Raw genomic sequence first — 60948 nt, 5'->3', positions numbered from 1 at the left:
TCGGCAGGTCAATGGTCAAGTTATGACGTCACATGAGACCCAATTATCAGAGAAGGGAGGGAAACTCTTAGTGGCTTAACCGAGCCCTATTGAAAAAAATATATGTATACACACTGTATTCTCCTTGTGGTGCCAAATTGACTTATTTGTCTCCCAAATACATCTTTGCACTGTATACTCACATGTCCACCTATAGGTGGAGAAGGGTCAATGTCGCTCCATCTCCATGCTGAAGGTGCAGAAACCAGCGTCCCTGATTCTCCAGCCCACCCGTCCGGACTGAAGCATCTCGACTCATCGGACGCATCACCACGAACCTCTGTGACGACATTACTGGTCCCCAGATGACACATCTGTTCATCATGTGAGACTCACAGTTTAGGCCTCCAGTGAAGTATCTCAACGACTACTGGGCGGCTCGTGGCTAAATTTAGGTTTTCACGTCCTGCTAAAGGAGAACGCGGAGTCCCTGACTCTTTGTCTACTCCTTTATTACCAAACACCTGCAAAACAGTTAAATAAAGCTGTATTTCAGTGCTATTTAGCAAATGCTATCCTCCTAACAAGCATACCTGCTAGAGTATCCGTCTGAATGTTAACTTAGTCCATGATAACATGTTAACATGAGCTCTTGATGACATCACCAAAAGGTCCCCCCCCCCCCTCCCAATTGGATCAAAATGGGTCCTCCATAAAGAAAAAAGCTATTTCTTTATCGTGTAGTTGCTAAAGAACTGATAGTATCTCCCCACACGGACACATTCAAACATGAAGCGGGACCAGTTGTTGTTGGTAATTGACCATTGAACAACAAACAAATATTTGCCAACCAACATAAAAATGTGTCCAGGCCAGCAGTGGAAAATGAGACTTCTCGTCCGTTTGAGGAGGACGACAAAAAAAATGTTCCCGCTTCAACAGACAAGGAGCTTTGCAATGGCGTCGACATTGTAAAGAGCCGCTCATTGGCGACGCGCAGCAGCCGTTGGGTTGATCTTTCCGGAACAATCTCTTTATTGATCCGGCAGCGGGTGTCCAAGGTTGTTTTTTTAAAAGCGCACACACAGCAGTAACACCTTTGATGTACTTTGGGAAAACATGGAGCGCTCTTGTGGCAGGTTGGAGGCAGCGAGGTCACACGTGGAGGCAGTTCTCCTTCCCACCAGGAGATGCTCGTCGTGAAAGAAGCGAGACCAAGGACGAGGAGCATTGTGGCTCCCAGTGGTGGTTGGGGGGGGGGGGGGGGGGGGTCAAACGGGAGTGTAGGTAACCTCAATCACAAAATTACCTTATTCTTAACCCGGGCCTATTGTTTGAAGATCAAATAAAAGCTGGCAATTAATTCCTGCAGATTGAGTAAATACGGAAGCTTTGAAACACCAGTCGTCCTTGCGCTTTCTGGCATCTTTTAAAGACAGTTGAAATAATACAATGCTCTGCACGGATTGGCCGGATGCCGCATACCTGCACGTCGGGGGGGTCCTGCGGGTCGCACACAGCGGCGCGGTTGTTAAATGGCCGGATGTCAGTGCAGGTTCAGATGCATTCAGACAGAAGCTGGTATGAATTACATGGTACAAGGCCTGCAATGGGAGGAGGAGGAATGAGTAAGTAACACAAAGAAGCTGTGAAGGCCACGCGCCTCCATTCAAGCCCAGTGACAATATGGCTCCTTATTAAAGGGAAATATTTTCATGATGTGTATATTTGCTTGTTTTCCCAAGGATTCAGAGTTAAAATACATCATTTGAGAAAAATGTAATAATTAAACACGTGGCGCTTTGGCGAAAAGAGAGGAGCCAGAAGAGTATTCCACTTCTTCAGAAGATTTTACCACTCCTTGAAATACATAGACGCAAAAAAACAAAGTAAAAGCAGCACAAATTTAAAAAACGTTAATTAAAAGGTTGACTACGAATAATTATGAAATGCAAATCGTGGTTGAACTTCGGACAGAGAGGTGTCCGTAGGTTGAGGTCATTCTACGCCGTGACACGCAAATGTCAAAGCATTAATGAAGCGGCCGCCGCGTCCTCAAGGCGGCGTGTCCTCAAGGCGTCTCAAGGCGGCGTGTCCTCAAGGCGGCGTGTCCTCAAGGCGGCGTGTCCTCAAGGCGGCGTGTCCTCAAGGCGGCGTGTCCTCAAGGCGGCGTGTCCTCAAGGCGGCGTGTCCTCAAGGCGTCTCAAGGCTCGTTGTTGCGACTAAAATGAAAACACCGGGCTTTACACTCAGGTGCAACTTCAGCCAAAGCGAACACAAAAGTCCTTCAGTATCTTCAGGGTTACTGAATTGAAAAAAAGATCACCATTAGTAAATGTTTTACATGCTGAGAAATACAATGAGTTACAGAATGTTTTCTTAATAATGGCTAGTTACGACCATGACGCTGAATTACAGTTCTAGAATAACAGTTTATCGCGTTGCGATCGTATTGGACTGCATTCGTTTGAACTTTATGTACCTTATATATAACTGGCAAGTGAGCAACTAGAAGAGCAGTTCATCAGTTTGTCATTTGCAGTAAGACGTCAAAAGATTTGAAAGGGCAGACCTCTTCTCCAAAGCAACAAAAAAATAATGAATCTGATAAAGGAGGTGAGTGTTGGAATAAAAGTCACCCAGACAAAACAAATGAACTTCAAATTCAGAGGAAACATCTGGGTTGGACGTGAGAAGATGCCTCAAGGGTTATATGGTGGAAATGTGAGCAGAAATACGGTAGAATACTGTAATAAAAAACAAAAACGGCAGCAGCAAGACGACTGGAAAATGCTTTGTGCGCAGCTTTACCTTCAAACCAAAATGAATACATATCAGACAGAGGAAAATTGTTATGTTTAAATACATTTTATTCTATTTGTGCATTACGGTTTGGAATATGTGCCAACACAGATTATTACAGGAAAAGGCCACACTAAGCCAGAAATACCACAGCAATAATATTTCTGCCGAGTCCCATCACTGACATCATGTTTCACAGGAGAAATAACAGGTCAAGCTGAAAGGAAAAATTGTAATAAATATTTTTACTTATACTGCAGATTCATATATAAAAAATAAAATAAAAAAACCACACAGGCAAAGAATAGAATTCCAAACCATTAGAGATTTGTCTGAGCTTTTGGGCGAAAGCACATTTGTTCAGAAAACAGAAAAACACACCCATTTGGTTTCATTTGAGTTGCAACGGTACATTTAACATTCGCCGCCCGACTGCTACGTCTTTACAGCTTCAGTTACATTTAAGGCAAACTTAACATGAGGTGTGTTCATTCGACCCATTTGATTAACAGAATGCATGTAAAGATGTGATGTAAAGTCCGGTCTCTCAATCATCCGTCAGGTTGCTGGACACGTTGGTACCCGCACTTCAAACCGATAGCCGAGGCTTCCAGGTGGCTTTTATTTTGTTATTTTGAGCTGATTAAACTTAGATTTCAACGTTCCTTCCAAAGAGCAAATGTTCACTCTGGAAATTCAACTTTATCTTACTTTCTTTCTTTCTTGTTCTGGGGGGGGGAAGTAATTTGACCTTGATTTTGACTCCTTCTGTCAAATTCGATACAATTAGCTTCACTTGAGGGTCTGTTAACCATCAACACAAACAAAACAGGCAAATGTAATACTCACACTTGCATCTTTAAGTATACAGAGGTTTTTATGCAAACAAGCATGTACTACATACAATGACAATAAAAGGACAGTATAACGCTCCTCGAGATGCTAAAACGTCGCTACCCAGAAGACACCACTCGTCACATGATGCAATGGCGAAACCGCTGCTTTGAGCCTTTTTGTGTTGCGGCTACATTCGTTTCCAGCGACCCGCGTCAGCTGTGTGCGCCGAGTGTACTTGTGCCCTTGCAGCAGAAGAAGAAGAAGAAGAAGTGGCCTTTAATTGCACTTGAGCTCTACATGTTTCCAGCAGCTGCGCACCAAGGCCTCGTCAAATCAAGCCTTCGTGGGAAAAAACAAACCGTCTTTGGTGTTAAGTGCAGCGGATCTCATTGGGCAGTCAAATCAGAAAGCACATGACACATCTTACTTGTAGTATGTGGATAAAACAAGAACGTACAATATTAAAAAGTGTTGGTAAGGGGTCTTCTGGTTCATAGTTTGCTATTTACTTTTAATGAATAAGGTTCATTTTTTTATTTTTTTAAAGTCCCTGAATGAAAATGGAGAACTGCACCTTTTATCCTCTCTAAGTGGTCATTCGGTCAGGCATGTCCATGCAAATAGAAGAAAAAAAAAAAAAAAAAAAAAAAAAAAAGAAGGGGTTGGAAAAGGGAGAGAAACCCCGGCTCCTGAGTGAGTGGCAATAATGAAGTGTTTGGTCAGTATTATTAATATTACCCGGCACTGTGTAAGAGCCTGTTGTTAACAAGCCAACTTCACAACATGTAGGAATAAACTGGATTAAAACACAGTCAACATTGGAGTGCGCGGGGGGAGGGGGGGGGGGGGGGGTAATGCTGTGTAAACCTAATCCTGCTGAGGTAGTAAACTACATCAGAGGAACAACAGGCCGTCACTCACATTCAGAGAGCGGTCAACAGTAAGGATGGTTATTGAACCCCCCCCCCAAAAAAACAGCGTATTGCACTTTTGAGCTGCTCAACGGATCCTTGCCCCTCCCCTCACCAGGCGGATGGAGACCCACGCTAGAAAGAAAGCGCCCACCTCTCCGCTCGCTTTTCTTTTTTGGGGCAGCGGGGAGGGGGGGGGGGGGGATTAATTGCAAAATTTTCAAAAAGGACGTGAACAAAAAAAACAAAAAAACACTCGCATGAAGCTTGCAACATCTAGCGATTTTTTTGTGTTAGTTTTTGTCCCTGTAGGTGTTCAGTGCGCAGCGTGGACGTACTCGACCCCCCCGAGTGTGGGGGGGGGGGGGGGGGGGGGGGGGGGGGGGCTCTCCTCGATGAGGGCGTCAGACGTGGCCCTGAGCGTGCTGGACTCGCCTCGCCTCCAGACAGCGGCAAACCCACATGGACACCACCTCGGCGCTGCCGTCGTTGTACTGCGCGACGAAGGAATGGTCCTGGGGAGCGAAGAGCACAGAGAGGCGGTGAGTCGCGTCTGGGGGGGGGGGGGGGGGGGGTCACGACCTCGGGAGAAAACGTGTGCATCTAAAGGGTGGAATCGGCAAAGCTTGGATTTGCGAACGCCGATAACAACGAGCTGAGCGTAGAAAGTTATTTAGTAAGTACTTGGGATTCCAGAGATGACCTCGGACGACCCCCCCCCCCGCCCTCCCCTTTTTCAAATCTAAAGTAACGGCACGAAACGCTGTTGACGACGGTTGCGAATTATTTTTCAGACAGAATTCCCAAAACATATTCCAAAAGAAGCGTTTTCTTTTTCAGGCCCCCCTCTAAGAGACATAGTTTGGATGTTTTGAAGCAGGCCTGAATGAGGTATTTAACAATGGCCGATCCAAAGCTCGGAGAAACTCGCAGGAATGTCGGACCGGGAACAAAAGGGAACAATCCACGGAATGTGGAATGTAGAAGAAGGGAAATATCCGCTAGTGCAGCAGCTACGATTTGAGAATTTTCACGCCCCCCCCGAGCCGCCGCTGTGACGAGGGAGCGCGGGTCGTCTCGCCCGTCCTCTTTCAATTCAGAGAGCGCCGTATCCCGCGAGTTTGAACGCTCCAGTCAAAGGAGTCTTTAGAAACCCCCACAATCCGAACTTCCCTCAAGTACCCCCCCCGACAACCGCTCTTCAGAGCATCAGAACCCGCTAAAGCCCGGGCAAAACCCAATGAGATTTAATTAACAGACTGGAGTTATGAACCGTAATCACCTTCACTCGAGTGTTTGGATCCATTCGACATTGAGTCACAATGTCGTGTTTACAATTCCCTTTTGTTTTTCAGTGAACACTTTGGCATAAAGGAGCATCTGATGCCACTCATCCTACGCCTTATGTATGACCTTCACAATTATTGACGTCAAAAAGAAAAAAAAAATGGAAAGAAAGGGACTGAAGTGGCCGTTAAAAAAAAACACAAATAATGTTCTCATGAAACTGAAAGGAATTTATTCTAACAGCTATCAAAAAAAGTTTACAACTATTCTGCACTATTACGTTTTATTGTCCAACAGATTGGAGCCACAAACATTACTACCCCGTTATAGCAAGTGCTCGCTTTAGTTCCACTTTTATAATTATTCTCAACTCACGAACAAAGAAATAATAGTAAAAAAAAAACAATAAAGCCAACAGGTACATCGTTAAACCCTCTTAAATATTCATTTCCAACAGCTTTGGTTTTAAAAGGCTAAACGTTTAGGTGACGGACGGCTTGTCAGGGCGTCTCAAGGGAATATCTCCTCAGTTTAGCGATCTACGAGCTTCCAAACAAAAAAGGGCCAAAACGAGCCGGGTGATTAAAAAAAAAAAAAAAAAAGGGCTGTTACACAAAGTATCGTCGTCCCCCATTTAAAATGAAAAGGCTTTTGGCGATGACATTAAATTCTGTCCTGCAGTCTTAATCACAATCACTCCCTGGTTACCTCAGTGGGACCGGTCCCAATCGCTGGCCTCAGAGGTCACCCGTTTGTGTGTGTGTGTGTTGGGGGGGGGAGGGGGTCAGAGGTCAGGAGCTTGTGAATGAGACACTTCGACGGAGGCCGGACGCGTGTTTCATGCTGGTGTCTGGGGTGTCCAATTAGATAAACAACGGTTTAAATTAACTTGTCAACACCGATTTCCACGACATCTGTTTCCCTGCAAACAACGAGGCGCTCGACAGGAGGTTCGGCTTCGCCACCTCGAGCCCCCCCCCCCCCCCCGCCCCGCCCACCGCGCACCGAGCGGGTCGTTTGGTCACCTTCAGGCTCAAACTGCACAAAACGTCCCTAAATATCAATAGCAATTTGACGTTGCGGCGTGTGACCTCCCTCAAAGTGCGTCCAGATCAGGAAGGGATTTGTCTCCATACCAGACTTGGTTGGGGCTAGAATCGTGTTGGACGGGTACAGACGTGGTACCTAGTTTAAGACAATGATCCAGACTTATTGAATGTTTCAATGCCTGTTTCAATGTACGGAATTATCAAAGACCTTCTCCAGAGGAGAATACCAGGCCGTGTTCATCAGCTGGTCGTTAACTCGGTGGAAGTGATTTCAAAGTGAAATGTGTTGTCAGCATTTTTTTTTCTCTCTTCTCCAAAAGTAAAACAACCCCCCCAGCAACACACAAACTAGTGCAGACAATGTAAGATTAGCATCAAACTAGGACACACTGGTAGCGACGGGCCGCTCCTCCTCCTCCTCCTCCTCCTCCTGGGACGCTTCCCGTCTATTTGCGGGTGCGAGGGGGGAAAATGTGCTAAACTGAGGAATGTTGCACAGTAAAGCAAAATAAAGTCACGCGGAGGGTGAATAAGTCTGTGAGTTATCGTGGTATCGAAAATCTTTTAAGAAATCCACAGCATCAATTTGTCTCATTTTTGTTCCCTTTCTTTTCTGCAATAACACAAACTTCACGAGTTTGATCCGGTGTAGTTTTATATCGTTATGGAAACGCATTCCAGCGGGCTGAAGGACTGGGGGGGGGGGGGGGGCGCCCATCAATCCTGTTGTCCTTCTAATGGGCAGCTGGGGTTAACACAGTCTGAGGTTAATTACTCTCATATCAGTGTGTGTGTGTGTGTGTGTGTATGAGACGGGTGGAGTGGACGCTCCTGGGTGCTGAATACTCATCTCATCAATCATTCTCCCCTCTGCAGAGAGGCCGCAATACGGAAATAAAAGGAGGAAGTCCTGAGTGATAATTCTCAGGTTCAGCTCCTCACCTCTGATCCAGGAATGAAGCCCAACAGGCCAGAGGCCACTGCTGGAACTTGACCTGGATGAAGGCGCGTGGCTCATTATTCAACACACACACACACAATTTTCTAAAAAATGTTTTTGACAAAAACACGTTTCTTCAACTGATCTATAAAAAATAAAGATTCCCATGAAATATTTTGACCATATTTTTTGAATATTTTTATATATTTTTTTTTTCACGACTTGTTTTGAAAATACTTTGACTTTTTTTTAACCTAATATTTTTAAACTTTTGACATTTCTCATCCAATTCTTTTATTTACTACTACTAGTACTGAATATGTATGAATATCGCTAAGATTTAGATTAGATAAAGCCCAAGAAGAGGATCATAATAATTCATAATTCATTTCTCTGATTTGCTTATCCTCTCGCAACCCCTCCGGTCTATCATGTGACCCCAACACCATCCAACATTAAAAAAAAAAACCCAGGTGGGGAAAAATGCATTTAGACCTTAACCTGCAGACTCACCATCACATCACAACTCAAGAGTCTTTAATGCACACAAACAGGTGCACAGATACCTTCTCATTGAAGGTGTTTTGACAGAGGTGAGATGGGGAAGGTCTCATTTAAAAGTCACATTAATCACCGTCTGGCCACATCAAAATGAGATAATCACCTGCAACTGTGCTGCTCCAACAGGAACGACCTAAAACCCAGGGGAAATTCTACCTAACTCTTTAATTGTTTGAAGCCTTTGACGGTGCCGTTTAATCTAAGATTAATTTGTGCGATTTTAAATAACTCAATGTATGATTAATACGCTCAAAAGAAATTAAAAGGGAGTTTGAGGCAATTATAACGAGCGACTGGTCATCACCTCGTTAGGATGGTGTTGGAGGAAACGCTGTGTGTGAGTGACAGACAGGGAGAAGAGGTAGATGGAATAACTGCGTCTTTACAGATTTGCATGATAATCACTCGCACTCTGTGGTTTGTGTGAATAAACTGTGTGTGTGTGTGTGTGTGTGTATGTATGTGTGTGTTTTTGTGCGCACTTTGGTCAACCGGAGTGCAGAGGAGATGAAGGGACTTCTCTTTGGAGAGTTACAATGCTCTAAAGTTAATGGTCCAAGCAACTAATGCCACTTTCAAAATGTATCTGCTGCTTCTGCACTTTCTCCACATTCCGCCGATTGTCAATGAGCCACAAAACTAAATGTTAGCCACCGAAATGGAAAGAAGCAGCAAAAACAAATACATTAAAAAAAAAAAAAAAGGTAGTAAAACCAGGGAGCCAAGAGGAGCAAGAGGAGCATCACTCTCACGGCCTCGTTTAGTCCCCAACCAAGTGGACCAGAGCTAAATGTCCAGCAGCGATTGATGCTGAGGTGAGAAAAGTCTTAAACTTAGAAAGAAATCAAACAATTAATGACTACTAATTATTTCAATTAATATTAACCCTCATTTGGTGAAATAAAGTATGTCGGATTGATATGAAAGTCATAATTCCTGTGGCAAAACATTTGTTTTTTTTATTGTATTTATTGCTCCGGTTCAAAATGGCGTCACGTCTCAGCACCAACACTGTATATGTGTGAATGGGCTCCGGGTCAAAGGAGACCCATGGGTGAAATGTGAAAACATTTGGCAGAGGAGGTGCTGACAGGAGAGTTTAGTGGGGGGGGGGGGGGGGAAGAGACACGAGATGATACACGAGCATGCGCGCGAGAATCCTTTTCGCACGTGTGGCGATGTAAACAGAAACGTCAACGTCTGCTTTCACGATACAAACTTCCCGAATTACATTTTATAAAAAAAAATTTTTTTTTAAAAAGACAAACGCGCAACCTCGTGGTTTCGCCGACACATCGATGGAGCCTGACCCGACGGCTGGAGGAAAACAAATGGAGTTATTTAACGACGGGGCACGCTGGTATTGATTCATGTGAACCAGTTAAAGCGTGTTTGTGAGGAAGAAAAAAAACAACAACACAAAAAAAAGCTTTGGTAACAGCGCCTTTGTGTGTGATATTCCCAACTAGATTTCGGAAGAGAGAGAGATTTCCTTTGTGAAGAACCATGGGGCTCATCTGGTGTCTCCAGGGTTGAAAGGGGGCTACAAAATGTGTGCGTGTGTGTGTGTGTGTGTGTGTGTGTTCCTATGAATAGAAAAGCAGAATAGGAGGGCTGCATTGACAAGGGTGCTAAAAGGCTGTGTGAAGGCTGCTGGCTGGGGAACGAGGGGTGATCGGGGGAGGGGGGGGGGCACTGATGAAATGTCCATCAAATCACAATCAAAGAACACAAGGGTGTGGGTTCATCACCTTTTGTTATCTTTCTTCTATCGGACACACAAATTAACACATGCAAAAAAAAATAAGCATACACTATCATTTTCTATATTTTTAAAAGCCCCGGAATTAAATAAATAAATAAACTGGAGGAGGAGAAGAAAGACGGCCTGTTTAGAACCAAAAGCAGGAAACCTCAGACAGGGCGGGCCATCACCAAATACCTGGCGTCCTGGGAGCCGACCAATGGAAAGTCTCCTCCACTGACCCACTTTCATTCGCTCGTGACAGGGCGTCCACAACGGAACTTAACTTATCTTTAACACTCTCTGTATTGTCCTTGTTCTCTCTCTCTCTCTCTCTCTCTCTCTCCCTTGATTCAAACTGTACCCGTAACTTCAGAAAATAAGTTTTCTCATTAGGATGAAATATGTGCACGAAGCATCCGGAGCGTCAACCCTCAAGGACAGAAGCCATCAAGGCAAACGGCAGCCCGTTAAAGAGCGTCTTAACAGGATAAAACCCGAGTGAAAATAATGACGTCAATAAAAGCTAAACCGGTGATTAGAGAAACCGCACGCTGAAACCGGATGAGCAAACCAGAGCCACTAGGTGAGTTTGCATGGTCATAAAACAAAATCATTTGCTCAGGGTCTACACTATTGTGCGAAGGAGAAGAAAAAGAAAAAAGTCAGAGCACTACAGCCCGTTCTGGAAAGCAGAGGGAGAGGAGGGAGCCGCATTAACATACAGATAGAATAGGTAAAGAGTTTTAATGTACTCGGGAGGCCGCGGGAACGAGGAGGCGGACTGAGAGCTACGAGGCAAAGGAGGAGGAGACGGAAAGACAATCAGCAGGCTGCTGCCACGAAGGCAGGCATCTGTGACCTTACACACCTCGGCTCAGAGGAGGGAAAATGAAAAGGCCTACAGGAGGACGGGACCACAGCTGAAGGAAAGACGAGAGAGAGAGAGAGAGGGAGAGGGAGAGGGAGAGGAAACATTGACGGGACCGCGTGAGTGCCGATGACCCGCAGCAGTTAACGACCAAAAAGGGAGGGGGGGGGGGGGGTTCTGGTCCCGGACCGGCTGTGGACAAACCCCCCCCCGCCTTTCAGATATTTGTTTTCTCCTTCGTGGTGCAACCACGCGGTGGAAAAGATTTGTGAGGCAAGACAGAGAGAGAGAGAGAGAGAGAGAAGACAACACAACTTGTTGCCCGGGGATACGGAGACACAAAGTCGCACAAATTCAAAAAGGTGTGACTCAACACAAACAACGGCAATTATAATTTTTTTTTCTTTAAATCAAAGAAAAACGATCAGCGCCACAGAACCGCGGGTCGAGCGCCCCCCCCCCCCCCCAAAGTGACGCACAGCGAGTGTCCACACGACGTCTCCCTTCACTCCTTCTTGCTGGTGTGAGGCTGTGAACACACGATCGGTTAGCAGCTCTGCATTTACACCCTCCAGACCCCCCCCCCCCCCCCCCCAACACCTCACCACCTCCTCCCCCAGGACCAGGCCGTCGCTGTCCTTGGTCCTGTCGCAGCTCTTAAAAGGCAGTATGTGTAAACTGCCGTGACCTTGTGTGTTAATGCTAGAACAGTGTTTGTGTTTCACAGCAAGTTAAAACTACACATATGTGCGTAGTTCATTGAGCCAGGCTCTACTCTTTATTTCTATATTTGATGATCCCCATGTGGACTATAAAGACTTTTTTAAACAGTGTTTGATTTGTTGTAGGTGGGATTTTCTTGTTAAAATATGCTGTAAAAACAAACTTCTCTGGACCAATGATACAATTCTCAAATGAAAGTGCATCAATCTACAAACAGAACATTCAAATGTTACTTTACAATTTGTGTCAATTCTGTCACCTTTTGGGGGGGTTACAATATTAAAAAAAAGAAAATCAATTTTCAAACTATGCAAGATTTGTGAAGATTTATGAATCAAAGAAAACTTTGGGAAAAGCCAACTTTAACAAGCAATTTGAGAATGAATTATGCTCAGTACAATGAGGTGTTAAAATGATGGAGTTGACATGGCCACACTATTAACGCTGCACACAAGACGTGGCACAAAAAAGTACGGTAGAAAAAAAAACATTGCAACGAAAATGATTCAACTCTGGTGCAACAGCGACGCTTGATTAACTCGGGGTGAAACCAGCGGTGAATTTATTTAACTAATTATTGCTGAAGTAGGTCTCAGTCCTACCTCAAGGTTCCTCGTGCGTCTCTGACACCTTCATTGGTTGCCAAAAGTTCATTAATGTTGCCTCCACATCGCAATCACAACTTCGAGGCTCCTTGACCCAAAACACCTCAATCATTGCGAAAAAATACATTTGTATTTTCCAAAAGCCAAAAACACATAATAGAGTTATGTTTAATTTAATTTTTACTAGGATGCATGAATATAAGCACCGTCTCTACAGAGATTCAAAAACCTATATTTTCTGGTCCTTGGAACGATTGAATAAAAGCCGGTTCAACTCACCATGAGGTTATTCGGGGCAGGCCTTTCTTTGGGTTGCCGGCGCATACTGAAAACAAGAGACACAAATCGGTGTGTATGTGCAGCCACCATTCAAACTGCGTTTGTAAATGTTTAAGAGCTTCTTCATTTCAAAACAACAGCATTTTCACCTACAAATGCATTCTCAAGAGGAACCTTTCACGACAATAAGCAGAAAGAGGAAAGACGACAACGCAGGCGGTTAAATTAATATTTATAATTTCAATTAACATTGCTTACTATTTAGAAACCTGCAATCGAGGTGGTCACCGCACTGATGCAGTGGATGTGTTTCTTTGGGGGGGGGGGGGGACTAGTGCAGGGGACCGGTGTGCGGCTCGTCGTTAAAACTGGTTTTATGTGTGACAAAGATTGGAACATGACCCTCTAAGAATAGCCTGTGAGGAGATAATGCCGGGGCAGGTACCTCAGTCTGTCCTCAGAGAGAGAGAGAGAGAGATGCCCTGTTTGAGTAAATAAAGCAGGCATGGGGGATAAACAACAGATGGTACAGCCAGCTAGTGAGTGGTGCACACACACACACACACACACAAACAGACACACAGCTTGCATGTGGTTTGGGTGCGCATGTCTATGTTTGTGCAACTGTAAAGGTTACAAGAGGCTAATGAATCAGAGGCAAACGCAGAGTAAACATTGTCTTTGTCCTGTTGCATGAGATAAACCCACCATTCCTTGGCTCTTTATTCAATATTAGCAGCACTGAGTCGAGCAGTGAGAGCCATCGTGCCCAGAGTGCATTAACACACAGGCAAATGCACTTTAATCCCATTGTACCACCATTATACCTCAGATTCATTGACCATCATTTGGTTCTATGTCAAATGCGGCTTGTGGTCTCTGTGATTGTTCGGTTGGGCCGTGTGGGGCTCAGGTGGCTCGCTGGCCCCCCGCAAATGAAGCCATTGTGAGGTACGACGCGAACAAACGCACTGTGCCGTTGCAGTCAGATAATAGAAATACAATCGTTTCGGAGGACAGTAGGTGACTCACCACTGGGTGATGAAGTTAACAAACTTCTCACTGAACTGGCCCACAGGGAAAACCGGAGGATCCTGTGGAGAAGAACAGACGACAAAGCAGGCATTTTGAACCAGGATGATGGGAACTGTCGGCACCGACTGGAATAAAACAGTAAACATGGATAAATGGATAAAAGACTCTGGTCTTTGTGTCTGTATTCGAGGGAGCGTTGAGTTGTGATCGGCAGTCTAGTGAACGCACGACGCTCTCGATGGGTCAACCAACCAGCAACCATTCAAAAAGGTCAAAGTGCAAATGTAAAAGACACTGCTGTGTACAGACTCCACCCTCAACAGAAACTAACTAACTGGCTATTTTACCGTTGACAATTTATGTATTTTACAGAAAATCCTGATTTTTTTTTTTTTTTTTAAATGAAAAGAACCATGAATGATCCGTTATCGCGACTGAAGCTAGAACCAAACCGTTCAACCTACAAAAATGTTCAGCTCTCTTTAGCTATTAAGTGACTAAAACTTTAAAAATAAGGGCCACCGTATTTGGCGAAAACACTTAATCGCCAACTTAATGTCAGAATGACTAAATATTGCTGTCAGAATTAACAAACGTGTGTGTGTGTCTTGTGACATGTTGTCAATGGAGGCTCCATGAACCGTGTCGTGTAGAACACCCTCACCTCATTACTCCGTCCATTTCCCTATTCTCACTGTGCTTCTCTCCGTTTGCCGCTAATATTGACTTATTTTACACTTAACGTCGTTGGGGGGGAAAGAACTGAACCTCATAGCAAAAGTAGTATCAAATAAAAAAAAAAATTGTGCCACCGATTGTGGAAATAACACACGTAAGTAACACACGGCATCCCGACACAAAGCATGTGCACGACACAGCGGTTTACCTGAGATGCAAAAGGAAATATCAGTCACTACGTCAACAAGCCACAAGAGTAGATCTACAACATGACACCCAGAGATATGAAGAAGGAAAAAAATGAGAAAAAACACCAAATACTCGTTGTGTATAGATGTGCACAAACGTCACGAAGCTCGGTTCCACAAGCAGCCGTTTATTCAAATGCGCAGAATTAAACCACGCTTTACGTCAGACGCCCTGCTGTGCCATTAAAAACACCTCTGGGCAGTGTTCGCTATTCCGTAATGCTCCGATCGGCAGGGCTCCCGCAAAGCATGATGCATGAACCCATTTAAATTAACAAAGGAATGGGTTCCCTTCTAATCTCGCTGCACTTCACAGTGCCGCCGCCGCTTGGATGAGCAATACATCATAGCGCATGCACATACGCGCACAGGCATGCACAAACAAATGCCCTTGAGCAACGCGCACCACGAGCCCGAGTGTACACTCCGTTTAGAGGGAGCGTAGCAAACAATTTGCAGCTACTGTACTACGGTGTGTGTGCGCGCGCACACACACACACACACACACACACACACACACCATTGGATCAACTGGACCCGCAGTTGGCGTCAAGTGTTTCCTTCTAAATTCTAAAAACTAATTCATGTGTTGTGTAGACACATATTTGCATGCACCTTTCTGCACACACACACACACACACACATCTATGCATGTATTCATGTCTCCAGCTGAGAGGAACAACGCTGCAGCTTTGATGTGGCAGCAGGCGACGGGACAAAAGACGAGCAGGCTGATGAAAGCGGCTCCCGGGTCGCCGCGAATCACTCCTCCGGTTCGTCAGTGCACTCCACGGCGAGACGGGACGGAACGCAACGCGACGAGGGTACGGGGCTACGAGTAAATATACATGTCATTGCCATGAAGTAATTATTAAGCAGAATTAGATCAGTAATTACAGGCTCGGAAATAAAGCGGGAGGTTCTCTTTATTAGTGGAGCCACTTGCTATTCAACAAACATTAACGGCACATTAATGAGGGTGGACAGCAGACAGATGAAGGGAACTTAAGTTTTACTTGAATTATAGACAATATATGACTGCTGTGTGTGTGTGTGTGTGTGTGTTGCTAGACACTGTTCGTAAGTGAGGATTGGTGTGTGAATTGGGTAAAATGCCGTGTAAACTGTGGCATCCGAACCACTTTTTATCTCCTCCGTCTCGTTGTTATTTTTTGTTCTGATGCCATGATTTTCAAGGTCACCTTCCTTGCCACAAAACATATTCCCGAATCTTTGTTCCTCGGTGTCGGCACCTCTACATTTCTCTATCTGTCGACGTGTGTACCTTCAAATTGTTATTTCCTTATTCATTTGGTCTGTATTTCTATCACCGCGTGTTTGTGTGCTACAGAATAGAAAAAGAGAAAAAGTGAGGCAGACCGTTACAGTCCGCCCCCACACCGCATACCCCCAGCTACAATAATATTAATGATCCACTCACAGAAGCCTATTACTCATTCAGCCATTAAAGCAACATTCAAATCACCAGTGGATAAGTTGCGCACACACTGTATCCAAGCATCACAGCCAACCACTTGCCGTGATGTCAGGTGTGTGTGTGTGTGGCTCACTTGAGAGATGCGTTAGACCGAGTTCACGAAGCCTCGGAACTCCACAAGTTCGACTTTAACGAGGGACATTTAGTTTTTTTGTAAAGAACAGATCACCTGGTCTGCAGCACGGTCACTTACTCGGCTCACAGGGGAACGGCAACTCAGCAGAATAACTGGGAGCTGAACCATTAAATGCTTAAAAAGGTTATTAGTAAAGTCTTAAAACCAATACTAAAACTTGGTGGTAATCAGTGAAGGGAGGCTGAAACGGGGCTGGTATGACTTTGGGCTTCAATCTGAATGCAGCAAGCACCAATAATCTAAACAGGATGCAACACAGTTGATGAAAACCTCATTCCTAAAGTGTGATCAACTTCAAAACAATTTCATATGAATGAATTAGTGCATAAAGAAGACTTTTATCCAGTTCAAAGAAGTGTCTCCTGTTAAAGGTCCTCCCATAGGATTAAACCATCAACAGCTTCCAGTGATGAGCGGAGATCAACAACAATTAAAATCAAACATAAAACCTGCAGCAACAAAAGGAGATTGTTTCTTAATTCAAGGGAAGACAACGCGGGCAAAAAGGGTTGTACCAATGTTTGTTGAAATATGCAAAAGCGGTCTTATCAATACTATCTTATCGAATATGTGGTCATTAAACTACATTTCCAGAAATCTGAACATTGGATGAATACAGGTTCACAATCGTTTATATTTTGTTGTCCCATCTGTTTGGTACAAAAGGACATTCTGGATGTCATTTTGTTAAATATCATCCGTTTTTCAGAACACCACAGGGGGATAGAAAAAAAAAAACTAAGATAGAAAGATGTGACAGATTTTGTACTTCAATATTTTATTAGAAACACTTAAATGTGTATTTTGGAGGTTTTCTTTTCACTAACCCTTAAAGAAATGAAAAAGCGCACAACAACAAGGTGCTTCAGGTACCGAGGTTCTGAACCTCCTGCTGCTCTTCACCGTCCTCCACCTTTAAATTCTACCCGAGCAACTTGCTCCTTCTGGACAGTGCTTATTGCTCTGGTCTCTTCCTGCGTCGGCCGGGACAGAGAGGCAGCGAGCGCCGGCTCGCTGGGGACGAAATAAACGCTCTCTCGCCTCGAGGGGAGGGGGGCGGGAGGGGGCGGGGGGGGGGCAACAGGACAAGGCACAGGAAAAATAGTTTTGAGTGATTCCTCTGTCTGGCTGACTAATGAACAGTTCACCCGGGGTCAATCCATTACAACCGAAAGCATTTAATTATTAATTACGACCAAAGCAATAGGCAGTTAAGGGCAAGTGACGTTGCATGTTAAATGTGTGATGGGCTTTATGGGGTTGGTTTGGGCTGCGGAGGTTTTGTGGCATTTTTAACTCCATCAGTAAACGTCAGCAAAGAAATAATAAAAAAGGAGAGAGAGAGAGAGAGAGAGGAGGGGAAGGGATGGAAAAATAAGCAGAGTGAGCTTAAACATTCATGTACGGCGATATAATAAAGTAGCCTGTGTCCATGCATCAAAAAATGTGTGTGTGTTTGGAAATGATGGAATCAGATGAAGATGTAAACCTGGTGTGATGAACAAGACAGACATTCATTAAAACTCATATCATCATTACTTGTTTCTTTTGTCTTATTTGTTGTTGTTTGTACTTGGTTCATTCCAGTGATAAAATAAATTACGAGCAATATGTCAAACTGTTGGGAAGTGCCGGTTTCTATTGTAAAATGACACCGTACGAATTATGCTCGTCAACGTTTTCTTTGTGTTCATGATCCATTCTGAATGGTCCGACTGTCCCACTTCCATCCGGGCGTGTGTGTGTGTGTGTGTGTGTGTGTGTGTGTATAGTGTGTTATTCCTTTTCGGTATATAGAACAAACAAGGAGAGCCCCGGTTAAACCGACGCGCTGGTGTTCCACGCCGCATTCTGAGCTTCGTTGTTGTTGTTGTTGTTGTATACGCGCGCGTCGTTCATGACAGGCCCAACCTCTACCGTAATGTAGCGTGTGCATATGTGTATTGCCTGAGGCGGTTGCATAGGGCGAAGGGTTGAGTGAATGGGGAGCAAAGCCGCCTGAGTGGTTTGCTTCATTAGGAAACAAAATATAAGCTTTCCGGGCCATTAGGACTGACTTTAGATGCAAAAGCACATAAGACGAGGACTCACCTCATCAACGATGCATTGCAGTAACTGGAGAGGCTGGAGGAGGAGAGACACAAAAAAAAACATGTCAGCCCAAAAGGAATTTCTCGGCAAAAGGGGGGTGGGGGGATGGGGAGGAATCAATAGTGTGATAATAAAAGAAAAGTATCTACTTAAATTAATCAAATGCAGCGAGCTCCTGTACGTTTTTATTATTCCATAATGGCACCTAACGTAATACCAGCAGTTTATCCACAATCTAATATTTCATTGCAAAAATGCAATTTAAGTTGGAGGGGGGGGTTCAAATGAGGGAGTCAACCAAGAGTAACAGCCTATTGTGTGGGAAAATAAAACTCACCATTAAAGATCCTTGATTTTTCTGAATCTATAGGACAAGACGGAGAAGAGGAGACGAGGCAATATGTAATTAGCGTGTCATAATCAAGACGTTGCACTTTATGATCACTAGGAGAAAATTATTGCTTTCCTCTCGGCAATTTGTGAGCATGCGTTAACGCCATTTACATAATGAAAACACACAAATGTTAATGGCCTCGTTCTCATTTGTGGAGAACGGGGGTAAAGATCCACTGATGCTAATTTCCAGTGTAGCACTTTATTCATACCCCCCCCCCCCCTCCCCCCTCCCCAGGGTTATCTAGATAGCGTCGGGATAACCGCCACAAACAGCCAGCTCCGTAACGAGCATCCTCACAGTGCCGCAGCGACAATAAGCCGGCCCGGGATGCGGTGGGTTACCTGCATGGGGGGGGGACGATCGGAATAAAAGGGATTTGAGAGGGCTTCTTTAAAGAAGAAAAATAAATAATAAATGTCCCGAAATAACCAGTGTCGGGCTTGGAAATCACATGAAACCAGATAAGAGTCAACCGATGCGTTCCAAGGTCTTTCTAAGGTCCCTCGAAATGAGGTTTTCGACGCGATTCAGACTTAAGACTTAAATGTAAGTGACACTGAAGAAAGACAATAAAAAAAAGGCAGAGAAACCCCCAAGGTTGAATTCATTAGAACAAGCAGTTTTCTAATTTCTAAAAACCTAAATTTACATCTCCATCGTACAGACTGAATTATACAACCCTGAAAACGAGGCTCAGCTAAATAAGACTGTTTGGTAAATAAATTGCTCATTTCTCTGGATCTTTTGAAAAGTGCATTAGAGAACTTATTGATTCACTCAATTAAATACAGCTTTTCACACTCTGCAGCTACCAAGAGACTCCTAAACTGCCTCTGGATCCAGTTTTGCCTGAATCAGACACATTAAAGGCAACTATGGAAAACAAATTTGTTCAGAAATAATTACTAGGACCAAATTGCGTGCTACTCCAGGGGTTGAAATTGGATAGTGGGAGACTAACTTATTCAAGCATAATTGAGCACTTATTCTTCTTGTACGAGGTGCCTTGACCACATATCAAAAAAAAAAGAGAGCTTTAATAATGCCCCCCGTGTAGTCTCACATTATCTGGTCGACGCATCGTCATCAGCGCGTCCCTGCCGAGGGTCAACATGGTTTAATATGACGTCTAAACTCGCCAATAATTCATTTCTTCCCGTTTTGTCTCGGGGGAAACCAGGTCTGAGATGAACAAAGAAACGGATATAGGACGAAGCCGGACGTAGTGTTTGTTGCAGGAGGTGTGGAAGGACTCGCGGTCGCCAAAGGACGCACGGAGACTAGAACGCCGGCTTTAAAGCGAGATGAGAGGAGAGATATCAAATGATTTCTGTTCACTTCAACAGCCATTCAAAAAAAAAAAAAAAAAAATCTGATGACTTTTTCTTCTTTAGAATTTCAACAATGTTTCTTCAAAGTTAGTTGGTCCTTTGTGATCAGAACGCTCAATTTAAAAAAAGGTGAGCAGACATGTTCTGGTTGGGGAGGGGGGGGGGGGGCGTAAATGGTCCTTTACTCGGTTCTTTTCTTCACTATTTGTTCAACGAGAACCAAGTCAACGCCAGGAAAAAGGTGCCGCTCTACTCAGAGCAACCTGTTTGATTTACGATATAATTATTTGTATCAATGTCAAAATAAAACATCTCAGAAAGGTAATCGTCTCTTTAGGGAAGCCAAATGAAAGGATGTAGACCGAGTGGGAAGGGTCCACATTGTTTTCATGGACTAAACTAAAGCCTACAGAAGAAGCCCAATACACTTACTAATTACTCAAAGACGTGTGTTCCTATGCAACTGTCTTGTGAAATTAAGACAAACATTGTTTACTACGCAGTAAGACCCTTTTCGTTTGAGCGGAAGAAGCAAAGGGAAAAGGCGCCTGTGCCTCCTGATGGATGCAGCGGTGTGTGATGGGAGCTCCTGAAACGCACACACAAGTAACTTGAAACCATAAAAATTCATTTGAGTTTGTGTGAAAATGTGACAAAGTACAGAAAAACTAAAAACAACCACGGAGCAAACAAATCAATCAGACCCGTCGGCGCCGGCGGCTGTGGACACGTCACATCAGGTCTGGTGTCTTCAAAGACTTTCAGAGCGGGAAAATTTAAAAAAAAACTCCATTAACTCCTGACAAAGGGACGCAAACGAATCGTGACACGCGGTGAGGAGGATTTAAAAAAAGGGACCGTCTCTAAACGTGAGGTGATGAGTCCACCGGGCGCACACTCTGAACAAAGAACTGGAGAACTAAAAACACCACAAAGCCAAAACTCGGTATCTGCCACAAGTCTTCTCTCTCCCTCAATGTGTCCTAAAATGGTCTCGGTGAAGTGTAGCAGTGTTTTTTTTTTTTCTCTTCTCGCACGGACAGCTGTGCCAGCGTCTGCAGAAACGACAGCTTAGGCCCGAGGACGTTGGCTGGCTGCGCCTGGCGAGCTGGATCCAAACGCTCTCGTCACACCGCAACGCCACAGCCTGCAGGTGAACTGTCTGCAGCACCATATGGAGTCGAGGGGGAGGGGGGGGGGGGAAATCAACACTTAGGGGAGGGAAGCTGCTGCGTAACTATGAGCTGAGAGGTGGTCCTAATATTTTGTCTACCCTGAATTACTATTATATATATATATATATATATGTATATTTTTTTTAATCGATGAGGTTACCGGTTGCAAAAAATACCCTAACAATTAATATGATAATGGAAGCATTAATTGAAGGAAGAAAGAGACCTGCCCGAGGCTGCAGTCACACAAACACACCAGACGCTTGATCATGGTGTGACATTTACATCACTACGCAATTCAAGTTGTGTATAAACACACCTTTGCTCCATCGCACCAAGGGCGCTTTTAGCCATGGCTGAAGAAATATTGATCAACAGTAAAATAATAAATAGCTACATCACGACTGGAATATCACAACCCGTTGCCCCCCCCCAGTGTGATGAAGACGATCCTAATAAATGGTCATCGGTATCGATGGCTGACCTGGATTCAACGAAAGCCAGCTGAAAAGCTGTATAAGAACAGTACAACACATCATAGTTGACATTAATGGGATCTTCAAGTTAAGGTTGGTGACATAAAAAAAAAATCCCATCCCCTAAAAAAAAAAAAAAAGTTCAGTAAAGTTTAATGAATGGATGCAAGGTTTGAGGTCTCATTTGACCTTTGACTCCAATGTTTAGGAAGATTTTCTCTTTCGCAGGAAGAGTACTGAACAACGTGTAAGAAAGCGGTGAATTATGCAGCGCTGCGGATGGAGGGGGGAGGGGGAGGGGAGGGGGGCTCAGGTGGTTCCATCACACTCCGCTTTTGTAATGAACGACAAAGAAGCTTCATTTGACCGACTGAGCAGTCCGAGAGTCGCACAACGACAAGTCCACAGGAAGCTCATGGACTTATTTACAAAGCTTCATTTTCACACCATCACGCTGAAATTTAGATCAAATCCATTCCCTCACATGGTGACACCGTGAGGGCAGGTGGTAACCTGAGGTAACCTGAGGTAACCATATTTAGATTGCTCCGCTAGGGATTAGTGAGATAAACCCATCTTAAAGGCCTAATTAAGACTTGATGGGATTGGGGAGTCACGTCGGAGGCCGGCAATTACATTTGAGCAGGATTTTAACTTAGTGTAATGAAGAAAAAAAAAAAAGCCCCAAAGAGTAGATTCTAAAATTCAAAAGTTGAAGAGAGTCATCTAGACGATAGAAGATTATATTTTAAGGTCAACAGACCTCTTAATCCCATCCAGGGATTTTTCTTGAGTAGTGACTGTTTTGTAGTACAGCAAAAATCTGACAATGATTGTAATAGAGACCTCATTAAATAGATAATTAACTCCTAATCTGTTCAACCCCCCTTTTACAATAAAAAGAAATGAAATGAAACCCTGACAATAGCTCACCTGTGGATAGGGGAACATGCCTAGCGCCAACTGTGTGAAGAAGAGAGAAAGGATCAGTGCTGCAGGATATTCTGATATTTTCCTTGAGACATTTTATATAATAAATAACATTTGGGTTGAGGTCGAGTCCGTCCAGCGCCAGAGCAAAGTAACGCAACGCAACCACGTCTTTCCCTCGCCATCGAATTCAAGACACAATTGTGCAAAGAGCTACTGATGCATGCGGCGCTCGAGACTTTCTGTCTTTGAAGGTAAGCTTACTGCCCACCTGCTGATAACACTTCCTCATCAAACAACATCAGCTATTAGTTAATAGCCCCCCCCCCCCCCCCCCCTGATTACTACCTGCGGAGAACAAAATGGAAGGATAAAGAGAAGCAAGGCGGGATTGTGCTATGCTTGTATGTAAGGGGTGTTATTTTGGCAGTGGAGGAGGGGTGGGGGGCGGGGGGGGGGGGGGGGGGGCAGCTCTCCCTGACATTTGGCAATTCACTTTGGGTGGGCATTTTTCATCTGGGACAAGGGCAGCTTATTGGCAGCATTACGTTATTAAAACATCAAAAGACCAACTCGTGGGCTGGAGATCAATCCGGAGGAAGTGGGACTGTGAGCCACTTGATTATTATTATTGCACAACATCCACCGGGCCGTGGGGGGGGGGGGGGGGGGCACTGCTCCACGACTCCATCTTTATCACGCAGAGATCACGTCAATAATTTTGACGCGGCTACTTCCCCGCTGAACTCATCTGTTACTGTTGTAATTGTAACGACATTAAACATTATTGGCGAGCGAAGGCGAGGCAGAAGCCCAAATCATTTGTATCACTGCAGAGGGGACAGGATCAATAGGGTCGGAGTGACAACAAACCGGGGAGCTCTGCACTGAAAACAAATTTTTTGTAAAAAGCGTACCGGGTTCGTTCAAGCACTGCAGTTAGATACTAATTCACACACGTGCATCAACGAACCGTCGGCCTAAATACATACTGCACAAAGTGCAAAAGAACCACGTCGGCTGGGATTTGTCACACACCTCCATCAAGGAGATCCCCAGACTCCAGACGTCTGCGTGGATACCATACTGTTCTCCGGAGATCCTCTCTGGCTGTGGAGCAAAAGAAAGAAGAAAAAAAAAAAAAACGGTGGGGACAGAAGTTAGATGCTGTGATTCCTGCACTCAGTGTGGAACTTTAAACGAGTCAAAGGGTCACTCACCGCCATGTAGGCGTTAGTCCCCACGTACGTTTTGGCGATGGAATTCACCAACTGCGAGATGAATGAATTCACGGGGAATAAGCAAATGGTTGAGCATGGAGTGGTTTATACAGTATTCCGCTGACAAGATACCTGAAGCAACCTTCTAAATAATAATCATGGGAGTCATTACTCCGTTGTCCTATGTCAGGGGATACAACCACATTCTCTAAATCTATTGACATGTCAGGTTGATATTTTGGGCTCAACCCTCGCACAGGGGAGCAGGAATAAGACAAACAGCCATTAGTGTGTGTGTGTGCGTGTGTGTGTGTGTGTGTGTGGACACAATGGCACATGCCATCAATGACAGGACTGTGATAATGAGTGTCTGTTCCCTCATGGCTGTGTGTTTTTTTTTTCTTCCTACACTGTGAGGGGGAGGGGCAGTGTGTATTTGTGAAAGAGCGATAAACAGGAAACGGACCACAGAAAAGACAGAGGACAAGGGACTGCAGCGAGTGTTAAACGTGCACAATATAAACTCACCTCGGATAAGAAAGTAGAGGTTAAAAATGAAAAACAATTTGCCAAAGGAAGGATGGTGTGTGTGTGTGTGTGAAAAGGGAGTCAGAGTCCTCAGGGTTGATGTTTTTGGGAACATTGAAGGTCCGTCCCTGATGATTACATTGCACCGCCACACACACACACACACACACACACACAGACACACACACACACACGGCTTTTGTCTGCTACGCACGCTTTCCCCACATCTACTGAATACATAGCAATGAGGCTTTGCCGTTGTGTTTGTGTGTGTGTGTCATAATTATAACAAGCGATTTTTTTTTGGGGGGGGGGGGGGGGGGGGTGCACAACAATGGAGGTGGGCGGGAGAGTTAATGTGAGAGGAAGACCCTTGGGACGGCAGCGATGTTTTGAGTGGAAAATGAATGCAGTGATTGAAATGTTGACCATATGCAGATTGCACAGGACTGTGGTGATGCAGACACACACACACACACACACACACACACACACACACACACAAATCAGTGTACCTGTGTGCTGACACCAAAGTCACAGAGCTTGACTTGTCCTCGGGTGTTCACCAGCATATTGGAAGGCTTGACATCTGCAGAGACAAACTGCTTGAAAGAACTGCAACATCAGCACTCTGCAGCTTTATCAACTCTGCTCTTTTTTTTCAACACTACCTTACTCACCTCTGTGAAGTATCTTCAGGCTCCACAGATATGTCAGGCCTTTGACTACCTAGATACACAAATGAAAGGTAAAAATAGATCATCATTTAACCAGCATATTTGGATTAATAATGATTAATTGTCTTGCCTAAGGTGGGGGAGTTCAGCTCTTGTTGAACTATTCAAACTTAACTTGTAGGTCAGAGAGAATTGACGGTGACCTGAAAACCAGAATCACTAATTGTTCATCCTGAACTACGGAACGGTCTGGACGCTGCTGAGCCGTCATGGTTCACGCGTGTCTTTTAAATGTTGCATTGACGTTGCCCTTCGATTGGCAATCCGTTTCTCAAACGAGGACCAGAGGGTGTGCAGACACCAATTAGCCTTCATGCGAAGTCCTTGCACAGTGGAGAGGAGACCCAGGCCGCTTTTTAATGGAAATATACATTATATAAAGAATATTAAAAATAATAGGAGTGCAGATACAAGCGACCGCGAGAAGGTTCCTTCGCCGGGTGAGCCAACTCTTTAGAGGCCATTGAGGAGGAGACGTTGCTACTTCACGTTTGAAGGAGAAGCTTTGAGTTTGTTAGCAGCAAGGAGGCCTCCTCATTGCTCCTCCTTAGAGGCGTAATGGCTACAATGACTGGCAGGCTGCGACCGGCTAGATTCATCCACGAGCCATATCATCATTATAATTCACTTTAAGTATTACTCAGTTCCCATTGTGTGAAGCTGCTTTTTCCTTTTACGGGAAAAAAGGGGAGCTTCTGAAACCAAGCCTCTAGGCTCCTGTCAGCCGTCTCTGATGCACGACAACCTCTGTGGTAAATTAAGAAAGCACAAAAGCTCTCTGAAGTCCTGCTGCCTCAAAAGCTGGTGGTGTGAGTGCAGCAACGCGGCAGTCTGCAGCTTGGCTCACACCCTCTTGGGTGCTTTTCCTTCTGCGATAATTAACAACTGTGACAGTGGAAAGGAGGGAAAGCTGTGAATTAGAATTAACACTGACTAAATAGCTGTCATTGTTTGATTACGGAAGAAGTTCGGGGGGGGGGGGGGGAGAGGCAATGGAGACAAGAGAAGGGTAATGAGTGTGGAAAAGAGACAGGCATTAATCAACATCAAGGCCATTTCTATCACACCGGTAGGTTTTTACAAAGATTAGAAAGGGGAGGATAACAACGCTGACTTTGTCCATCCAAATAGAGGCGAGAGACATATTCCTCACAGCGGTTTCGGTATCTGGCAAACGAATAACGGGTCGCATTTAAAATGACTCCGGTACGCTTCAGTAAAAGGGGATTTTGAGTATTTTGTGAAAACGTACTGCCACGGCGATCCTCCCCAGCACGTGCTCTGGAATTCTTTTGTACACGTCAAGAGAACCACCTGCAAAACACCAAAGGGGACATTCTGTCAAATGTATTCACCAACTTCCAAACGGCAATTTCACTAAATCTAATTTGTGTTGGCCATACCGATTGCACCAACCATCCAGAAAAAAAAATCTAAATTAGATTAACCAACATTTGGTTGTCAAAAAGTAACTTTTGATCCTCTCGGACAGTAAATAATAACTTAGTAATATTTAAGATGGTTGAAATGCAGAGAACACATTCAAAGTTTTGTTTAAAATGTACTTCGATATGAATAATAAATACATTTTAGGCAAAATTCCCCTTCACACGAGACTTGAGTTGATGTTTTCTCATGCGAGGAAATTTAAAACACAGAAAAGTTCCGCGAAATAAAAGAGTGCTGAGAGGTTCGACCGAGTTTGCTGACAAGGTGCCGTACGTGTGAAACAGGGGAATCACTGCATTAACGCACACTCGGACAAACACGCACACACTAAAAACATAAGAGAGTCCCCCATCTCACACCAATCTAGAAACACGCGTAAAAATGCACTTTAAGTTGGAGAACTCTTGCGCCCTTGTAGCTTTTAGCGCGCGGGCATGCTAAGCAGCGATAAGACGCTCTCTTGATGGGCAGACGTGTAAATGGACAGGGGACAGTTCCCCGAAGTCCCTCTCTCACACACACACACACACACGCATGGTCCAACAAAGACAAAACACACGCTTGAAAGGCAGAGAAACTCACCGTCCATGAATTCGGTGCATATGGATATCCGGTTCTCTACGAAGAAGGCACTGAAGAAAGTGATGATGTACGGCGAGTCGCACTGCAAACCGAAAACAAGAAGAGACCGCGTGATCACTAAAGAGCGTGACAAAATATGCATCCGCAGCACATAAAAAGGGATTGGTTTCTGCTTCGGCCTCGTTAGGAATTTGAGCAAAAAAGTGATCAGTAAATCGAACAAAAGCGGTGACGGATTGTGAAGTGATGGTAGCAAGTGTCCGGATCAAGTCCAGCAACTATTCTCCTTTTGGACATTAAAAAAAGTACAATTTGGTTCCAAACGTGATGCATGGGGAAAGGGCATAATATATATGTATATACCTTTGCCCAAATGAAGTGGGTTTGCATGCTCACAGAGGAAAGAAATTCACTGACTGTGATCTGTTAACTCTACATGGAAGCTTTTTTTTGGATAAATGGCGCTTCGTGACTCATTACAAGCAATAGAGATCTGATGGGACAGCAACAGCCAGTGGAGAAAAAGAGAAATTGTTTCTGTAAAGAAGAACAAGTCAAACTGACCTTGTAGAGAATTTCTAGTTCTGACATGATCTGCTTCTGTAATTCCACTGTGATGTCCAGCGGAATGACCTGTAATCACAACAGCCAACACAAATGAGGGAGTGTAGCCTTTGATTAACGCGACACGAATAAGTTATTTTGAGGCTTCAGACAAGGGGTCACTTATTGCAAGAGGAAGTGATGTCATCGACATGGAAAGAGTTCTCACCTTGACAGCTAAAACCCGCTGGCCCAGGAGATGGTACGCTCTACAGGGACAGAGGACAAGATGTTTAAAGTTCTCCTTGTTCTTCTTCTATTCCAAGTGAGAAGCTCTGGTCGTGCATATTTTCGGTTTAGGTCTGTGCACGCAATGTACTAAACATGGTGATAGAGTTCAAGAGACGGGTAATAAAAATCACATGAATGGCAATTTTATGAAATACTAAAAACTCCCTTAAAATGAGCGTGACAAAATGCCAATGTGGTCTCTGCTGAAGGTGAGAAGTCACCAGCCAGAACCAGACCCAGCCACGTAGCCCGATGTTCCAGACGGGAGTTTTGAGTTGCACGCCAAGCAGCGGGGCCGCAGACCGGCCCCCGGAATGATTTAATTATCAAACTCCTTAATGCCAAACGCCCGGCTTTAGTTACAGCCCTCGAAGGTAAGTTTACAGCCCCGGTGACAACACCTCGGTGCCTCTCAGCACACAACCCTCGAGGACAAACACCGCCCGACAGCTGTCAGCTGATCGGGGGAACGGGGGGGGGGGGGGGCCTTCTGGAGAGAGAGAGAGAGAGCGAGCACGACGCCGAGGGTGTGATTAACGCGCCTCCTCGGGGATCGGAAAGAGGCTCGCGTTGCTCCTTCGGGCCGGACACCTAAAATACCCCGGGGCCTTTAATTAATGCCGCCTATTAGCGCCACGGCAGGTGATTACGCACAGGTAAACAACTGGTGGCCGGCTGCGGCGCTCCCTGAGCGGCAGCTTACGGATCTCTCAGCAACGGTCCAATTTCAAATAGTAAAAACAAAAGATGTTGAACAGCAAATGATACACCCGAAGGTTTTCGGCGTGAGGACTGCCCACAAGCCGTCTCGTGAATTCAGTGGTCAGTGAGCGAGTGCTTCTGGTCTTCAGTGTGATCTTTTTTGGTAAAAGAGCTCGTTACACATACGGCTGACGGCCTTGTTTCCATTTTGATGTCTCCGTCTTCCTTTAAAGCTCCAATCAATATCGGTTAAGCATGAGTGCTGCCACTTAATTAAGATGAAGATGTTAATTGAGGCAAGATCGCAGGGATAGACGTGTTAAACACTGGCTGTGCGTGTGCGTGTGTGTGCGTGTAAGGGAGCCTGAAAGGAAATGAAGTCTCCTCCGATCTACTCTTGTAGTTCGTTCTCAATGAGAAGTCTCTACACATCGCCCGTGGCCGAGTCCATCCCTCTCCCTCTTTAACACTTGTTTGTGGGCATGTGTACAAGTTTACCGTGAGTGTTTTTTTTTGTGTTGTTTTTTTAAATTGAGGTTATAGGAGTCACTTATCCAAACCCGTTTGGTGGCTGTGAAGAAAGCGTCGATGGACAACTGGCCCAAAAGCGCTGCATGTGCATTGTGCACACATTAAACAGATGTCCTAGTTAGTTATACAAGAGTTTTGAATTCCCCAAGTCGAAGCCAATACATTTTAAGGGCTTGATATGGGCCTGGAGACGTGGTGTGAGTACTGCTTTGTTAAAGCTTTATTCTCAGACTGCCCTTGACCGGCTCAGGGCCGAGCCCCCCCCCCCCCCCCCCACATATGAGTTACAGTGACAGGCGTGTGACAGCGGGAGACGTGGGGACAAGGTTACATAGCCACCCCTCCCCGCCACTTCCCTTGATCTGACCCCAGTAAACGTGCCCCATTGCCTGGATCTTATTTACACTCCAGCCCGCTCTGTAATAAAAGCTCCATCATGCAGTATTCATAGGCCTCTCTCTTTGTCTCTGGAGTTAGGGCTGCGGGTCAGAGTGACCGGCCTCGCGCATCAGGGCTGACGGGGTACTTTTACACCGCCACATGGACGACGGGCAGCCATTCGCTCCCCCCCCCCCCCCCCCCCCGACTCTCTCACCTTATGCGGCGATAATGGCTTTCCTACCCGACACAGGCGAGAGCGATTTATGCAGATTTAGACAAGTCAAGGTCGCTTTCTACAAGCCGTTAGAGCTAATAAACAGGTACGTCCTACAACACCTGCAGGCAGGCTTTGAAGCAGTGTGTACCAAGTGTTCTTTATGACTTCGTTGTGGCTTTGTGGCTTTCACAGTTTATACTACGTATCATTTAAAACTAAAACTAAAAAACATCTGGAACATCGTTGTGCCACACTAACCAAGATTGGATATCAAATATTCAATAATTTTATATCACTTCCTAAATTATTTCAATAGCTTGAGGCTTGAAAACACTAAATGAGGCTTTTTTTCAGTCCCCTCAACATTAGATAATTGAACCTAATAATCTGGAGAATTAACCAAGGAGCCAAAAAAACAAAAACCATCAAATTATTTAAAACGACAAGCGGAGTTCTGAGTCTAACTATTCTGCACCAAAGACAACAGCTGTAAACATTGATTCCATTCAAGTAGCTCGAGATACAATCGCAACCTATCTGGATACGAGACCAATTAATGAAGAGCTTTGTTCCTGTGTGAGTGGATGTCACCACAGTCGCAGGCGAGGCAGAGGTGCTTGTTTTTTTTAACTGCACTGCTGGATCCCAGAGTCACCAATGGCCTGCGTAGCCTTGTTATTGTATTTATAAGCCGCGGAGTCAGTTAGATTGCCGGACAAGATGGACCTCAGAGAGAGTGTGTAATAAAAAAAACAAAGGCCGACATTGATGGATGGCGGGGTCAGCGCGTGGTTATGGAGGGCTGCGGTGTTGGTAACATCCAATTGAGTCTAAATGGCTCAGGGTCATAAATGGGCTAAGAGGTTAAAAAGGTGGGGGGAGCCTTTGGTAGTGCTTTCACACACGATAAGCCCGATATTAACAGGACCACATGGTAGAGTTGGAAGACGACAGGGAATGGCTCTCTCAAACCTGCCATGGCCCTCGATGAGTATGCAGACGGGTTTTTTTTTTTTTTTTTAAACTACATCGCTATATTGGTCTTAAATGTGTCTGCCTTCTCTCTTATATAACGAGAGAATGTGAGAATGACGATATAGTTTTACGTCAGAATAATGGACAGCACGATGGAGCTTTTGTCGCTGTTTTATGTCCTAAAATAAGCAAATGAGAGGAGAGGGCTTTTGAACAGGTTATCATGTATTTTCCACATGTTAAATGCAGGCGTGTAATTTGGACAAGAAGTCAGGGCGGATCTGAACTGTGTAGCAACGCCGCTGCGGCTTCAGCACCGAGACGCGTTCGTATTGATGGTGTTCTCCACTACCTACTGGCATCTCTTGCATTTAGCGCTCTACTCGGAAAGTTCTGAGCTTTCAACCCAGAGTCGGCCTCTCCGGTGTCACGTCTCGGGCTGCGTGGGGTCATGAAGTGAACCCATTCCTACCACGTTTGCAGGAGGAGGATGCAGCTCAGGACACAAGTGCTGCCGGCTGAGCCACTGCTGACACAGCAGGAGGCGACCGGCAGACCGGGAGGGATGCAGCTGTGGTATTCGGGAGGAAAAAAAAAAGAAGCCCCGCTGTGGACTTACGACGGAACAGGTACCCTGTGAGTTTCTGGAAAAAGCATTTGTTGATGCATAAAAGGAAAAGCCTCTATCCCGCCAGATGTCCTCCGCAGAGTGGGGAAATGTTGATATCAGCGAAGATATTTCTGGAAGGCTGAAGGAGCAAATAAAGTAGCTCATAAACCGGACTACATTCTATTGGGGGGGGTCAGAAAAGCGCTATCAGCTGTAGCCGCTGAATAAGGCGCTCGTGGCTAGCACCGCAATATTAATGAAGTATAGCTGCTGTATTAATGTGCTCAATATGATGTAGAGAAACTTTAACTCAAATAAGCATGGAATAAAAACACATTCTACCACATCAAAATAGCACAAACATCCGGTTGTTGTTTTTTTTATATTCTTCTTCCAACCATAAACATTTCAGCACCAAAGCATATGGATTTTTTTTTGCTGTACTAAATTGACTAAAAAGTTGTTGGGCTTGCAATATTGGCCTTCCCCACTGCAGTGTAACCCTTTTTTTGGTGCCAAACTGATGAGCAATCTTATTCTCCTACAACTATGAAAGATTGCCTCTTAATGAAACTATCCCAACATCATAAAACAGTAAGAGGTGGTTGGGTAAGAAGGAGGTGAAAATATAAAAAAGGCCGTTTTGAAGATTTGCTGGAGGGGGACATTTAGTGGGTTCGTGGGGACTCGGAGGCGGACCACTCCGTCAAGTCAAGGTCAGTCTAAGCAGTGATCAATACTTCAATCTCAATAAAACAGCTCAATAGCTGAGGATTGATGAGAGGGAGAAAACACAAGGTGGTGAAAAGAAGGATAGAGCGAGCGCACACAAATGCCAACCTTGTCATAACGCCAGCGGGGCAGTAATACATTTGTCTAGCCGGAGAGGACGGAGCACGCCCCCCCCCCCCCCCCCCCCCCTCCGTCGTGGCAGGTAATGTGCGGAACTATAGACAGATTAGGTCAATGGCTGTCATACTTTACAGCCCCAAATCAATATCATATACGTTTGCAACCTTCAGAGCAGAATAAATAAATGGAGGTAAAGACACAAACCACCCTGATGGATGTCACACCCCAACCGTGAGAGATAAATGGACGGACGGAGGAACGGAGGGAGGGTGGATGAACAATGGGGTGGGGGGGGGGGGGGATACCCTTCAGACAACTTGCTCCTCGTAAAGACTGAAAAAGCTTGAAAAGTCAAGAATCGCACCGCACTCATCAGCCTGAAATGGGCGACGTTCTTCCTTTATATTCTCCGTCCTATAGAGGCTTCAACAACCCTGAATAAATCATTCACACCCTCTCACTCGCTCCGACAAGCACATCACCGCCGCGTCGCCATCTGTTATTGTGCCGCGGCCTTGTAGCCAGCGAGGACTTACTTGTACACCGTGCCTCCGTTCCCATGGCCGAGCTGCTCTTGATAGTGGATATCTTGAGCATTTATCTGTGGACACAGATGTACAATAATGGCACTTAGCTGTTACAACGTAAGACATGCAACCAGTGGAGGACATGTGTAACTACACAGGTGAGGCAGAGTGGGGGAAGTAAGGAGAGACAGAGAGAGAGACAGAGAGAGAGAGAGAAAAGACATCGTCACCGGAGGCTAAAAGCGAGACGCGCGTTCAGGTCACGCCAAGTTCAGCAACATAAGGAGATGAGGCAGATGGTAAGCAGCAGGAGAGGAGATCAATACAGCGTTTGCTGTAGAAATGTATATAACATGACATTGTGCTCGGGTGAGTCGGTGAGACGCTGATGTGGAGTTTAATTGAGGATTTGTCTGCAGGGGAAGTTCAACTCGACGATGTTAGAATTGGCGCTTGGTCCGTCCGTGCAAAAAAAGTGCTACGGATGACTTAAAATAATCTAATCGCTGCAATCGCTAAAAATCCATGTACATTAATTAATCGAATTAAAATGTATAATCAAATGAAAAATATACCTGGGGCTGTTAAATGACATTGTGTATAGGCCGGGGGAAGCCCGGCTTCATACATACACACAGCGCACACGCGTGTCGATTGATTTGATGATGTGGCGAGAGGAGGGCAGTAAGGAGAGTGAGAAGAGCTGCATGAAGGGATGGAGGAGAACAGCTCTATTAGTTCACTCTGTTACAGCAGAAACCTGAGAGGACGTGGCTTAATCATCTCCCTGACCCACCTGTGTGTGTGTGTGTGTGTGTGTGTGTGTGTGTGTGTGTGTGTGTGTGTTTGAGCAAGAGAAAGAGCGTTTTATGAAAGAGGCACATGACTGAAGCAGGCTTGAGCCTAGACACCCACAGATCTCCTGCAGTGAAGAGACAACAACCAGATAAACACTCTGCACAACAAGCCCATAGGCGTCACGGAAGAAAAGAAACGAGTGCAGAAAAGTGGAAACGAGTGCAGAAATCTACCTCAACTCAAGACTCAAGCCTCACCTGCCCGTTCGTCAGGATCCTCTTCAGCTCGGCGGAGGATTTTTTTAAGCTGGAGGAAGGAAACACAGCACACAGCTGACGCAAAAGGTATCGCAGGCGTCGCTCCGCTCTAATCTGTCAACTAAAGCGGCTGGAGCTTAATCCAGCTGCTGGAGCTTAATCCAGCTGCTGGAGCGTGCTCCTCCCGCCCCGGGCCCCAGCTCACCTGTTGTTGGTCATGGCGTCTGGGATGGAAGGAGTGCAGTCATTGGCTGGGTTAGGTCTTGTATTAACCTGCAGGTTTGGAAACACACACAAATGTAAAAGGACACACGGCCACACAGACGGCCGCGCACGCCGAGTGGTACATATGGCCGGACCCCCCACCCCGCCCCGAACAAACGCTCCTCAGCCTGGAGGTTAATTGCCTTTTTGTAGCAGCGAGCAAAGAAACACAGAGGTGTCCACGTGGAGGAGGCGACTGCGAGGAGACGCAACAATATATTTGCATGAAAGAACAACAATATGGGTTTAAAAAAAAAAAGGCAGAGGAGAGAGAACCAGCGATTGAGCGATAAGACAAGCAGCAAAGTTCCCCAAGGCCGCCATCGACGGGGGAACCAGGACAACAATGTAAAGACATAAGAAATGTCACGGCTCGCTTGGAGCATTGTTCTTTACATTTCTTCATCTGCATAAATGTTTACTACAAAAGGGCTCCTCGGAAGAGACAAGATCTTGTAAAAGGGTGTTCTAAAAATAGCTCATTTAATTGCGGTCAAAGGGCCGATGTGTCGGGTCCGGTAAAGCACAGGGATTCTCTCTTTAATTAGTGCCCAGGAAGACCTAATTTAAACAGCGCAGCAGACTCCCCACAGCCAATTATTTGTATATTAAAACAGGAGAAAAGAGGGGAAAGATTAATAAAGGACTTCAGTTTTTTTTTTTTTTTTTTAAACATCGTATCAAAACAGACCCTTGACCTTAAAAAAAAAAAAAAAAAAAAAAAAAGAAAAATGACACAGTTCAGTAGTTTTTACCAAAGCTCCTCAGAGGATACATTAATTTAAGCACTTTCAGTATTTGGAGAGGTGGTTTTATCATTGAAATGGAGATGGATTAACACGGATCATCTGGAGAGCTGGAGGAGGTGTCAAGTCATTTAACCCAAGGTAATTAGCAATGAGTTTCAATAGCAACATATGCCAAACATCAAATGGGAAGGTCTGTGGAGGGGGGAGGGGGGACTAATGACAATTTCATGGTTGGACAATGAGGTCTTCTTAGAGACTCTTTTTTTTCCCTCTTCTTCTTTGGCCATACCTTGTTCTCCTCTCATCACACGGAACGTGAGGATCATAACACTGCGGCGGCGGCGGCGACGGGGGGGAAAATCGAGGATTTAGCGCGACACCTCGTCTCTTTAAAAATGGGCACGAGAACCCAAGAGCACACGAGACACGAGACACGAGCGCAGAGACGCAGCCCGCCGCCCGCATACGCAAACGCGGATGGACGAGGCGAGCAGGAGAATGAGTGAGAGCAAAGGAGAGCCTCGACTTCAATTGACATTTCAATAAGTGGAACACGGCGTTACCAATCCATTTGCCTCGACTTCCCCCCCCCTCCCCTCCCCTTGTTCTCCGTGTAAGGCAGCTGAAACAATTATTGAGATAGGTACCTTCAGGCCATGTATGTTCCGGATCCCTGGAGTCTTGCCGGCTGAAACAGTAATTGACTAGATTGTAGAACACATCACTGGGCCATTTACAAATGTGCCGAAAAGGAATCAGTTCTTTGTAAAGGGAGAAAAAAAAGAAAAGATGAAATGAAATGAGGGTTACTCTGAAATTAGACAAGAGAGTGATCGAGATGTTGGGCTCTTGAGACAGCTGGTGGTAGGTAGGAAGGAAACAGAAACACACAGCAAGGGAGGGACAGATACACAGCGGAGGAGGAGGCCGAGACAATAGACTTTGCCCTTGGGGCCTGTTGGCGATTATGCATGACTTTAAGTGTTGAGGAAACTACATGAAGATATATACATTTGTATGTATTAAAAAAAAAAAAAAAAAAAACAGCTGCGAAAGGAAACTAGACAACGTTAGAGATCTGGGGAAAAAGGCTCGGCCTGAACATAAGCTCGCGGTTTTCCAATTGTCCTTGGAGCAAAATAAATGTAGATTTATAAAAATGACTGTCAACACAATAGCAGGACGCGCCGCTGAATTTTAATGTTTGCCCGAGGCGGCGCTGCTCCCGCGAGCAACCGGATGCTCCTCTGCTTGAGCGCGGCGTCGGGGATTCGTTTTAAGGAGTTAAAAGTTTCTCAACTGGGAAAGTGGCAACGTTTTCAACATTAATTACAAAAAGACACGATGATGCCTTCGAGCGTCACCAATCCATGATGAAGTGCAAGACGCCACCCAGTACCTCGTGGAAAAATCTGCAGAGGGTCCGGCAGCAGCCCGTTGATGCGTTGCTCATTCATTGTGTTGAAGTACTGAAGGGGAAAAGAAAGTCAACAAGGAGGTGATTATTACACGTGCTGGAACTTAAATATACTTTGGTTCATTGGAAAAGGATTAGCAGGAAGAAGAAGAAGAAGAAAAACGGATGAAGAAAACCTGCGGCAAGTTTGAAAATGCACGGGATCATTATTGAATACACACACACAGACAAAATGTTTATGTAAACGACGTCCGAATAAATCCGCGGCGTTCCCAGAATGTGAGCACGCTGGGCTGAAATCTGTTGCCGATGAGGAGCAATGCCCTGTGGGCTTGTTCTGAAGGAGTGTAGCATTAACCCTTTTCTGCTGCAGGTCAAACAGCTCACCAAACAGGACTAACACACACACACACACACACACACACACACACAAACACACACTGGGGCCTCTCAGATGCTTGCCAAGGCAATGCAATAATTGATGTTTCAGTTAACCAAACCATCTGTTAAGCGGTTTGTGCTTTGTTTACGTCTCTCTCTCTTTTCGAGGCTGCAAAGCAACGCGCGCGGCGAGACGTCTTCGGCGACACAATCCCGCCGACGTCTCTACGAACGCCGCGAGTGGACACGTGTTCATTGCGTTTCACTCCACAGTCCGGTAGGAATCACCAAGTCATCGCTGCGATATGTAAATTTGCCCCCTCATTGTGGGGGGGGGGGGGGGGGGGGGGGGGAGGACGCTGGGACCGGCTTGGATGGGAACGGATCGGAATGGCTGCCCAAGTGGCACAGCTGTTATTAAAAGGCCTATTTATCACTGTCAGATCCCTCCTCGCTCCTAGCCCTCTGCTTTCTCCCTCCAGCGTTTTCACTGGGCCACATCTGAACAATGGGCCTAATACCAAAAAGTGAGTGTGTGTGTGTAGGGGGGGTGGGGGGGGGGGGGTTTGGGCTCCACGTACCTTTAATTTTCCGCTCAGCTAGCTTATTGATTAAGGCTGCAATTACCACCTAATCTGTAGTAGCGGTGTTATTAAAAGACATTCTCCATTGTTGGCCAATAACTAAACAGTGTCCGATCCCAAATACCATCGCTCAGCCTTAAGGGACAAGAGGGAGAGCGAGAGCGAGAGCGAGAGCGAGAGCGAGAGCGAGAGCGAGAGCGGGTCTCATCATCATTAGCAGACTAAGGGGAAATGGTAGCGAGAACGGTGGAATCAGAGCCACTACCTCCAGGGGGAGCTGAGCCGAGGAGCGGATGAGGTCACATGTTTGGTTTTTTTTGGTTTTTAGTACCTGACGCAGGCCAGTCTTTAACTTTGAACTGGGGCGTCTGTCTTTCAAGGTGTCGAACAATGATTAGAGATGCCTGGGAGACGGGTGGGCCTCACAGGAGCGTGTGGCAATCAATGCTTTTCAAAATAAATGCCCTCTGCGCACTGATGTTAATTAAGTGCCGAAACTGAGCATTCTTCTTGATCAGCAATAAGGAGCATTGCCTCTTTTTTTCCAGGGCAATGTTGGAGTAGAGATCTCAAACAAGAAAAAAAAAAAACATGTATATTTAGGCTGGTTATGCAATTATAAATTAATAAACCCATAGACATCCACACACAGAAACACATGCACACGAGAGGCCACCATGAGAGACTCTAATGAATTACACCACCTTTCACCTAACATGTTGGGTTCCCTTAATTCCTATTAATTTCACATAATGGCTGTCTGCTCACCTGGAATTAACAACACTGAGGCAAAAAAAATTAAAAATAATCCACTGTGGTCTCTACGGAGGCCAAATGGAAACCACAGCAAACATCCGCAACACGGAAGAAATCCTCAGAGTACAAATGCAAATGACTGCTGAAATGCATAACCATTGCTCAAGACATTTAAAGCACTTTGCGAGGGTAAATTATATTTTGGAGGGGCCCGTATTTTTCCAGGTGATCAGCAGCTTTTTCTGAGCACGTTCCTGTCCCGCGAGGAGCAGAAAGCCATTACATCCCTGGATTTGTTTGGTAAAAAATTAATTGCGGCTTTTGAAATCTGTGGACGAGGCAGCGCAGTGTTGTGGGTACTAAACGTTTGTGCAGCAGGTCAGGGTCATAAATGAATAAGATATGTCACGTCATCCGAATAAACAACAAATGACTTTTGGAACATTAAGAAAACATTGTGCATTGAAAGCTGAAAAAAATACATTATATCCGCTTTATTGATGAGAATTTGTTGGAAAAAATTATTTTTGTAAAAGCACAAGTGGTCAACCCTAAAATATGGTATCAGATTGTCAAAATGTTTAACATTAAGAGGATGATTTTATTACTTAATACACAAATTTGTCCTTGTCCACGTAAGCCGGGTTCTAGCGGTGTCACAAAGAAATCGCGGCACCGTGTGTTCCACGGAAGTTTCCCCAAACGGATGGTTGTGGGTCGGGAGACTAAACAGTGGTTTTATTAGCAAAAATAGAGCAAAATCCTGATATTAATATTGTGCAAATATAAGCCCAGTGATCACTTAAAGCAAAAGTTACAAGAGCCTCAAAACATCTCATGATGAACAGAAATAGCTGAGGTCAATACTTCTTCCTTCTCCATTTCACAAAGGCTCATCGGCACAACAGCTGTGTCTTTTTTTTCCTAATCACCCTGCTACCCTATGCTACTTAATGATTAAAAAGCAACCACAAGTGAATGCATGATAGAAATGGACCAAAAAACAAGGAGTAAATTGTGCCTGTGGCTCCAGCAGCATCATTGTGAGCTGATGGGGGGTAAAAGACATCCACAGATGAAAAGTAGATTTTGAACAATTCTGCCGCCCAGGGGGCTTTGCTCTTTAATGAGGCAAAACTTTAAGTACTGAATAATAAATAATAAAAATTGACAGTTCATTTGGCTTTCAGTGTACCTCGTAGAGAAACACATTACACGCCATTACTCTTACTGTCCGCGCCATGAACAGTAAGTATGGTGGAATATGAAAACGTGCAGCACGAGGTGGAGGAGCTGAACGGCTGGTGGAAGTTTGTGCATCAGTGTGTTGCTGCAAAAAATAACTAAACTGTTTTTGTCGTCGTCGTTTTATCTGAGGTTAAAGACCTCACTGGCTGAAGCTCAAGAGGTTGCTTGGTTGCAGATGAGGACAATATCAGCGCAGAAGTACGAACTCGATATGTGTCAATCGTATCGAGTAAGCGTTTATGTGCCATTTATACGTCTTATGAACACATTGCACCAAGTGCTTCATTTAATGTTTTGGGGTTTTTTTGTTTTAAATACCATTCACCATTGGGTATGTTTTTGGTGTCTTTGGGCACAAAAAATGTATTCAACACTAAAGTTGCTTTGAGTGAATGTTAACGTTGTAGACAACGGGTATGACGTTAATGTGTAAAGTTTTCATCCAAACTAGTTATTATGAATAAAGAAATAATCTCAAAAACAGCTGCCACATAAAAATATCAGTGAAAAAGTTGGATGTGCAACGTCTGTGATGAAACTATTCAAAATGGGTTTATATACTCACATATGACAACATGGCTTTGAGTTCTTCATCACTTCTTACAGTGATTCTGTCCCCCACCTCGTCTTCATCTGAAAATTTGGATTGCAAAAATTAAGGACAAACGGCTTTCATTATCAAAGGCAAGACTCAAAACTAAACGTGTTTCTGAGATAAATCAGAGTTCATTTTTGATATGCTTTTAAAGAACTTCCTGGTCTTACATTGGCATATATGCATTACATCGGATGAACCTCCTTTGTCCTGTGGCACGCTTAGTAGGAAGGAAACCCTTCTAATCAACATTCATTTTATTTCAAATTAATGAATAAAAGTTATCTTTTTTACATTTTTACCATTTCATTGTCTTCCGTGTATCGGCCTCAAATTGTTAAACTGCTGAATCGCTTTTATCTTTTTTGGTTCATCATCCACTCATGTGGTTTTTGACTTGTCGGTCACCTGAACTTTTATCTGCACAAATCTGTATGAAAGGTGCTGTCCAAGTTAAACTGATTGGATTTAGGGGTAAGACATGAGTTTAGCCTACTGCACACAGCAAACCGCAACATGTAACACAATCTAATATTGTATCAAGTAATACAATACAGTTAACAAAATGTATGTTACTCCTTCCATATAAAAACTCATCTTATGTCACTTATTTTAAAACTGTAAATGTTCCTTTGAGGAACGCAAAAAGAACAAAAAGCAGTATCGTGGTTGCGTCATTTAGTCGGCCATAAATTCAAAAGGTTTCGACCTTTAAATGGGACAAAAATATATGTGAAGTGAATTTGCCGATAAAAAGATGAATCCAGCGCTTTGATTAAGATTTATATTAACAAAATGTGTGAGGTTCATTTGTTGAGAGCAGGATTCACTTACAGGGTTCCCTTCCATATCCACATGAACTAACCACATACATCTAATATAGATAATCAATAATAACAGTGGGAGCTTCCAGGCACCGTCAGTCAGTAAATGACAAGGGATGCAACGGGTTGGTTAACATATTGTGACGGTAAACTGTGAGGTGATTTGCAGCCGAATGATTCAAAGTCATGTCGATATTTCGTGTGATAGTTGATAAGTCAAAGTAATGCAGGTGCGAGGCGGACACTAACATTCAAAGGCAGTGACCGTGGCTTCGGGCATGACATCTCTGATGGCAACCTGAAAAATGTTCAGCAAAGGGAATTACAAAACAGGAAGAAGAAGAATATTATAATAAAACAGGTTTTAGCATTCACAAATATGAATGCTTACGGTGCAGAGCTGTGTCAGCTGGGGTCAAGACACAGAAAGTGCTCAATCCAAACTGAACGAATGTTAGAGTAGAGCTTACTTTAACTGAAAACCGCTGGCATTAATCAATAGTTTACGCTAACCTAATTAGCCGCCTGTTAGCATCTTAAAGACTCACAAGCAAGTCGTTGAAGTTCAGCAGAGCTGGAGAGTCGACGACCGAGTCCATGTCCCCCGAAGGCGTTATTATGCGGATCACGATGGCATCGGTGTCCATTGCGCGGAGGTTTGGTAACGTTAAATCGAGCGTGCGCATAAAGAGGAATGAAGAAGCCACATCATAACACTTGGCCGGCGGTTTAAGCTAACAGGCTAATTTCCTGCAGTGGTGTGCTAACGACAGATGCTAGCATCCTGCTCAGGGGATTTGAAAGGGTTAAGAGTTGAGCTCGTTCACGTCATAACCGCATGAAAGGGTTAGCTTTAGCTGTGTATATGTGTTTGCCCACAAGCTGAGGCCAAGTTGTACACCGTGTCATCGGAGATATTGTTAGCCATGGAGCTAGTTTAGAAGAAAACACAACTGCTCCCAGAGCGTTTCCGAATCAACATCCGCTTGGGGAATTTCAAAATAAAAGACGTCCATCCGTCCATTCACTCAAAACATGACTTCTACTGTCGAGAGGCCTGAATTAAAATAGTTAAATAAAGTAAAGACACGATTAATAATTAAGATAAAACTTTTGAAATGAAAAAAGTGTTTTGCTCACTAACATATATGCAAAACATATTGAATAACCTACATTATTTTTAAATGTTTTCGAATGTTTGATTTACCTTATTGTGAAGGTTATATGTTTTGGGTATTGGATTGTTAAATTACATTCTAACAAAAAAAAAACCTTGTTATCAATGTTATTTTGTCAAAAAAGTTTGGACTTAAAAGCTTTGCAAATAAAAGTAGACTGGGTTGACTATTATGTGTGTGTACAACTTAGCCTTTTATACTGAATTGATACTGAATAATAGAATGCATCATGAAAATAGATTTTTCTAATCTTGGACTGCATGCCTCGATGTGAGATTAAGTTTTATAAGTGCAATTCTTGCAATATTTTTGAAATTTCTTACCATAATTGATTTCTGATCTCAATTGTTAGATCCAGATATTTGAATATGGAATGAATGGTCCTCACTTTCACCAAAGTGAAATTATCAAGGCTCCTTGACCATACTGACATCTATCCATCCATCCATCCATACATCTGTCTGTCTATCGGCTTGTCGGTCTATTATCAACCGTCAACAGACACACATCCGCACACACAAAGGTCGGAGGTCCATTGCATCGACCTGCAGTTATCTAACGCATTACACATGGACCAACAGCTGGGTTAAAGACCCATTGATTTACATGTAATGCCATGAAATTATTACTGCGCCTGAATTGTTACAGGAGAGTAAAAGGGAAAACAAAGCCGGGCTATCAAGCGTTGTGATTAATGCCTCCACCAGCACTGCCCTCTGATGAAAAGCAGAGGATCTATATGGCACTTTGTCAAACACACTCTCACCGGACTTGACATTAGGTCCTTTTGCTTTAGGGGCAACTAGGACAGACGAAGCGCAGTCAGCAATCCAAATAATCAGAAATCAAACTCCTGACTTAGCTGCGAGGAGAAAACGGAAAAGGAAGGCCAGCATTCACTGTCTGGTAATTAAAAGCCATTTTATCAGCCCTCCTCTCTTACCCTGTGCCTCCTTTCCAGCTATTGGCAGGCTGCTTAGCGCAAAGTGAGCTCAGCTTGACTCTAAATGTATGAGGCACACATATTTAACTTTCTCAGCAGAGGGAAAAGCAAGTAAACAAGACAGCAACCAAATTGTCCAGCAAAGTTGCCCATTAGTTATTCACTATAGTCTCAATATCCATTTTGGCTGTATTTCTGTGTTTGCTTCTTCGTCCTCCTCATCTAATGATGATTATTATTTCATTAGTCTATGTCAAATGTATCGGTTGGCTTGTTGTGATTATTGATTAATGAGCCAAAGTCAGCACTGTCCTCCTTCTCTGTAATGCTGATATAGAAGGTCTTGAAATACTATTTGTCTGCGGGACGTTAGGCGTCGATCATTCTCACGAATATCGACTGCGACTTGGTAGCTTTCTATTTACCATGTCCCTCAACATTAATGGTTGATTATTCAAAGTAGTAATGCGTGTGTAGTTATTTCAAGGCCTTGTTTACCTTGATATAGCCAACAGTTAGGAAATTATCACTGGCGCTGGACCCGCTTGTGTGTGTTAAGCGAGAAAAATTCCTTCCCACCATCTGTCCGGGGCCACGTCCCCAACTCGGGTATCCAGATGCGAACCCTGCGGGCTTGAAATAGAGATGTGTCTCCTCAGCCTTGAAGCCTGAAGCCTGTTGTTTATTGATGCTGCCAGAGTCCCGGCTCAGATCGATACCACCTCCCCCAGATGGGCCTTCAACGCGCGGACTCCAAATTGAGGTCAGGATATGTAGAGGGTTGTGGCACTTCAGCCGATATGAATTGCCGGAGAGGCCGCGATCATTTGTTACACCTTCCTTTAAAGCTCACCTCCAAGTTGGCCTGTGATGAAGCGTGGGGAGGGCGTGAGTCGGCGGTGTGAGAATTAGGAAATGCGCCAATATGTGGTACGGGGGCAGTGTGGGAGAAATGGACCGTGGGACCACAGCTCGCTGCCATTTTCTGATTCACCTCTGAGGTCCCCTTTATGGCGGCATGTTGTTTCTGTTGTTTCCAATAAAGAGGAAATATTGGTGCCTTCCTGACCTCCTCATAGGAGCCGTAGGAAAATTTATGGTGTGTGTCTTCTCCATAGAGGCCGCTTTTGAACGCGAGTGTGACATAAATAAGACATCACCGGTTCACCAGAGCTCTGTGGGGCTCCTCTTTCATGCTGTGGTCAAGTGACTTTATTGAATGCAAGATGTGACTACATGGTGGGGCTTTTCATGTGATACAGTGAAATAAAATAAAAAGAAGAAGCTCAAAGTCATAAAGTGTGTCACTTTGCTTTAACAAATTTCACTTGGTCCGGCAGTAGCGTCCTCAGAGGTGTTTTTTTTTCCTGATCTCACAGATGTCTGCCTTCTGCGTGCGATGATAAAATGTTTGCCCGAGGCGAAGCCAGCTTGTGAATCCTGTACTTCCGCGGGGCGGTGTGTCGTCTTCCTGCCGCCTTTCTTTGCTGCGACGTATGTCGAGTCTGTGGAAATATTAGATTTACATTTTTATTTAGCCTTGTGCGGACATTGTATCCTTCAGGGCCGAGGGGAAAAACATTTTGGCTTTCCCCCCCTGTGTTTTTTGTAGGGAACATTGAGACCCCTCATGGTGGGACCAAACAAACCTTCTGTTGTCTCCTTTTTATATTCTAATGCTCATAAATACTACCTAAAAAGTTTAGCAAATACCACTGTACACTTCATTCCGGTTGGAGTAAATTAAAAGTAGAGAAGGGTTTCACCACATCGTATAGTACTTAATGTAACCAATCAATGTAAATAAACATTAGGTAAACATGTAGGAGATAACAGTTACAACAACACTGTAACTGTATATACATGCATATGTGTATTATTGTGGCCAACCACACATTGATTTGGTGCAGAGTGTCAGGTAGCCTGTTTGTCAGCTGAAATATTAATCAGCAGATCAACGGAAAGTCTGGCTGGCTTTTCAACTGACAACCGCATTTCAATAATTGATAGGGAATGAGGTAAATGACTCAGTGAGTGTTTGGGGGGTCCTTAGCTTTCTGTAAGTGATGCATCTGACCTTTGGTGTGTGAAAGAACTCATCATGGTCAGTGCTCACATGTCATATAAAGCCCAACACAATGATCGGGACAGTGAAAGTAATAAGGAAAAAAATGACGTCTTGACAGAAAGAAAGAAATCCCTCAATTCTTTGAGACAACATACTTTCTTTCTGTGCCTTTTATTTTCAATGAACCTATGTTTTGAAAGTTGAATTTTTATGGTGCAACTGTAACTCTCACTGTCATGTTAAATCATACATTTTATATGAGGGTTCAATATGACGCTTAATTGGTAAATTGTGTATTTAGTCTGGAGACATCAGACCTTGCACCCACAAAAGCACAGTGGATGTATTTAGTTTGAAAAGGTTTTTTTTAAGCGTGTGTGTCTTAAAGTGGTGATTTTGAAATCAAAAATCACAAATCTTTAATTGAGGGATTGCCTCCACACGGTTCTCAACATGGTGACGCCCGAGCCGCTGAAGCTAACGTTGCTAACAGCGTGAACAACACAAACAACAACACAAACAACAGCAAATGTGCTGACGGAGCGAACTCTTATAACCTAGAGGGGGACCCCGAAAGTGGCCATTACGCTCCCAGGACGATGCCGTGTATCGATGGCGGCGTAATCAGCAATAACGGCACCGAGCGGTGGAGATTAGCTCGCCGGTGGGGTGCACGCACATGGCCACTAAAAAGCGCCACTCGCCAAGGGGGAAGCGCGGCTGCACCAGCAACAATATGCAAAAGAACACAGCAGCTCGATTTACCACACGCAAAGACGGGGAGCGACTTCATTCTCGTCTTCATTTTACCCAGCAAACACCAAATTGACTCCAGCCAGAATCCATCATTCTGCAGAGCATGAAATATTCACTTTCATAACAGCTACAAGGAAACCACGAAAACAGACCTTCCTTCAGGGAAAAATGTTTCATATCAGGATCGACTCATTTTAAAATGTGTTCAGTGTAACTTGTGGATAGCAAATGATTCGATTATGATTAACTAAATAGGTCATGTATTTGGTTTTATTCATGGAAGCCAATTTACCTGATAAGTCAGTGGTGGGTGTTCGTTGGTCCGATCACGCACTTAAATCTTTATCCTTCCGCCTATTGTCTAACCTTCTGCTCACCATTATCAATAGTGGCTGCACAGCGTTTTTATAGTTCCAATTCCCACCGTAGGAGCCTATTTAACAACACTGTCAGCAGGAAGTGATGCACTTTTCTGCACTTTCCTTTCTTCATTGAATCTAATGAAAATATTTGACCTGCTTCAAAAAATAAATTCACCAGAAGGCCACAATCAAACATGTATTTATTCTCAATTTGGAAAAGCCAACAATATTTTGTTAGTTCATTTGACTAAAAGCTTTGCACATCGAAGGACCAGATTATTTTGGACAAAATGAGTGCGGCTTAACTTGCCAATTGTATTTATTTTAAATGTTTTCTGGCAGATGGTGGTTTCTGAAGGTGCTGAGTGGACTCTGTGGAGCTGTATGCGTCAGCTTTACCTTTACCTTATCATGATGCTGTCTGCTAAACATATGCGTAAGGAGATCCAGGTCAGTTGAAGTCCCTCTGCCATGTCCACCAGCTCCTAAAAAATCAGATCCCTCGTCCTGTTTAATCCATTGTTGTAAATGATCGGGGTCAATGTGTCATTTTATTGACAAACTTTTTTTTTTTTTTAAACAAGCAACAAACGCAGGCGCAACATTTTAAGTGCCACTAAGAGGCCTGTTCTACGTAGACTGCTCTGTTAAATCTGTGAACACAAACGTGCTTTCACACACACAAAGAAATCCCCAAATCTGATATAAAATGTAGTGACAAAGTAATCCGTTTTGGCTGAAGGCTGAAGGATTTTTGTTTTTTTTTAAAGTTACAAATGAGGTTAGAAAAAAAGAAAAATAATTGAGTAAAATTATCTTTTGAGCTTGAACTCCTCAATAAACAACTGTGGAAATATCTGGCTGCCTGTTTTGAATTATTTCCAAGGATGTAAAAAATGTTTGAGATTCTTTCAGATTATCAATGAAACGGCCGACATTTGCTTTTCACAGGGAAACACATGGGAGATATCAGGCAAGACTCTAGCCATCCTCCTCTGGTGTGTGTGTGTGTGTGTGTGTTTGTGTGTGTGTTATGTCTGCGTACACACGCCTTCATTGTGGGACATAACAAGGCCCCCACTTTTTCATTAAAAACCTCAATCCTGCAGCTGAGGCTCCGTTACACCACAATGTGACGGAGCTGCGCAAGGGCAAACATGCGCGACCTGGACACAACCTTCGAATAGGGCCCAATAGATGGATCTTTTGCTCTTCTCTATTCGACAACAAGTTTGAATGCAAATTGATGCAGACCATTTTCTAAAGGACACGGGCCCCGGGCATTGTTGTTGGCCTTGCCGGGCTGTTATCTCAAGCTTAGCTTGTTTAATAAGTGAAATATCTGGATGTTGAAATGGTTCCAGAGGTTACGCGCCTGTCTCTGAGCAGAAGTAAACGGCAACTTGATAAATGCAACTTGTCTAAAAAAAATAAGGTTTGATCTATTTTTTTTTCTTTTTCTTCCCGTAGCTGCTTCCCGTGGACAACAATTCCCGCGGCACATGCGGTAAACTTTGTACCAGTCCGCTCCCTGGGCCATCGTTATGACTTTGCGGGGCACGCGAGAGCAACAGAGGTATTGGAGGGAGGTAATTGAGGTGTCCGAGACCAACCCGCTCCGCTGAGATGTGTGAGCAAAGTAGCAATGTGATTACAGGTCATAAGAGCTCAGCCTGTCAAGTGTGTGTGTGTGTGTGTGTGTGTGTGTCTACACGTCAAACAAACAAACCATGAATGTATTCCCACCACCGCCGAAGAAAATATTTGTCCATAGCTGGACAGTCGTCTTTTGCCAGGTCAGAGCATGTCGTTGAGAGTTGTCCATATAACACTACCCCCTAGTGCTGAAAGGAGAAACTACTACTGCTGTGAGCCAAATGCAGCGAGGCGAAGAGGGGAGATGTTCTTCGGTGTGACTTTAATCTAGAGCATTCAAAACATAGTTGCTAAATAAATAAAATGCATGATATGAATAATCGGGAGTTGTTGTTGAGATAAACGACTGACTGACGGACGCATCCTGTACCTGGTGAGGAGGGTGTAACCGGCCCAGGGTGTGTCCGGCGTGGCGCCCCCCCCCCCCCCCCCCCCCCCTCCTTCAGGCGTCGGGAATCGGGCCGAGCCGCTCCGGGGTGAAGGGTCAAGCCTTTAAAAGGGAATTACTTCATCGACACAATAAGGGATGACAGTTTATGTGACGTCTCACCACCACTTCTCTCCCCCTCCTACGTGCGGCGGCCCTCCCCAGCAACCTAACTGCTCCCCGAGGAGCACCGGACCGACGCTTGTGTGTGTGCGTGTGTGTATTGTCATTTTTATCCTTCCTCATGTGCTCATCTGTGTCCAATGTTTGTCCAAAACTATTACCATATTTTGATAAAACCATGAAAAATCAAATCTTAGCAGCATACATTAAGACTTCACATTAGATTAAACAATGTAAAAACATACAATTACATTTGTTTGCACTTTACCTCTGCATGAAGTACACCCAATATCTTCTGTACTGTGTGTGGGTTACTGCATTCATGTCAGGTGCATTTAGAACAAATAGACTACAGCAGTTACATAGGATTCAAGCAGGCCTCTGCAAATATGTGTGTGTGTGTGTGCGCGTGTGTGTGTGTTTGAATGCGTGTGTTTGTCAGAGCATGTGTGAAGTGAGAGTAAGAGCCGCAGACTGAGTGAGTGATTGACACCAGGCATGTGTGGCGCCCCCCGGGGGGGGACGGGGATTGGGAGAGGCCATGCGGGCCAGTCTGGCAGGTCATTATCAGTGTGTCACACGGCGGCGTGACGGCTACATCCTTTGAGACAAAACACACGCACACATAAACACACACTCTTTCACCGAGTCATTGAGGAATGCCTATCCAAGCCAATCAATTGGGCGATCAATCGGAGACCAACTGGCAATCCCCTGCAATCAATACGCCCCTTGTTGCACGGCCCCAGAAGTGCCACAATGGCTGTGGCACTTAATTAAGTTGTTAATTGCTGCGTTAAGCTTTCTCAGGTACCCTCCCAAGACGGTAATTGAGAGTGGCCGGACAATTCGGCTATCTGCAGCACTTTGCTCAATTTAATCACAAATCCAAGTGGTGGCGAGGGCTGCAACAGGAGCGCGCACCGGTGGCGGTTCCTCGTGGGGGGGGGTGGGGGGGGGGGGGGGACCGCGCACACTGATGCAACCCGACTTCTTAAAAGTTGACATTATGCCGAGTCCCTGCTTACTGCGAGCATGCGGACGTCTGGATGACATCATGCGAGGGTTTTTTTCTTTTGGCAACATTTTATAATCCCCACCCAGAAGAATACTCAAAGACACTGACTCTAGTTTGAAAGGCAACTCTGAACCCCGTTGAGCTGCGAAACATCTGGTTTACTGTCTGCATACAAATGGGTCTTTAGCCAACAAACGGCTGTTAGTGGATTGTTGTCACCGACTTGCAAGACGTTCCCGGTGACTCAATCACTGAGCGATCACTTTAACATCTGAAAGCTACTTTCAATCATATCAGACAGTTAGTAAATCTTCAGTCCACATATTACAACAGGAAGTCTAATTGCATGTCCACTCTGCATCACAGTCTCAATGCACAGTGGACATTTCAGTACTGGAATAATTACTCAAGTACTGAATGGATGAGTCGACATATCACGGCGGGACAATAGTCCAGCAACATGAACTTAGTGGTACTGCTTCATGTTATAAACATATTAGCCTTCTCATTTTATCTAGACGTTTAACGAGTATCTACATCATAACTGCAAAAACATCAAACTTTAAATGCATCGTTCATTACTAACAGTCTGAAAGTTTAAACAGAAATAATGTGTGAGATCACCAGCTTAAATACATGATTAGTACACATTTGTACTACTGTTGTGTGAAATAACTTATGCTCGTATAGTTGCAGAGGATCGACACGAGCTGGAACTTGAAAGGGTTCATCCTTCACATTGCAAAGTGATCCTCTGTTTGATTGCGGCTCGTTTTTTTTTTTATTTCTAATCATTTAAGCTGTTCCCAGCGGGAACAGGTAGCTTCACCTGTTTCCGTGTATTCTTTACAAAACGGGTGCAATGTGCTGAAAACACTCAGGGAGTGTGTGTGTGTGTTTGGGGGTGGGGGGGGGCTCCGAAGCAGTGGGACGACTGCTGGCTGGCACTTTTATGGCGCCATTAGCAGGCGTTCCCGCCGTCTCGGTGTTGTAACCCGCCTTTTTTTTTTTTGCAGCCTAATCCCATTACTTTCAACACTCAAATGGGATTCAGACGGAATGGTGTCCTCCATTTTATGAAACGACTCCAAACACACCAGGCGTCTGCGTTCTTATCCCTGCTTTGCTGGGAAATTAGAAGAAGAAAAAAAAAAAAAGCGCAGGCAGGAGCCAAAAAAGCGTATCAAATCATCATTACAAAAACGGGAGCTCTCCACTTCGTCCCACAGTGTAAATGTTTTCTGCGGCTTCCAGAGAGAGAGAGAGGCCCGGAAGTGCCTCGCGGCCCCTTCGGGGATTTGGCTGTGAGGCTTCGGAGGCGTGGGGGGGGGGGTTTAGTGGAGCAGGAAAAAGTGGAAGTAGCGGTGAGACGATGAGAAACAACCACTGCTGCTGCAGGCCCTGTGAACAGGCTTGCCATTGATTAAAACAGCAAGGTGTGCAATAAAGTGTTTCCATCCATATGGACCCTCGGACCCTTAGGCCCCGGCCACCAATTGGGCCCTTTCTGTCTGCCGCTGTTCCCCCTTTTCTCCTCCCTGCTTCCCCTTCGGTCCCCAGATGGTAAAAAAACAAAAACAATTTCCAAGCCCTCTGTCTGTCTCCGCTGCTGCTGTCCGCCACTCTGCGACCACAAAGGGCCCCGGCCGTGATTCGACCGTTTACTCCAGTAATTAACAGCACCCACACCACAACAATTACACACACACACACACACACACGCACAGTGTTAACGATGTCACAGTGTAAATTAGAAAGCAAGGTAACAGCTGTAAAAAGCTGTAAAAATAAATAAAATTAAAACAGTATCAACAAAAAAAAAGGGGTGAGAGCAGCACGCTGGCGCCACAGCAATGATTACCTCATAATTAGAGGAGACAAAGCTCTCTCCCTATCTAGTGGCAAAACACTGTAATTACTGCCGTGACAGAAAATCAAAGGCTACTTTGTAAGCGGCAGGAAAAATTAACATTTTAGGCCCTGAAGCTGTATGTCCTGATTAGAAATGTATTAAATCAATGCATTGCTAACTGCTGGGCATAAATACGTCCCCTCCTGAAGGGGCCTATAATTGCGAGAGCAAAAAAAAAAAAAAGAAGGTTTCAATTTCTCAAGGAGGAGGCATTAATCGTAATGGCAGTATTATTTGGCAAACGTGTAATCTTTTTGTTAAAGACCATGCACTTCAAGCGGGGCTTTTTGGATCAAAATGCGTTTTGGGTTGGAGTGAAGATCAAAGCTTGTTTTACATTAATTACTGGCAAACTGTCACCTGAGATGCTTCCTCGGGACGTTGCAATGCACCAAAGCCACAGGATTGGTCACAAACATCTTTGGACAGGACCAATAATTCAATTAATCCACCAGGGAGGTATTTGATATTCTACTATTCTAATTCTAAGAAAACTGCAGTCAACGTCTTTGTTCATTTTTACTTGTTTTGCTGCTTTTAATCATGTTTTTCTCCGCTTGTCAGTCCTAATAATAAAGCTTCAGGGTGGCATTGCCAACCAGAATTTGCTCTCAGGTTTGTTAAATCAAGGTCAAAGTCAAAGGGACTTAAACATGAATTATTGAGCCAAATTTGTTGTGGAATAAATATAACATTAGCTTCGTGAACATTGTGGAATAGAATTATCTTTAAAATTTGAATACATGTTTTAGGATTTGTCTAATTCCTAAAAATCAGTGAGTTTCCGGGAAATTAGAAGAAGACGAGGCTCTTGTTAAGGATCAACTCATCTCACCTGCCAGGTGGGACATGTGACTCATGCAGAGCCACCGGGGTTATGACCCACCTCGTTTCTGCTGCTGTTTTAAATGGATAAAAGCTGCTAGTGGGAAAGACAGCCGATCCCAAGCATCTTTAACATGCCCACAATGGGCTCTTTGGGAATACAACTAATTACTTCACATCTGTATTTATTTGATCCGCGTGGAATTCTCCCTTCTGTCGGCGCCGAGCTACGCCAGCTTGGACTAACAGTGATTCATCTAAGTGACACTCCTGGCGCTGATTCCCATCAAAGCGGCGGCCAAAATCGATGGGGGAAACATGGCGAGGAGGAGGAACTCTTCTCTTCTTTTTTTTTTCCCCTCAGCAAAACTGTCATGCATTAAAAAATACAGCAGCGTAAATAAAGCACGCCTGTGCTCGCAGCTTTGCTGAATCAGAGAGGGTGGAAATAAGATCACGGTAGTTTAAAGAAAGACTTCCGCTACCACAGCACTTTTTTTGTTAAACGTGGGACACACCAGCTCTGAGGGAGAGGATGTGCCGACGCCATGCGAGAGCAGCTTCTAGTGACCTCTGTTGTTCGCTGAACTAACTGCAAAAAAAAAGGATGGTAGGAGGAAAAGGTCATTTCACCAGCAAAATGAAGTAGTTACCTGTGCAGGTGCGCTGCATTTCCAAGTCATGTGTCTTTTTAACTGCGGATGCTCCTGCACGGTGCGTACTGCGTGCACCTTGAACTTTGACCCGACTTTTGTCCGCGGCGTGGTGGCACCAGGCGGGAACTCGTGCAACACGGCGTCCCTGAAACAATGAAAAAAGCCACAAACAATGTCACACGAACTCAGCAATTGCAAAGTAATGTGTTAAAAATACAAGAACGAGAAGGGAAATAGTTTAACGGAGTCCTCCGTAGATCCTTCTATTTCAATAGAAATTAAATTGTATGTTAGACATTCTGACCTTCCTTTGGGAGCACGTAGAGTTCCACATGTTATGGCGATCATGTGAATAACTAGTGGTACAACGCTGTGTGAAATCATTTAAATGGTTTATATACGAATCCCTTTAGTAACGCCGTGACCCCTCGTGACCCCGGGGGGGCGCCTTGTTTGTTCTCTGGAGGTTAACGCGCCGTTAAAACAGCTTCCCGGGAACGCAGAATAGAGTCCAGCCCCCCTTGAATAGTCGGCCCTCGGGTATCATGAAACAACTCATGAGGCGCTGGAGCCTCCCTCCGGAGAACCGGCTCGCTCAGGTCTCAGAAGGGTGAAGAAAAGAAGAAGAAGAGGAGGAGGAAAGGGTTTCTTCTCAAGGCGATGAGGTGGCGGCTGCTTCAGGCAGAGCGCTCACCTAACTAAATCGCTAATTTGAAACAAATTTACATCATAGTGTTGCATATTTAAACTAACTAAAAGACACAAAAAAAAAATCAGGACTTTAACTTCTTAATTATTCTTGTTCACACTGCATTTCCCATGCACACAGTCGCCTTGAGTGCAAATAAAGCCCCCCATCTGTTGGTAATTACAACTACATAATTTCCATCGTTGTGGCTAATCATTTTGACTGCACATTCAATTAAAACTAGTGCAGCAATGGTGCAACTTTCTGCAGTAAATCTTTGTGCTACATACAGACGTTGAACAGGAAAATATAGCAAATTGGAAATTTGTGTGATGATTTTTATTTGCCCAAATCCCCAAATTAAATGGGATTTGACGTATAAGAAACCCCGAAACCATCATGTCACCGGGCCTCTGCTCTCATCGCGCCTTGTTCCCCCCCCCCGTGGAGCCCGTGGAAAAAGGGACGGGCAGGCGGCACGGCAGGCTGCTTGGATAAAAAGGAGCCGAGGGAACGTCATGTGACATCACTTTACTGCGGCTCCGTGTAAGCTAAACGACATCATGAACCCCGCCCCGGGGCAGTGGTGAGAGCTAATGACGGGAGGAGGATGGCAACGCGATGATGCCATAGAAGCCAATTTCCAGTGGCTTGCCAGATGTTAAACATCTAACTGTGCATTGATCAGTGACAGGATAGCCCATAGAGGTTTTCTTCTTTCACCCCAAAAACAACAAAAAAACAAAACAAGGTCCGACTCTGTTGATTTAATTACATGTAAAAACATGTAGTCTCTATTAATTCGGTTAGCCAGCAACACGATTCCATGTGATTACATGTGATAAACGCAAATGTATCTCAACACATTCAAAAGTGGTTCAGAATTCTCAAGCAGATGAGTTCTGACTTAAGAACTGCTGGCGTTTAGTTCAAATACGAGGTTGAAAATGATTGGTTCGGGTAATCGACTGGTCGATCAGCTACTAATTCTTTGATAAAGGATCGTTTAAGTCGTCTCCGCTGCACCTCAGGAATGGGAATAATAAGACTTTTTCCATACGACTGTGCGTGTTTTGCTGAAACCTCCAAATTATTATTATTATTTTTCCAACCACGTTTTTTTCTAAATTATGCAACTTTCTGTCATTTAAAAAACGTATGAGTGAATTCAAAATCTTTCTTTTCAGAAAATGGCTCCACTCAAAGACGTGTTTTCTGATAAATAATAGACCAAACAGTGCATGTGTTGAACTTCTCTCTCTCTGCCCTCATGTGACACCATGAGTCGGCCCTCATCTCTGTGAAGAGTCAAACCACTCGGTTCGAGCTCCAGGTACCTTCCAACTGATGTGTTTATTTATTTTAACATCTACGTAAAACTAAAACCCCAATAAACACGACACAATCGATTAAACCCGACTCAGGAGTCAGCAGTGGAGCTTTCCTGGCGATCCTCCTCCTCCCCTTTTTTCTTTTTTGGCGGGCCGAGTCCTTTGGAGGGAAAACATGGAACATCTGGCGGGAGCAGACAGGAGCTGGCGCTACACGACGGGAGAACAAGCGCCTGAAAGCTTCATTATGTCCCAGCTGTTGCCCTCAGAACACACACACACCCAAAAAAAAAGAAAAAGAGGCGACCTCGGCAGGGTGACGTTGCCGGCGAACACGTCGTTTGAAGCGAGACGCGGGTTGTTTTTTTTTCCTGAGCTTTTCAGGAGGTGTTCAAAATGTGGCTCGGCCTGGACGCTGAATGTTGGACTTTCAAACTGTCCTTTGAAGGGGTTTAACCGTTTGTGGCCCTGAAAAGCCCATTGGAACATTTGTTTTTTTTTAACAAATTGACAGAGAGACAAAAAAAAAACTCAAATGAGACTCAAATAACTCATCCAGCTTCTCGCAATCAGGTGAAAAGGTTGACTTGGTTTCTGTTTAAATACCTGCAGAATAAATCACACTAAATATACAAATAGACCGAGCAGATGACACACAAAACCAAGCCGGCCGACGTCGTGATTGACACGATGCCCGTAGAAACCCAACCTTTGGCTCACATCCTCTTCCGAGTCCGAGCAGTCACTCGGCTTTATTACACTGGAGACTGGAGACAGATGACGTCCTGCGTGTCCCCACGGGCCCCCACGGGCCCCCACGGGCCCCCAATCCCTCGGCGGTTCACCTCTGCAGCCAGTTACAGTTGATCCGGGAGCGTCTGCTATTCACTGCTCAGTACCCGAGTGAACTACTGCATGTGTATAGAGGATAGTCAATGGAGTCAGGCCAGGTGTTCAAAGGTCAAAAGGTTGCAATTTGAGCCTTCTTTCCCCCCCCCCCCCCCCCCCCCATTTACTAACTTTTCTTATTTCCTCTCCAGCCCGGCTCTGCACACTCTCTCAGCTCGGACAGCTTGTTCAAGTCGAATGCTATTAGTTCTAGGTCAGCGCCTGGTGCTTTCTCTACACCCCAACGCCACCTTTTCACCAGGCAGGGGATCCGAGCACCATAAATCAGAGCGGTGACAGCCCATGGATGTCAGTAAATATGTTTCCCTCGCTGCCTCTTTTTTTCCCACCGTAGAAGCCGAGGAGGACAGAAGAAAAAGAAAAGAAAACGACAACCGAGAAGCAGAAAATTGCTCGGAGGGGGAAACATTTCCTCCGTCTTTCGCTCGCCGCCTCCCCCCCCCCCCCACCAACCAAACCTTCTCACACAACCGGTTCGCTTCTCACCATCTGATATCCATGTTTTTTTTGGTTTTTTTTCCTTTCCTTTTTCACCGAAAGTAAGTGTTGGCCAGGTGTTGATGAATGTTGTTGGAACAAAACGTCTGCTCGGTGGAGACGGCGCGACAGTTTTCCCCTCCTGCACAGGGGGGGGGGGGGGGGGTGAGTGCTGGCCAACGTACTGGCATCTGTGCGTGCGTGTGTGTGTGTGTGTGCAGGCCGAGGGCCGATGGCAGCCAGGTGGAGAAGTGGGTGCCCGTCTCCGGGTACCTGCTGCCGTCCAAAGGCAGCTGTAACGTAGCCACCCGTGGACTGAATGCTGATGATGCTGCTGCTGCTGATGATGATGATGCTGGTGATGATGCTGCAGTCGAGGCTTTCTCCCTCGTCTGGCAGCGCTGCGGGCCAACGATGGCGGCGAGCGACCTTGAGGATGGGGGGGGGGGGGGGGCAGAGTGAGAACGGCGTTGACCTTTGTGAAGACGGATTTGTTTAGCGGCTAACGTTCTCGCCGCGGACGCCGTGACCTTCACACGCGAGGCCGGGCTGACGGCACTCATCTGTTCACCTTTCGGCGGCGAGTCGCACCAGACGGCGGCGGCCACGTCTCCCTGTCTGTTCAATTGATCGCTATTTAATCACTATCAGCTGTAGTCGCGAGGGCCGAAACGCTAACTCGGCAGTTAAGAGTGATGAATGCACACACTAATCTTTTATGTTCAGTCATCTCTGTTCTGCCTAATGAGATCAATAATTGTGCAGGGATTTACCCTGCACCCTGATATTATTATTCTTAATGTATCTTTTGGCTTACTTTAAGCACTCGTGGCAATGCTACTAAATACTTCCTGTTTGAACTAATCATTTCACATCAAGGTGTTAATGTTAAAACTAAAGTAGAGTGCCGTCACCCACCACAAATTTACCCTAAACTTAATAACTAAATGAGAGTTGGAACAGTTTCAACCTTAACCTTCCTTACATGGAGCCAGCAGTGACCGCTGCAGCCAGCAGGTGGCAGTGTTGAGCCAGTGTTGTTGCCACAGTGACGTAATTGCACACACACACAACACTTCACAAACCCACTATGGAGATGATGTCTTAGAGTAAAACCAAATAAGTTGGACCAGGAACCATGTTAAAGGCATAATGGTGTTGGGAATGAAGTTGTTTAAATTCTGCCGCCTCCATGTGGCAGGTACCTCCAGAGCTGGACTTCTTTGAGAGACAAATCTGCCTCCTTTAGTGACTTTGGGCCTCAGTTTGCTTCTCACTCTGCCCCATGGTCCCCACGAGATATCAATACAATTAATAGAAAAATAAACACAACAGAAATTTAAAGCATCACATCAACTTTTTTTTTTATATGCAGAGAAAAATAACAGAATAGAAAGGTATACTTTTATACAAGACATCTAAAAACACGCATTCAGAGCACAAATACATAAATCACAACAAACAACGATAACAGTTTAAACGAGGAGGATATAAGCACAAGCAGTGTAACTTGAAGAGTGTATAAAAATGGCGAATTTAATAGCGAAATATTCCCTACTGGGGAATCACATCGACTGCTGCGTTCAAAGACACCAGAAGTCATGTCTCAGATCGGTAGATGCTACTGTCTCTGAAACAATCCCACATTTCAGTTTAAAAAGTCACAATTACACAATAAGAGATTCACAAATCATACAAAAGGGTCAAATCTTATGGCTTTGCGGTTCCTCTCGAGTCCCTAAAACGTCAAAGATCGGCACCACTCGGCTGGCGTTTAACATCAAAAGCAGGATTCATGTGAAAGGATTCAGGGAAAAAATCCCCCCCGCCGTGTCTTTGTCGGCTGTTAAAGAGAGTCGGAGAGGAAACCGATCCACTTCCACCACAGCGGGCGGCCCAGAGGAAACAGGATCAAAGCTGAGAAGAAGCTTCGAATCCACGTCTAAGACGTCTTCTTTTTTTGGTGTTTCAAAAAAAAAACAAAAAAAAAACACCAACATTACAAAAGGTCGACGGTGGCATTGTGAGACGTACACAGATGGGGAGAAAGCGCTCACTCTGTAAAAAAATAAAAAAGTACATCCTCAACATCGTCCAAAGACACGTCAGCGCCTCACAAAAATAATTGGTAGCAAAAAAATCGACTTTAGAGCCTCGAGAGCCTGGTTTCGTTCCGCTGGCTCCTGTACGTAATTCAGCGGGTTTCCACGCCGGAAAGAGTCAATATCACCGATGGCTGAGAACAAGACCAATGTTATGGACTGCTGAGAGAGAAAATTAAAAAAGCAAAAAAGGCATCTTCCTGCTCTCACAGTATCCCTCACACACACACACACACACACAAACGCACATATTCAACTATGTTTGGTGTGCTCAGCTCCGTGTGTGTGAGATGTTTTCAAAGTCATAACAATACAATGCTGCAAAAGTATTTTGCAAATGGGAAAAGCTTCCTGAAATCAATGCAGGATATATTTCATATAACCTTTAGACAAGAAATATTGCAGCTGTGAATTAAAAACTGCCATTGAATGTACCGACACTGCTTGCCTAGGATATTAAAAAAAAAAACACTTTTTAAAAGTGCATCATCCTCCCGATGACGTTGGATAAATGCCGATGTCTTTAAGTACTCAGTGTGGGTTTTAAGAGTTGTGACCGATTTCTTGCTTTATCATTTGTTGCCGTCTCAAAAGCTATTTTTGAGCCATTTGCCCGGTCAGGGGCAACGTCGGGCTGCACGGGACAGAATGAAAAACCAAATGCGCGTACTGGACGTACAGTATGTTCCTTCACACAGTGCCAACATTCTCATTATAATATTCATTTCCAATAGGTTTCACGGGGTCACATCTGTTAATATCTTCATAACCGATCAAATGCCCCAACACAGAAACAAAGTATTTTAAAAGTATGTTACATGTTGCTTTAAAAAGAATTATTAATGCTTAAAGTTGAATATCTCAAAATATCTGTACAAAAAAAAACAATTTAAACAAGAGAAAAAAATGTATATTTAAAAAAAAAAAAAAAAAATGCTCCCATTGCTCTTATAATAATTCTGGACAAAATGTTGAGATGATACTTACATGGTACTGCTTTAATGCACTTTAATGTCCCCTTTCGCCACAAACAACATGTATATAAAAAGTGCTACTGACAGCTGGTGGGGAGGAAGGACCAAGTTACAGATTGAGAATCGGCTGAACGAAGGGGGGTGGGGGGGGGGGGTGGTCCGGTCCTGTGTAGCTGTGCCTGCATGCAGTCTGTGTGTGTTTAGAAGTTGGCGGGCGGGTGAAGGGTCCTCCCCCACACCCCCCCCCCCGGCGCCCCCTAAGAGACGCTGGAGCAGCGGATGCTGGGGGAGCCCATTTGTGTGAGCACCTTGTCGAGCCACTGCAGGGGGCCGTTGAGGTGCAGCTCGATCCAGCAGGGGGTGCTGGTCACCGTCTGTCGCCTGGGAGACAGAAGAAACAGATGTTGAGCTCCCGGCGGAAGGCGGCAAACCCCCCAAAAAACGACTCCACTTTCACGTCAGGCGCTGGTCACAAAGAGCCCAAAGATGAAGGGACAGCTTTCTGACTTACTCTTCTAACACGGTTTATGTCCGATGAGGAAGAAATTAAGATCAGTCCGATGTCAAATTGACCTTAAGTGTGAAGTTAGGTCTGTCTCTTTTCTGGTGGTGTTTTAAAAAAACTAAAAGTATCTTCAATGCTTTGTCTATATAGTGATGAATTTAGTTTAGTTTTAGTTTTTTCTTTTCTTCTGTAACTGAACACAATGAAATGTAGTTTTATAAAACACGTGCTACCTTTGCTCTATATGCCTCTGAAACCCCCCCCCGGAGGGATTTAACGGATTGTCCACTCGGATGTTTGTTCTTCAGCAGAAGCAACACAAACAACACTTTTCCAGACATTTAACCTCTCGTGCTCCGTATAATGTGGCACCTCTCTGATTCCACTTAGTGCCGAGGACAGGAGATGCCAAAGCCTACAAAGTAACTTAACGTGCTTAGGTGTAAGTGGAGTCAGGTGACAGCTCTTTGGCCTAAAGTGCCTGCTGCAAGGAAGCAGAATTACAAAATGTAAAAAAATACAAAATAAAAGTAGTGGGATTTGATTTCCCAAGGTGTGCCTCGACCACCTCCGGCTCTGTGCTCCGCCATCGCCCAGAAGCTTTAAAAAAAAAAAAAAAAAAAAAAAAGGCGGCTAGAATGAGGCGAGGGAATAAAACGACTAACACCAATAATCTTTTTTTTTTTTTTTGGTCGACGCCAAGAGCAGCAGCAGGCGAGTCGTCTAATTCATGCACGGGAGCGCCAGATGAACACTTCCCAGCTGTGTGGCACCAGCCTCCGGTTCCCACGGGTTGTTTCACCAGCGCCGGGGGCCGCCCCCCCCCCCCCCCCCCTTTAAGGAAACCTGCGGTCCTCCCTTACTATCGGTGAGTCACGCCGTGTGGAAAACAGGGAGGGGAACGGAAAAGGGAAAGTCTGTCTTCTTTTTCTTTTCTTTTCTTTTATGGCACATGTGTTTGTTTTAAAAATAGTCCGCCGTGCAAACCGGGCGAGGAGCCTCGGCGACGTCACGGGGCGCCGGATCCTCCGCAGTGCGAGCGGCAGACAGCCCGCGGGGGCGTCTGGAATCGCGGGGTCGTGACTCACTCATTTGCAGTCTGTGTTTACATGAGGGCTTGGTTAAGGAGGGGCGCTTACCTGTACTCGGCCCCCCAGCCCTTGACGAAGCTCATTCGGATGGTGCACATGCGGGTGAGCTGGTACACGGCCTCAAACCCCTGGTTGACAGACTGGGCCAGCAGGGCGGCAAACTCCTGGTTATTGAAGATCTTCAGGTTGCATCCTGGGAGGGGGGGTGGGGGCGACAAAACAGCCCACACACAATGTCAAACAACGCTACATATGTGGGACATGTGTGTTGATATGATCCAATTTATCTAGCTAAATCTGACAAGAAAAAAACATCTCCCTAGAATCAGCTGATTTATACCGCTTC

At 44.8% G+C, this 60948-nt stretch overlaps 2 protein-coding genes across 2 annotated transcripts in view; both read right to left on the bottom strand.

Annotated features, from left to right (window-relative positions):
* Positions 1 to 4890: 4890 nt before the first annotated feature.
* map2k5 (mitogen-activated protein kinase kinase 5) lies at positions 4891 to 41599 on the bottom strand. The gene is made up of 22 exons (XM_037455994.2): positions 41150 to 41599; positions 40851 to 40899; positions 39748 to 39815; positions 36196 to 36265; positions 35444 to 35484; positions 33989 to 34056; positions 33784 to 33832; positions 32738 to 32802; positions 27872 to 27911; positions 27664 to 27732; positions 27100 to 27181; positions 26321 to 26382; positions 25012 to 25060; positions 24847 to 24920; positions 23804 to 23854; positions 23622 to 23693; positions 22587 to 22616; positions 18612 to 18638; positions 18275 to 18307; positions 13621 to 13682; positions 12589 to 12634; positions 4891 to 5044 (listed from the first exon to the last, which is right to left on the bottom strand). Exons 1-22 carry the CDS (start codon positions 41285 to 41287, stop codon positions 4934 to 4936), a joined length of 1356 nt encoding a protein of 451 aa, XP_037311891.1. The 5' UTR covers positions 41288 to 41599; the 3' UTR covers positions 4891 to 4933.
* A 15678-nt stretch (positions 41600 to 57277) lies between these two features.
* The window catches only part of LOC119198624 (mothers against decapentaplegic homolog 3), an 18351-nt gene continuing 14680 nt past the window's right edge, over positions 57278 to 60948 (bottom strand). The window contains exons 7-8 of the mRNA XM_037456016.2: positions 60651 to 60795; positions 57278 to 59387 (exon numbers count right to left, since the gene is read on the bottom strand). Of these exons, the coding sequence (XP_037311913.1) occupies positions 59264 to 59387; positions 60651 to 60795 (269 nt within the window). The 3' untranslated portion in view covers positions 57278 to 59263. The remainder of the gene's footprint in view (positions 59388 to 60650; positions 60796 to 60948) is intronic.

This window comes from Pungitius pungitius, chromosome 4 (genome assembly GCF_949316345.1).
Source record: "Pungitius pungitius chromosome 4, fPunPun2.1, whole genome shotgun sequence".
NCBI lineage: Eukaryota > Metazoa > Chordata > Actinopteri > Perciformes > Gasterosteidae > Pungitius > Pungitius pungitius.
This window is presented reverse-complemented; position numbering and strand designations above follow the sequence as displayed.

Excerpts from the sequence above, each read along its gene's own strand:
- map2k5 (XM_037455994.2), bottom strand. The coding sequence starts at position 41,287 with ATGCGCACGCTCGATTTAACGTTACCAAACCTCCGCGCAATGGACACC. Across the intron at positions 32,803-33,783 it reads GGATCCTGACGAACGGGCAG|ATAAATGCTCAAGATATCCA; the intron begins GTGAGGCTTGAG and ends CTGTGTCCACAG. Across the intron at positions 27,182-27,663 it reads AACTAGAAATTCTCTACAAG|TGCGACTCGCCGTACATCAT; the intron begins GTCAGTTTGACT and ends TTCGGTTTGCAG.